The sequence below is a fragment of the Corvus moneduloides genome, chromosome 3 (genome assembly GCF_009650955.1).
Source record: "Corvus moneduloides isolate bCorMon1 chromosome 3, bCorMon1.pri, whole genome shotgun sequence".
Classification (NCBI taxonomy): domain Eukaryota; kingdom Metazoa; phylum Chordata; class Aves; order Passeriformes; family Corvidae; genus Corvus; species Corvus moneduloides.
This window is the reverse complement of record NC_045478.1, coordinates 94829578-94898969: the sequence shown is the minus strand read 5'-3', so window position 1 is coordinate 94898969 and position 69392 is coordinate 94829578. Positions and strand designations below refer to the sequence as shown.

Here is a 69392-nt window from a genome sequence, read left to right as displayed (position 1 = left end):
GTCTGATGAGCAAAAATCTTCCTCGTGGCTATGCTTGTTCATTACACATATTTTATATGATCCAGCTACAGAAGCTAGAACTTGACTAACCCATCTATTCCTTTTGTGGCATTTTCCTGCAAAACAGCCATGGTTTTTAGAAGTACCCATCTGTCAGTTACTGTATTATTATATTACAGTACCATCTAGAGGTCCCAAATGGGATCAGGGCTGTGCATAGACGGTGTAGCATGCAGTTGTCTTCTGGGAGAAAAAGTATACAACCAAAGGAGATCAGAGAAAAAGAAATAATTACTGTCCCTATCCCACAAATTACATATCCGACCCTATTGTGTAAATACTGCATACAGTAAGCTGCACACAGTCAGCCAAGGAATATAGGCCTGCCAGGTCTGTCATTTTGAACAGGACTATATTGTTCTTAAAGACAACACACTGCCCTACCTAGGTTCCACCAAGAATCTACTGGATTTCTGGCTCGCTGGCAGCCATCAGGACCTCCCAGAAAAAAAGGCTGTTGCGCACTTCAGCACCTCTCAGACACATCCAGTTACTTCCTTTGGACTAGCCTAGAGGTATGGAAGCAAGAGGCAGAGCTGGGATGTGAACAGGGTCTGGCGGGTGTTAATCACAAGGCTCTTCTGCCACCTTACTGTTCGTTGGTCACAGACACCTGAAAATGAGAAAAACACTGGCGGGCAAACTTTCATCTTCTTTGTAAGGGGCTCATAATTCCAAAAGACTTTTCATCACGTAGGATTTATGAAGATATTTCTGAGAGGGTGAGTTTCCAGGCCTTTAGTGCCTCACCTATAGTAAGTTTTCATAGACCTCTTGTGAAAATTCCAGTGTGTAATGTCACTGAAGACAGCAGTACTATAAACCCGAAATCAGGGCAAATTTGGACCATGATTTAGAATTAATATATGAAGCAATTTGAAATATCTTTGCTCAGACAGGTTGAGCACTATTCACCCAGAGGGTAGCAAGGCAGTAGTTGATCCTAGTAGGGTTTATCTGCCCTGTGCCTTGGGCTTTCTGAACTTCCTCTCTGCAGCATGTGACTACCCGCAGTGTTGTCATCTGGTTCCTTCTTCTTGGATTTAGATTGCCATTGAGTTACGAAGCTCTACCTATTTCCTAGTCAAACACTTCACTAATCAATGCATGATGCAATACAGGCATCAGCTCTGAGGAGACATCCTCCAGCTATAATGAAGATACAAAACTGTTGGACACATGATAGAAGAAAAAAGTTTGGGTACTGAAAGATAGAAAATATTTACTTCAGTCTGTATCCCTGCTCAGGCTTTGACAGTATGCAAGACAAAACACGTCTTGGAGATACTAATTCCACATGAAAGTATGGTCTGTCTTTTGCTTTTGTGGCAAGAGAAGTCCAAGACTTTGCATCTAGCATTGTGCCTCAGCATCAGTTGAGACTACAACAGTTCTGAATTTTAACATTGACACTTTGTCTTACGTGGTCTTACCTGAATCTAGCAAGAACTGTGAATGTTCAGCCCTTCTGCTACCAGATGCTTGAGTTCTCAACCCTGCTGAACCAAGTCTTGACCAATGGACTGATTTATCTGGGGTTTTTGTAAATGTGGAGGGGATTTGGTGACATGAGATCTGCTAAATTGGTTACATTTAATCTCATTTCTGTGTCATTCATCTATTAAGGGTGATAAGTCAAACTGTGAGCATGAAAAGGAAATCTGCTCCTTCTGTCACTGAACATGAGGGTATTTGGGACCATATGCTAAGAGTGCCTGTATTGGCATATATTTAAGGAACGTTGCATAGATACATAACCACTCTTTCTTCTGGACTGGCGTGAGCTCAGAGCACACAGACTGAGGAGGGCAGGGAATGCCAGCATGAGAGATGAAAAAGGACAGCAGATCCTCCATGCTGGACCCAACTCTGCTCTCATAAGATCTATGCAAAAGTTTTGTGAGCTTTCCTGTTAAAAGGTTGTTTTTCTAAAGAGAAAGCAACCCCTGAGAGTTCCTATGGCCCAACACCAGAGATATTCTGTTTTGATGTATCTATCTTTAATGAAACAAGGGTGGTGCTAGACACTCATGGCCTTTGTGACTGTGGACCCAGGGTCCTGAAACCTCTGGATAGCTGGGCTAGAGGGCACTCAGCTCTGTTTGAATTGCCTGTAAGAGCAAATTCCTGTGGCTGGCTTCGTGCCATTGTACCTGTCCCAATGGAGGCTAAATACTGTGTTGGATGACTGACCTACATATCATTACAGAAGAGAAATGTTCCCTGCTGCAGTTCCTGCCAAGTGCTATAGAGCTCTGACTGGACAGATGAATGATGGCAAATGCACTCCTAATAAAGCCAATGCCATTAAGTTAGAAAATGAGGCTGCTGTCATCTATGAGTGGTGGCAGAAGCATTTCTGGCTTAACAAGGTCTGACAAGACCTCCTCAACATGCTCAAATGAAATCAATGTCAACACCTAATCAGTTAAGCAGGTAATGGATTATTTAAAAAAATTTAAACTGTAGCTGCATTAGCTCATTTAGAAAGAAGGAACACATGACTCCTCCAGATAATGTAACATATTTTAACAGTTGTCACATTTGGCGGGTTCAAGGAGAAGCTGCTTTAACCTGAAGAGCTGAGATGTGCACAGCAGCATGGCGGCAGAATGTAGGGCACGTCATGAATTTATGGACAAAGGAATTTGTGAGCTTTATCAGTCACTGCCTGGGTTTGCATAACAGGTCGGCTCAATGAAATATACATGAACAGCATCTGTTTCTGCTTTTAAGATCACAGTGTGCAATGTGAACCATCACCCACTGGATAGAAACTGGGTGATAGGATGAGAATCCAGCACTTTAATGAGCAACAGGGGAAGTATTTGCTGTCCTGTCTGTGAAGCTAGGGAAAGAGGCTGGAAGGAGTGTGGACAAATGACCTGAACTTGAGTGTCCTTAGACTCTCATGAGTTACCTAAAGAAGTTAGAACCTATCTGAGATTGTTAGCTATGTTCTAACAATCTCAGATAGGAACTGGATAACACTCCTACATATGCTTAGTTACTGAAATGGATTAGAACAAACGCCTTGTCTTGGGGTCTAGTCGCTGCTTAGGGCACAGAAATGAGGCAGGTATTTGCAAGGCACTGTCACAAGAGGGTTCTCACGCCTCTCTCTGCAGCACCTGCGATGAGTCAGTGTCAGGCCAGGCCAGAGGATTAGGTGGCTAAGCCTGATACAGTGTGCCTATTCCTGTGTTCTTAAGAAAAAAGTGCTTTAGAAAGCAGCCCTGAGAACCACCATCTAGCTGGAGCGGAGCTGCTGACCCTTCTCACCAGAATGAACAGGCAATGTTCTGCACTGAACTACAATTGGTTCCTGACCTCTCCTTCACTCTCCATCCCAAGGCTACCCTGGTCCTCCCTGTCCAGTTTCCAGTCCCCATGGCAGCAGTGTCAGCAACAGGTTTTTTCCCTCAGGACTTGCCACTTCCTCTGTTACAACCATCTCATGTCTCACCTCTGGACCAGAAAACCTGTGGCTTTGCTCTCATTCTGGTTTAATTGATGAGCAGCTCTGCTGGAGTAGATTCAGTTGAGAACGTCAGAACTGGAGGAGGCAAAATGAGAGTTGGAGGAGGCGAAATGAGAACTGGAGCCCTCCCATCTTTTTGTTATTGTTTTGCTTCTCAACGCTGCTGCTGAAGCCCACTGAAGACACGCTGGGCGCATGCGATGTGTGAGCCTGAGGCCACCACGGGTGAGCCCTCCCGCAGTTATTAATCTGAGCTGTCTAAGTCATAGAGGGACCAAGTGTCTGGAATGTGACACCTTCACTACGCTTTAATGGATCCTCAAGCGTCATAAAGTATCACTGTATCATAAAATTTGGGGTTTATTAATACACCAGGAGAATGGGAATCGCTACGTTTTTCTTCTTTAAAATACCACTGACAAGCAGCTCCCAGCCGCCTGCCTCTACGACGGGGAAACTCTCATTTGCTGATTAGCGCCTCTAACAACGCTTACAAGCCAAGTAGAAGCACCTCTCTTTCTCCCGCGGCGTCCAAAGCAGGGCGGGGCCGCGCCCGGGGCCGCGCCCGGGGCCGCGCCGGGAGCGTGCGGAGGCTGCGCCGCCGCCGTGTCCGCTCGTGGCCAGCAGGTGGCGCTGCGGCCCCAGGCTGGCCCGCGCCGCCCGCAGGGAGCGCCCGCGGCGAGGAGCGCCGGCACGGCCGGGGCAGAGCGCACCGTGACCCCCGCCGTGTCACCGTGAGCCCCGCCGTGTCACCGTGAGCCCGCCGTGTCACCGTGAGCCCTGCCCTGCCACCGTGAGCCCTGCCCTGTCACCGTGACCCCGCCCTGTCACCGTGAGCCCTGCCCTGTCACCGTGAGCCCGCCGTGTCACCGTGAGCCCGCCGTGTCACCGTGAGCCCTGCCCTGTCACCGTGACCCCCGCCGTGTCACCGTGACCCCGTCCTGTCACCGTGAGCCCTGCCCTGTCACCGTGAGCCCGCCCTGTCACCGTGAGCCCGCCGTGTCACCGTGACCCCCGCCGTGTCACCGTGAGCCCTGCCCTGTCACCGTGAGCCCTCCGTGTCACCGTGACCCCCGCCGTATCACCGTGACCCCCGCCGTGTCACCGTGACCCTGTCCTGTCACCGTGACCCCCGCCGTGTCACCGTGAGCCCTGCCCTGTCACCGTGACCCCCGCCGTGTCACCGTGACGTCTGGGAGCGGGCCGCTCGGGACACGGGCTGACTCCGCGGGGACAGATGGGTGATGGACAAGCAGGTGGCGGACAAAGGTTTGCGTTACGTGTTTTGCATGAATGATCTCCACGCCCGCGCGTGTTATTCCGCGTCAGGTACCATGAATGCAGTTGTTAAAGGAACTGAGGAGGAAGCGGAACCCTGTAGGTCCATTACCTGCTTAAGCTCTTCTGGAGGAGGCAATGCTACGGCTCCGGTCAGCACCAGAATCCTGGGACTGGTTTGCTCTTCCCAAAGCTAGTGCTGGAAACAGTGGCGTAGCTCCAGGCACAAGGGACTCCAGCCTACGGCAGGCTGAGCATGAGGCACCTGGGGCAGACACGAACCCTGCTGTAAGGAAATGGTCTGGGAAACAGCTCCAAAGCTGCAGGTTCCAAGGCTAAAATAGACTTGGAGAGTGATGGCCCTTGTTAGCGTGCTTGGGAAGTGGAGAAGGGGGCCAAAATCTAGCAATGGGTGGCACAGGTCCCCTGACAGTGTGGAGTGGAGGTCAGACCAGCTGCACAAGAGGCAAACAGAAGAGGCATATAAGAGGACCCATTGACCAGTCTGACCTGTAACTCTGGCTAATGGACTGCTATATTTCATGGCAGTGAAAGAAATTAAATGTTTTTTCTGGAAAATGATGTGAAAAATAAAGTGAACATGCTAGAGGAGAATAGATTAGGTTTTGGTGCTAGTGAAGACCATTTTTTTTGTAAAATGCAGTTCAGAATTGATGTCTCCACTGACACGCTGGCCAAACCAAATTATGGATTTGGTTTACTTTGCGTCTGATACCGAGATTTCATAGTCCCAGAGGTCCATTCAAATCTTCTGTAGATACCCTGCTTATCATCAACACTTCTCCCTTCTTTCTAACCTGCAGTTTCTGGTTATTCCAGAAGGCTTCTCCAAGCCTACTCTAAATGGGAGGTTTAGAGCCACATCATTTTGAAGTCAGTACATTAAGAGATAAACCTCTCATGTTGGGAGGAACAGGATAAGATATTCACCAAAAAAAAAAAAAATTAATGCAGATCTCATCAAGAATTTGTTCCCCTTCTTTCCCCAGGAAGTTGGCCCTTCTTGATTAGATGATTCTATATTTTCAGATAGAAAACTGTTTTTATTGTGGATTCCTCTTAGTTTTGACCACAACAAGAGTTTTCCACTTTGAGGTTGTGTTGCTGACTGTGTGCAACCTGCCGTGGATGTGCTTCCAAGCCAAACCTCGTCCTGGAAGCTCCAAGGGTCTTTTCCTTAATATGACATTAGACATGTGAGGGGAAAATGCTGAAATCCTCTAGGAAGAACAGTGACCAGGAGTGGCCCATGGCAAGACAATCCATTCAGTCAACAAGGCTGCTCCTTGCTTGAGCTCAAACTGTTCCAGGAAGAAAAAAAAAGGAGAAAAAAATCAGTTGTTTGGGAGTGCACTAAATTAATTATTCCACATGACAACATTCCCTCACTGCTTTCATCCTTCCTGGATCCTCCTCACACCTGGGGCTTAAAGTTAGTCCTTATTTTATATCATACGTGCAATAAATTCCTGACTTCAGAGAAACATTGGACCTCTTTTACATGTGCAAACTGATTGCATCAGGGTTGTCAAGAAAGAATCATGACATGGAAAATTAATCATTCATTTTCCTATCTAATCACAAAATTGGATGTTGAAAGAGATACAATAACTATATGTGCATTTTATTAGATAGTTTCATAGTAAAATCTTACCTGGAAATTAATTTTAAATTCCTTAGGGGATGCATGAAGTTGGAAAGGTGCCTGAGTGACTCTAAAAAAAAAAAAGCATCAGGGTTAATGGTAGTGTATCAAATAAAGAAAGGAGTATTTAGTGAGAGCAGTATTTGACATAATCTTTGACATCTTCATTAACAATCAGAGGGAATACAATGCATATCACTGACACTTTGCAATGGCACCAGGTTAGGAAATGTTGCTGAATTGAGAATGAAGCAAAGAAATCCAGAAAGGTAAAAATGTGGGTAGAAATTAACTATATGAAATTTGTCTGAGAAAAAAAATACAGCATAAAAATATCTATGAAAAATAATTAATAGGTAGTAAAAATCAGGCAAGCTAGTGAATGTCAGGGTGGATATGCCCCTTCATTTCATTGCTGCACCAGTCCAAGCTGTGGTAACTGATTTATATGGTTTTTTTAATCTCATAAAAGAGAGTTGCAACAGCTCTCATGTAATCCCACTCCACTCCCATGTTATGTTAAATTCAGGACAGTATTATTTGAACAGTAGGGACAAACTGGCAAAACTTTGGGGAAAATCAACAGAAGCAGTCTGAGATGTAGCAGGAAAGAGATGAGTATGAATATGTAAAACACTACATAAAATGTAAGAGGTATTTAAGGGGATTTATTCTTTAGCAGGGTCAAATCAGGATGTGTGTCTTTTCCCTAGTAAAGACAGAGAACTGTAAAATATCATCCCATATGCATAGAACAGATACCTAGACAGTTTTCAAGGCTGTGCCAGCAAGACTCACAATCCAAACACTGTACACTATTTCTTCTAGAGCTCATTTTACCTTACACTTACGGGTGCCTCCTGTTTAATTTTGGAGGTGGACAGTTCCGTTGCTGACGACACTGAAAGGTGAAGTATAAGCTTACAGCAGGGGACTTCAATCTGTGAATTCCATGAAATAAAATGAGAGTGGCAAACCAGAATTTCTCCTGAAGCACATATTTACTTCCAGAAGGAATAATTCTATCAATAGATAAAAAGAAATCAGCATGGTCTGTTAGAGACCATGTACATCAACTGTAAGATTTTTCATCACAAAAAACAATGACTTACTGACAGCATTTTGCCAGTGAAACTCTGCCTGAATCACCATTTCTTTGGTGATGTGATTGGGAATTCTGGGAGAACAGGCCCTGATGAAATGCTGACTGTACACTGTGTTATGTCCTATCAGATCACAAAACCTGCACTATTACTGTACTCTGATAGAGAATGCTGATGGCAGTGAAAGGTAAAATACAGGGGTTTGGTTTTGCAGTATGAGAGTACAAAGCTGTGTAATTAATAGCAGCATTCTTCAGAGGTCACAGCAATGCCAGCCCCAGTGGACAAAGCTACTCTTGATGGGCAAACGGGGCTAGACTTGGTGCAGCACATGAGGAAATGTGTCAGTGACACTTCCACCTGTCTTTCTCAGATGGTCAGGAAATCTATAAAGCTCTTTTGGTTGAGAGTTTTCATCTACAAATGTGTCTTAAAAGGTGTTTGAGATAACATTGGGCTATCAGTAGTTTGGAATTCCAGGCTTGTTAGCCAGTTCCCTGTCCCAGATTGCTCAGCTGTAAAATGCTTATGCTGCTTTTGCTTACAGGTGCTTGTAGCCGTACCAGTATCCTGAAGCACACAGGTCACGCTGGGTGTTCTTCTTGCTGACCTTCACTCTGTAATGGACAGTCAGATTAGCACTCTTGTCTGTTTTGAGGAGTTGAGTGTGGGTTCTCATAAATATTTTGTCCTTTTCTTTTTTTTTAAAGCATTGCCAATTAGATCTCCACATCTAGTTTAAAAAACCAACCCACTGCATTTGCAAATCCACCGTTTCAACACAACCACAGATGAAATGCAGCACTGCCTTCCACCACCTGTTTCAATTGGATAAAACTTACCTGTTTGTAAATGATAGAAGAAAATTTATGAAATATCAATGTCACCAACCTGCTTGTGTGCAGTGATTTTGTTTCTGGCTGAATGCAGCCAGAGACTAGATACAGTTGCCACAAAATTAAAAGGTGAGATTAATTGCTATTATGCCATAAATAAATGCCGAGTTCTCTAAGCTCTGTCTCGCTTCTGTCCTCACTGCTTGCCCTCCAGCCTTCCCAGCCAGTACTGCTGCACCAGCTGGAGATTCCAGTGGTTTACACCTGAGTGGGAAGCACTGGGATCAGCAACCACAGGTTTCCAAGCCACTATTTGGGAAATACACACAAATGTACAAACTCTTCCAACCTACCCAGCTTTATTCACTCCTTGGACAGCAGGAATTTGCAAGAAATGAGGAAACATTAATTATGACAATGCCTCTTCTGGACATGCATAAACACAAGCAGATCTTGCGCAGAAGAACTGTCAGTGAGTGCTGGTGGCAGTGGGTCCATGCGCCAGCATTGGTGGATGAAACCCAAGCACCCATTTGCTCCTCCCTGTTGCCCCCTGTCCTCATCTCCCTGGGCTCTGCTCGCACACTCAGGCTGCTCTGGTTGCTGGGTCACTGACAGTGCTGCAGCGCTGACTCGCTGACACCACTTAATTTCTGCATGACACAACAAAACAGGCCTCGGAGATTCCTTTTTAATGCCACAGATAGACATAAACAGATGCTCCAAACAGATGTAATCAAACACAGATGTGATCTGAAGATTCCCAGGCAGGCTCTGGGGTCCAGCCAAACTATACAGAGCACAGACTGACGGCAAGCTGGAAATGCAGCAAGGAGCTCACCTTTCCCCCCTCTGCTGGTGCTGGCTGAGCAGAGAGAGATAGGTATGGCAGATACGAACATGCACCAGCTGCTGGGGGACACCTGGGGGCGGCCAGGCTGCAGGAGGGGCCCATCATCCCCCAGTAGTGCCTGCCCCTGCCCGGTGCTGGATGCATTGTTGTCCTTGGAGAATCTGTTAGTAGATGACTTCGTCAAAGTCAGCTGTTTTCCTTACCAGGATCTACCCAAACAGACTGGTCTTCCAAAGAGACTGCATCCAAAGAGACCCCGGCTCTTTCTGTTTAGTCAGCGGTGAGTGGCGAGGGGTGGATGAGTTTTCTGTAACTAGCAGAGGGCATTAAAGCCTTTCCTACTCACATAAAACCACTTATCCTGGGACACATTCATTGAAGGGAGGTTGAGAAGATTGCAGAGTGAAGAAAGCGGGGGAGTTAATGCCAGAAATGAAGAATGGGGAGAGTGGGTCTTTCTTTTTATGTCATCCCTGTGTCTGGTGCTGCTGTTGGGGCTCCAGTGACTCCCTGCGTCTCCTTGTCCATTTGCTGGAGGATTACGGGGAAGACAGGTCAGAAGGCAAATAGTGACAAAAACAATGGGTGTGTGTAAGAGTGGTGCCACCTAGGGCAAGTCCAAAACTGGAGGTGAGTACTTGGTGGGGGCAGAGAGGGCTGGACCCATTTCAAGGAAATTTTTACCAGATAATTTCTTCATTTAGGATCCTAGAATATGGGGGTGAAAAAATCCTCGAGATGCAGTTATCTAAGCAAAGGCAATGTGCATTTCTATGAGAGAGAATTAATCACTTCTTAAATTGACTCATGCTATGGGCTTGATCCAAAGTCCATGGAAAAACTCTGACTGACTTCACAGCTCCTTGGGGTGTAGGTGGGAACTTTGCCACTGTCTTCAAAAAGAACAGGGCCAGGCTTTAGCCCTTGGCTGAAAAACAAATCAAGGAGAAAACACAAATCCATTTCAAATACTTTAGAAAGAATTTATTATTTGAACTTCTGTAGCTATACTGTTACTAATAACATTACACACCCATGAATCTGTGCTTTAAAGCATATTGTACCTAAATAGAAATTGTACACATATCCACTTACATGTTTGTTGGATATGAGTCGCTTAATAGAAAAAGTAGTCATAAAGATTGTATAGATTGAAAGTAACATGTTAAATAGCACCTTGAGTCCTTCAGAATTAGCATCAACTGTTTTCTGGTTAGTGCAAATGACCACTTTTTAGAATAGCTGTTTTACTTAACTTTTCTTACAGAAATGAGCTGCGTGACAGTAGCTATGATTTCAGCAAACCAGGCAGGTGGAGGTTTTTTCAAAAGCTTGTACTAATAAATTTAAGACAATATGAAAAGTATTTATAGGAAATATAAAATATCCATTTGTCAAAGTCCGTATCACCTGCAGAAAAAGAAATTAGAATTTTAACAAGCTTGCTATGTAAAAACCTCATAAGACATTGAAATGGTTGAAAAGCTTTGGAGAGGTCTTTTGAAATGGAGTAGCTGTTTTAAATTTAGATTAATATACAGTGCATACATAGAGTAATATTTTTAGAGAGAGGCTGAGATTGTGTTCACGATTATACGAACAAGAAAAAATAGATTGAGATTTGCAACACTTTCTAAGATTTTTTTTCAGTGTCCTGTTTCTTTAACTTCTTTTAGATTTTCTGTGTCTAAAAATAGGTGACACCAAACTAAACTGGTTTTGACCCGAGCTGCCCTTGTCACCAAAATTGTCCTCGGAAAGCACTGACTTTCACCGGCTCCACATTCATCTAGGGATGATTTGAACATGTGGTTTGCGTTCAAGAATGCCCTGTAAATATAAACAACTATTACTACTGGAGTACATTTAATGACAAAAATGTGCTAATGCCGTGCTGACGACATTCGCCCTTGAATTACATTCCTTATAAGGGCGATGCTGCTCGACCCGGCCGGGCGGGCTGCGGGACGGCCCCTGCCGCACTACCGTGGCTCCCCTCACATCTTTGTCCGCAGTAAAATAACCTAAAGCAAAGGTGTGTGCCCCCACCCTCCCAGGGTACCCCTTCCCAGCCCCCTGCAGGGACGCTCACCGACGGTGCCTCACGGGGTCACCGGGAAACGTGACAGCAAACCCACCTCTCACCCTAAAACCCTTGCTCATCCGAGCTGCGAAGAAACAATAAAATGTTTTTGGAAAATAATAAAAATAATAATAAAAAAGAGACCCTCGGCCCCTCGCCGCCGCAGGACCGAGAAGGGCAGCACGGGCAGCTCCCACAGGTGTGCGGGCAGCGGCCACGCGTGTGCTGACGACTCGGTCCTGTCCTTCTTTCTCCCAGCTCGCAGGGCAGAACGAGGCGCGGGATGGTGTCCCCGGGGGCTTTTGGGGTTAGAGGCCGTGGTCCCGCTTGGTAGCCCGGCCCCTCGAGGCCCGAGCGCCGACACCGAAGGGCTGCTGAGGGCTGCCCAGCTCCCGGGGCCGCTGCAAGGGAAGCACCTGCCTACCGAGGCACTGCTTTTAATTAGATGCGGTAATGACCTTCTCCTCGGCCAGGGGAGGCGAGTCAAGTGCTTTTGCACTCCCGGCCGTGATCCTACTTTCAATGACGGCTTTGCCCGGACTGCTCTTAAAGTTGCGGCAACAGAATGGTTAAAAAAGCCCCCGGAGCCCCGGTCGCCGGAGGGGCCCTCGCCGCGTCAGTGACCCCCGGGTCCCGCCGGCAGCGGGCGGCGGCAGCGCGGGGCGACGGGCGGGCCCCTGTGCCCCACGTCTTTCCCTGGCACCCTGATACTGCTTCAGATGCAGACCCCTCTCCTGTCTCTCACACGACCCGAAATGACAGAGAGGGGCAATGGGTTTGTTCTCCTGTTTTCACGTTTCGAGGAAAAAATCCACTTTTCCCGGCGTTCCCGCTTCAACGTCTTCTCTGAAGGAAAAGAAAAATCCCGGCGAGGCCCCTGGGCCGGCCCAAGGCAGACGAGTGGGTTACTGCAAGGCCGCCACCGCGGCCCGGGGCTGACGGTCCCAAGGAGGAGCCCCGCGGCGTCCCAGCCGATGTCCCCCGCCTCAGACCCGGGCACGTCGGCGTTCGCCCGGCCACCGAGCGCCGGAGCTAGAGCTTGTCCCTGCTGCTTGCGCTGCAGACAAGCTGTCTCGGAAGGTACTCAGGGCTTGAGGAGCGAGTGGGGAACCCGCACCCAGGCGGGTTAAGCGGGGGCACGGCAGCTGCCGGGACCTGCCCCGCCAACATCAAACCGGCACGCGGGGCTTTGTCGGCTCGATTGGCCCCTCTGAGGGGGCATCTTTCGAGAACTGCAAAGAAAATACTGTCTTGCAGTCACCGTAATCCACGGTTTTCATTTACTATTATTCAATCAGGATTTATCTCTGTTTTTTTAGGAGGCTACTTTTCCAGGGCTGTTACTCGATACTGATCCATTAAATCATTCCAGCTGAGAGATTAAATGTATGATTTGCAACCAGCTGGATTTCTTAAATGGTGTCTTCGCCTCCCTTCAGAGTATGAGCAGACCCGACGAGAAAACACTGCTTTGGCATGGAAACTCTCTCATTTGCCCGAAAATTACCACACGGAGTTCATTCAATGCCAACAGTATTCTCTTCCTTTCTCTTCACTGGATTAGATTTCCCCCAGCCATAAAATGACTCCAAAAGCGAGATACCATCGAAATGGCAACGCATGCCAAGCGAGCGGGTAGGCAGCAGGCTTAAGCCTTCCCTCGTTCTAACACCGCAGCCGCTCTCTGCGTCTCTCAGGGCTGCCCCGGCTCCAGCGAGCCCGTACAAGCAGCGCCGGGCCCGGGGAGGGGGAGTCGGGTCTCCGCTGGGTACTTACGGGGGGCTGGGGTCCCCCCGCAACGCAACCCTCGGCGCCGATGGCAGGGGCATTCTGTGTCCTCTAAGGGTGGCGGGGGTCAAGGGCAGGCTGGGGAGCCTACGCGCCCCGGACAGAGCTCCCCGTTGTGCCCCAGCGGGGCGATGTGGAGGCAGGAGCGACCCCTTCCTACCGACACTGTCGAGATAATAAATACACTCGATTTAGGGTAATTACAGGACAGCGGCTGGCCTCCCTTCACCTACGCAGATCCCCCATGGGGACGGTATCTCGGAGACCGGCCATCAGATCTCAAACACCCGATAGGTGGGAAACATCGTCCCTTTGGCTGTGCCAGTCTCACCCGAAAAAAACAAAAGAACAAAAAACCTCTCTAAGCTAAAAGGGATCTGGGACTTTTCTCCGACAGAAACCACACCGTAGAGACACCACACCTGCGGGGATTTGCCGCAGCTATGAGGGAGAAAGCATTTTCTGGGCACGTTCGGGGAGACGGAGCCGCATCCGCACACACCCGCAGCAGCAGAGCCCCGTGTCAGTCAGCGACTCCTCTTCCCTCTGACCGCTTCGGTTTCTGCTAAAAGCGCCAGTGACGTGGGATCATCCACTAATTCGGGGAAGCAGCGAGGTGACCTACTCAGGGACAAAGCCCTATCCCACGCCACTCTCTCCACGGCTACCCGTGGGGCCCCCGCCGCCCAGTTCCGCGCCCTACTCAGCCCTGCCGACACCTCTCTTCCCCACGTCTGGTTTCGTTTGGTTCCGGGAGGTTTGCTAACTGTCCTGCCTTTCCAGTTGTTGATATTTTTGTTGGGTGTGCTCTCGACACGGTCTTAAGAACGATGTCCCAAACTCTTCATAATTTTTCAATGTCCCCTCATTTCCCCCGCTCCAGCCGCGGCCTCGCTCGCTGCGCGGTGCACTGCCCCGAGCAGCTATTGGGCTCCTGGGTAACCGAATGTCTCAGAGCACGAAGAGAAACCCAGCCGTCCCTGGCCCGGCAGCAGCCTGGGAGCCCCGTTCACCGGCTCCGGGAGCCCCTGTGCCCAGGGGAGGCCGTGCCCTTGCCCCGCTCCCCCGGCTTTGGTGGTGGGCGGCGAAGCGGCGCGGGCCGGGAGGAACGGGCTGCAGGGCGCAGATCCCGCTCCTGACCCGGGCGTGCCCCGACAGTCGGGAACAGCCGGGGCGCTCCGCGGCACGGACAGCCCCCGACGGCCGCTTGGTTCCACGGCGTCGGGGGAAATGGAAGAGGGGTCCCGGAGGGGCCCTGCTCGGTTGTCAGGTCGGGCCTTACTCGAGGAAGTCACTACCTCGGTCTCTGGTAATGACCCGTCACGCAGCTCCCCGGTGACAAAAAGAGGACGGTATTTAGTCACTTTCAATCAAACGCATGCCATTGAACCAGAGGTGTTCAGTCACCTGCCCCCCTCGCGGCAGCACTCCAGCTGTGCAGGGAGAGATGTCTCACCCGCGGGTGACTGACTGGCCGTGCACCTTCGCCGCTCCTGAAGGACCGTGTGTCCCCACGCCGAGGGGGCCACTTCCCCCGGGGCACCTGCCGCCGGCGTTTCCAAAGCACCGGGCAAAAGCCGGACCCCGCGGCGGAGACAACAGATGGTCACCTTCCGGAGGAGGTGGGAAGGAACGGGAAGGAAAGTGGGGAGCGGGATCAGATGTCCCGTCGGAGCCTGCCCGCGCTGTGTTCGGCTCCGTGGACAGGGTGGTCGGGGTTCGGGAGGAGGAACGATGAAACCTTTACTGCTAAAGTTCTCTCTGATCGAATTCCCTGCTCTCTCCCCCGATCTTCAGCACGACTACATCGCTTTGGAACGGCGCGGTTGGGAGTACCTCTGCCCAGACCCAAACTCCTGCACGACTAGAAATCGCTCTTCCAATATGATTTATTGGACCTTGTCCAACTTTGCAAAAAACTGTAGTCTTGATAAAGTCCCTCTTTATAACTCTTCACACACCCCGGTTTTTTTCTTCCTCCCTGTTGCCAGCCAGTCTTGCCTGGGTTGACGCCCAGACGAGCTCCTGACAGTCACTTTTCAGACTCAGATATTCGTCTTACACGCGTCAGATCCAAATGCTGCCTCGGTTTTCATGCAGCATATTTTTGGAGAGCAGGGCAGCGCAAATTAATATTCCTGATGAAGGTGGCTTTCAACGGATTCTTTACAAAATCTATTCCCCCTTCCTTCCTCCCACCCCCTGGGTACACACGCACCATACCGAGGTTTGCATTTTTCATGGCGGGACAAGTAAGTCTATAAAAGGCATGTTTGTTTTTCCTGGCTGTTTCAAATATGTATTTCCTGGAGGACTTCGCATCTGATGGGGTCATCAGAAGCACATGTGCGATTTTCATCTTTCCAAGTGATTTCTCCTCTCCTACCATCCTTTCCTTACCAGCACTGTATGCTGATTTGACATTTTACCTGTCCGTCCACCTTAGCTAAACCAACCTCTCCGTCCCAAACTCTTGATGAGGTCCCAATTTGTTTACGTGTGTCTGATTGGGTGGTGTTTTTTTGCTTTTGTTTGTTTTTTGTTTTTGTTGTTGTTTAGTTGTTTGGTTGTTTGGTTGTTTGTTTTGGGGGGGTGTTAAAAGTGGTTATTTTCTTTCCTTCTCTCTCTTTTCTTTTTTTTGTTTTTCTTTTTCCTACACTACTTGGGCTAGAGGTAGTCTGCCGGCCAGCTGCACACCGGGACTCCGGATAAAGGCGGATCTGCTATTTAGAGCTGAGATGGAGCGTTCTTACCCAAGCCCGGCAAAAAAAAATCGCTAATAAATAACACCCGCCTCCCGTTTATTTTAATGGTAATGGATGGACCTTCTTCCCGAGCAAGGAGGCGCCTCTTCGATGCACGGAGGGAAAGCTTTGAGCACCACTCCCCGCAGCAAAATAGGAAGAATGTTATCCCGCAGCCCAGCTCCGAGGTTTATGTATTTTTTCCAAATCCCAGAGCTACTCTCCTTCAGACAAAACCCTCACCTTTTCCTTGTGTACTGAAGCACTGAAAGTTCCCTTCAGTATATTTTTCTTGGCTGCCTGAGCCTCAGCGTTTTGATTCACTAAGCAGAAGACGTTAAAGAGCTCTGCAGTAAGGGCCAGTGCCCACTGTTTTCATCGCCACCCCCCTACATTATTTGTCATGCTCAAGTGAGGGTTTGTTCAAGGCAAAAGCCTGCTCATACTGGGCTGCATTTGTTTCTCCTAAAGAAGGCAAGAGATTTTGTTTCCGGGTCTGGTAACAGGAGCCCCAGTGCCTTACACAAACATCGCTGGATAAGGCAGGGGCACTCCCAAGGCTTTTCGTTCCGGGGCTGCAGCAGCCCCCCTCAAACACACATTGAGACCTTGGTTAGGCCCAAGCTGCTGCACCAGGTCTGGGGAGAAGAGGCGAAGTATCTTTCTCCAGGGTAGCCCACAAATACATGCCGAGCGGGCGACTTCTCTCCTGTGGATCATGTCGAGTGTCTCCAAACCGGCTTATACTATCCAAAGGAGAATGCAGCCACCCAGCCTTGTAGATGAGAGTCCTGGTTACCCCCAAGAGCCTGCAAGGGCTCGTAGATGGAAGGTGTTCAGCCAGCAAGCTCTGGCATACGCTTTCCTACACATAGGAAGGCTCTTGCTCCTATAAACTTGCTACCTGTCCCCAGAAGTGTCGGAAAATGTGCCACGTCTCCAGTAGCCTGTCGGGATGCTCTCTCATCGCATCCATCAGTATTTCCCCGTCAGGGTGACGAGTTGCACTTTGTCAGGATGGACAGAACCGTTTTCTGTCTCAAATGAGCTATTTTTCTCACGGCTCTCTTTGGCGCAGCACCAGGTCCGTGAACGCTCATACAGTAAAATACAGCAGAAAAAAATTCTGCCCTGGTACACGTGAATATTCAGCTCCCTGCTACCTAAAGGAATGGCTCCATTCACAGTTTGGGGGGCCGCAAATGCTGAATACATTGTGTAATTTGGTAAGATTTTAGTTCGAGGGCAATTACTGCTTACACATATATTATATGTAAACATACATACATATATAGGCGTGTGTATGTATATAAAGGGGTGTGTGTGTGCATATATGAGACAGACAGAGAGTGCGGTTCTTCCCCAAATCGTCCAAGCTATAGGGGATCGGCCGTGCAGTTTGCCCGCCACATCCTGGCCTCAGTCCGAGGATAGCCAGGGGGAGTTTCACGGACATAACCTGCCGGAACCGAACCGTCTTTTGATTTATGCCCCGAAACCCATGCGGGCACCCCAGCAACAACTAACCCTGAGATGAGATATGTCCCATGTAACCTAATGCTAGTGAATCATAACTAATCTGTTTAAAACCAAGGATTAGTCACGTCAGTTTCGGCATATTCCTCTATCAGGAACTTTTTTTGTGCGTGGAAAATTGGAGGGATTTGGACTAATTTACCAAACATCAGTACTAAGGCAAGTATGGTCTGATAAAATGAGTCTTAACATGTTCGGGTTTTCAGGTTGCATTACACACGTCCCATCATTGGGGCTTTGAGCTGTGTGCGCCCTTAATGCCAGATTGACCTGCAGATTTTTTTCCTTACTGCATGATTTCTGTTTCTAGCCATCTTTAACTGGCCTCAGCGACTAGCCCTCTCTTAATTTCTCCATATATAAATGATCCTCACTGAAATGTACATGAGTTTTCACAGATCCCAGTCTCTCAAAGGGCCTTTCTCACCGTGTCAGCTCTCAATTTACTTTCCCCGATCGAATTCTGCCTCCTCTGTGCAATATGACCTTTTATTAATCACGTAAACCCCATCCTGTTTTCATACTGCCTCTTTAAATATTCCCCATCTTGGCTTTACTCTTTCTCATTTTTTCTTTCTCCAGCAGGCAAAGCCTTAAGGCTTTATTTCGGTTTCGAGGCCATGTTTTATTAACCCAGACATTCTGTTTTTCTTCCGAAACTCATTTTTATCTACAAAAATACAAAATAATTAACTAGCCAATTAATTAATTCTTTGCAATATTGCACCACTGCGTGTGTTATTTTACAGGGAGCAGAGATCTTCTCTAGCTCTAGGAAGCAGTGGTTCCTCTACTTGCAAAATGTTTATTTTCAAAGAATTAAAATCCATAGCTAAAATATTAGATGCCTCTCATTGGCAATAACAGGATCTTCTATTTAGACCCTAATGCACGTAAGGCCACACTGGTATGCTCCCACAGCACAGGCATCATCCACATCATCTCTGCTACTGTAAAAATCACCCCAAAGAGCAGAAGTGGGGGAAACACAAACTCAAATATACCACATTGCATCCGATAAAATACTGTGCCCCGCTGCACCCCAGCATAACGAGGAAACTGGATTTATAACGGCGACTAAGGGAGAGCTTTTTTCCGGAGGCCGAGTCTCCCCATTACCGACATCCATACATTCCCTCCTACAGGCTTTTAACGGGACCTCAGAGAAATGTGCCTTTCGCGGACACCCGCAAATGCACAGAGGCGCTAATCCAGACCCAGATTACACCAAGTTAGGACACTGCCCGCGCAATACTCCCACTGATTGAAATTTCAGCCAGCATCTGAAACCTGGAAAAGATCTTCGCTGATTTACACATACTTCTATCCCGCTTGAAGCCATATCGTTTTCTCGGTTTATTTTTCACAAGAAATTTATTTTAAAGATTTAAAGAAAAAACCAAAAGGAAGATATAAAACCCTTTGCAAGCTCTGAGAACATTTTAAGCACGTAACACACTCGGCTTCTAGCGAAGACGAATAGCAAGGGTGCAAGCTGCAAGGGTCCTGAGCTCTCTCAAAGGGGCAAACTGGCAAGCAACCTGCCTGTCTCTTGCCACGCGGTGCTTACAGGAAAGGAAATTAAAAAGAAAGAAAGAAAAAGGAGAGGAATAGAGAAATCCCTTTCCCAGCATCACTCCCGCAGGCGCCGGAAAGGCGTTTGCAGCCCAGCCGTGCTGGACCCCGGAGCATGGTCTGGCCACGCTCGGTTTGCCCACCCGCCCTCAGGGCGAGGTGGGGAGAGAGGGGGCGGCTTTTTGCCGGGGCAGGCGGACACTGGGGCAGAAAAGCCTGCCGCCTGTACGGCCGTGCCCTCGGGAAGCAGGTGGGCGACCTCTCCTCTTCCCTCTGGGCCCTCACCGCCTGTCTCTCCCCGTGCCCTTGGCTCTCCGCTCCCGCAGGGCGACTTCAGCTCTCCCCGGCGCTCGCAGCTTCCCCGGACCGGGCCGGCAAGGGCCCCGACGTGCCCGGGCCAAACGGGGCAGGGTGGCGGGACTCTGACCACCCGACACCGCCCTCCCGGCGTCCCCACCAGGACGCCCGCTCTGCTCCGCTCAGGACTGAGCCCGAAAACACCCCGCGGGCGAGAGAAGCAACCATACGCCGAGTTAAATTTCTAAATTTTATTATAAAATAAAAGCAGAAATATTTTCCAAATAATGTATTCACATAATATAAACAATAAACAAAACTAAGGTGAGTGACTTGCGGTTGATACTGTCGTTTAGGTCTACACTTGAGCAGCAATTCCTCTTTTCTTTTTAAAGCCCCCTTCAGCCCGCGTTGCACACCGAGGGGAAAATCTACTTCTTCCTTCCTTCGGGCCGGAGCCGGGCCATCACTTCCTTTCCCACCCAGCAAATGGCGAAAGCACCACATGGACAAGGCCAAAGAAGCTGTCTCTCTGCATAGCATCAGCTACAAGAAGATTACGGAGTCTGCCTAGAGCGCGTGTTGCTGCTATATCTTGACTACAACTTTTGAATTCTTAGTTGAAATTGTACATCGTACACCTGCCACGGATACATAACTATAATAGAATAACGGGAGCGATGTGTAACTTTCAAACAGGCATGACAACAGCAGCCTTGCGCTCCCCTTTCTTCCCCACCCCCCGAAAAAAAAAAAAAATTACGATGTGCCTCTTCCCACACAGACCGGCCCGATCGAGTGACACCACTGAGAGATTCGTGAAGTTAAGGCTGGAATGAGCTGCTACACCGATCAGCCTTACAGCCAGCCGTGAAAATCACGGCTCCTGTCCAACAGTCCTTACACACCTGAAAACGCCTGTAAGCAACCCTTAAGGCTTTTCACAACATCAGCGGAGTCCACTACCTTGCAAACCTGCAGCCAGCCTGCTGCCAAAGGGCACAACATATACATTAAAGTGTTTGTCATTGCTTTCAAAGTCCCTGGTAAGATTAAGGGGGGAAAAAAAGGAAAAAAATGAGTAAAGGAGGGCTGGCGCGAGGGAGGGAGCGTGTACATGGTTTTAAGAGCCCAGATCGACCAAGTTAGATGACATGGGGTTGAGAATGGAGTCCTGCAAGCTGTGGTGGTGCATGGGGTCGGCGCTGGGCACGGGGATGGCGCTGGGGCCCTGGGGGTGGCCCAGGCCGTGCAGGGGCTGCAGCCCGGGGTTGGAGCTGAGCAGCAGAGCGGGGCTGGAGGAGGTGTGATCCGGGGTCCCTGACGGCGTCTTCTCGTCCTCTGAGCTCCCCAAAACTGTCTTATTCCCGTTCATTGACGCCGAGAGCGGGTTGTGGCTGTTGGAGTTGGAATTCTCGTTGTTTTCCCTATAGGAAACACAAAAGAGGGAGGGAAATCACCATGTGGCCGTCGCTCCGGGGTGCGCACCGCGGGAGCGGGGGCGGCGGGGAGCTGGCTCCGGGGAGCAGCGAGCGGAAGGGAGTGCAAAAACAGTAGGTTTAAAAACTCTGCAAGCCTCCAAGGCCTCTTCATCTGGCACTTAGGTCTAAGGTCCGCTGAGCTTGTAAACAGAGTCTCTCACTAGCCCAGTGGAAAGTGTCACTTTGCCAAACCGTAATTTTCTGCTTCCAAAGGGTTTGCACAGCATGAGGAGGGGGGCGGAAGGGAAGGGAGGAACACATTACAAGGGGAAAAAAAAAAAAAAAAAAAGACTTTTTAACTTTAAAACTGCTCTAGGAGGTGAAGAGATGTTGTTCGGCCATGATTTCTCCTGGGAAGGCCAAAGCCCGACGAGCTGCAGGCAGGATGGCTCCGTGCAGCAGAAAAACCTCCCGGGCTCACATCAGGAGGGAAAGTCTTTTGCTTAAGTAACTGGACATGTTTTTTTCTTTCCCCCCTCGCCCTGAGCTTAAAGCTCCAAACATACCCCAATATGGACGATAAGGAAAGCGAACAGAGTTAACCCGCTGATTTCCCCGACCCTCGCGGGAAACACTTGGCACGCCCGCCGCTGCTCCTCCGTCCTCTCCTCGGGCGGCGTGGGCGCAGCCAGGATGGCCCTCGCACGGCTCCGCGGCGGGGCAGCCGGCACCACCGGTGCGCCTGCCAACAAAGGCTCGGAAAGGCAGGACATAGTTTCGAAATTCATCACCCGGTAAATACCAAGAAATCGCTGGAGGCTGGCCAAGCCCTTGCAGATATATCTATATATTTATATATCTATATATGGGGTTTTTTTTCGGAAATGTGAGTGGCAAGAGCTGGTCGGGGCTGCTGTCCAGGCAAGGCCTCCAGACACAACCCTCGTAGAAATAGTTTAGACACCGTTCTGCCTGAAATACTGAAGGCAATGCAAGTCTATTTAAACTTCTGCGGAAGTTTTGAAACACACTATCTGGCAGAGGGGCCCTATCCTGCAGGATTTGGTCGAGAGAAGTTAAGCCATTGCACTGACGGGTTTTCCTCACTAAGGGCTGCAGGATGTGGCTGGAGACACTTAGTGCCAAAAAAATAAAAACAGACAAGAAAGCTCTGTTTGAACAAGTTTCCTTGAATGGATGGCAATCCCATGAACGGTCTGTTTTCCAGCGTCTGGAGTGTAATATTAGGTTGAGTGTATTTTTCAATGTCAAAAATCTTATTTGTCTCTGGAGACCTTTAAAATTTGATTCCCCGGGAAAAAAAAAAGGAATGGAATAAGTGTAACCTTCATTTCCTTTGGATATTTGAAGGTGAGTCCCTGCTATCAGCAATAAAAAAGATCTCTAACATCTCGTAAAACCAACACTTGCGAGGATTTGAAGGAAAATTAAAGCGCTAGCGCCATTTCGGGAAATGAATAGAGCAAATCTGTGCCTGAATCTGCCGGGCTGCACAACAGCACGGCCTCGGCGCTGCCCGTTTCCAAAGCACGGTCGGCAGAAACCAAAGATAGAATTCTCCTCGGAGGCGCGGATCTACAGGAGATTTCTGAGCTGCTAATTAACCGCGCAGATCATACCATCATACGACTGTACAGACTGGGCAAGCCAGTGAACTAGTGAAAGCAGTAAGAGGACCCTTTTTGCTTCTTCGAACCGTCTTCCTAAGGCACAGGGACTGTTGATGGAAAAGTCAACCCGAATAGCCAGGGATGTAGGCATTAACCTCTTCCCGGCGATTAATGGTCCCTTCACTCCACTTAACGTGAAAAACACAGATGCAGAGTCATACTCGGCCTAAGAACATACACCTACTGACATGCGTTCGTGAGCACCTTGCTCGGTAGCAAACAAGAACTGCAATGTCATGAGCGAGGAAAGAAGTTGCTCCACTCAGTCCCTGTCCAGGTCTCCGGCCGCACGCCAAGAGACCACGACAGAGGACGTTTGCTACCAGCGTTCAGACCCACGCGTTGCCGGCTGCCCCCCGGCTGTCCCTTTCTGCACCGGGGTAACCCTCAAGGACACGCTCTGAGCTGTGCGGGGTGCGGAGCCCTTGTCCTTGGGCCCCGCAGCCGCCGGCCTCTCCCGACGGGCCGCGGACCCGCACGGGCACCTCCGGCCACGGCGCCTGGCTGGGCTTCACGGCGGGTTGCGGCGGGGAGGAGGCGGCAACGCTGCTTAACCAGGAGTCGCCGCCGGCCCTAGTGAAGCGCCCCGGGCAGCACGGGCTGCCCCGGGGCCGCCGCGCCGGCTGTGCGGGGTGTGGGGTGTCCGTGGGGAAGGGGTCTCGGCCGCCTTTCCCGGGGCTACTTTTGGCGGACAGACGCCTTCGCCGAGCGCCCAGCTCGCTCGCCTCTGGTTCTCTGGGCGCCCCCGAGGCGGAGAGCCCGTCCCCTCCTGGCGGGCCTTTCGCAGCAGGGGCCGGGACAGAGAGGAAGGCTCGGGACCACCACCGGGGTCGGGGAGCCGCGGGCGTCGGGGGAGCCGTGGGGAGCCGTACCTTTCCTTGGCCTCGGCGGCGCGGTCCCGCTGCCGGCGGTTCTTGAACCAGTTGCTGACCTGGGTGGTGGTGAGGCCGGTGGCCTCGGCCAGCTCCCGCTTCTCGCGGGGGGACGGGTAGGGGTTGTGGGCGTACCACTCTCGGAGGACGCTGCGGCTCTTCTCCTTGAAGCAGTAGCTGGTCTCCTCGCCGTCCCAGATGGAGCGGGGCAGCGGGAACTTGCGGCGCACCCGGTACTTGCCCACCGCCCCTAGGGGTCGCCCCCGCAGCTTCTCCGCCTCGATGTAGTGCGCCTTCAGCCAGAGCTGCTGCAGCTTGGGGTGGTTGTGCGCCGAGAACTGGTGGCTCTCCAGGATCTTGTAGAGCTCGCGGAAGTTGCCCCGGTGGAAGGCCACCACCGCCTTGGCCTTCAGGACGCTCTCGTTCTTGTGGAGGTGCTCGCAGGCAGGGAGGGACCAGAGGAACCGCCCCAGCCGCTCGATGTTGCCGCCTTGCTGGAGCACCTCGCAGACGCAGGCCACTTGCTCTTGGGTGAAGCCAAAAGTCGGGAGCATCGACATGGTGAGCCCTGCCCCGCCGCGCGCCCTACGGCCGCATAGAGGGGAGCGGCGCGGGGCGGCGGGCAGCGCCCGGCATGCGGGGCCGGCCCCGGGGCGGCGGCGCCCGGCGGGGCCCGCTTGGGCGTCACGGCCGGGCGCGGGGGGCCGCGGCCATCGGCGGCACCCGGCCCCGGGGCGGTCGCGGGAGCCGGGGAAAAAATGCGAAGAGCGACGAAAAAAGTCTCGAGAGCCCGAGCGCGGGCGACTTTTCCCCCCGGCCGCCGCCTCGTTTTTGTAAGTCCAAGTTGCGAGAGTAACTTCGTGCCTCTTTTGTCTCCTATCTGCAGCGCTCGCAGCGGCCGCGGCTCTCACACCCCCACCCCCCTCGGCCGCCGGTTTGGGATCTCCCTGCTTCCCCCCCCACCCCCCAACGCCAGATCCCACATAATATAGTGCTAAAGCCCTGCTCACTCGCTCCTCTCCCTCTCGGAGTTCCCCCCCCTTTCTTTCTCTCTCTCCTTTTTTTTTTTTTTTTTTTTAATAATATTATTCTAAGCTGGCATGAAAAGTGATTATCCGCGCTGTGATTGGTCCGGTTATCTGACCCGGGGACTGCCAGGAGAAGACAATAGTTTTAGTCAAATTATTTGCCATGGTGACGCTGTCAATCAGGGGTAACCCGATCTGTTTTGAGGTGGCTCCCCGGCTGGGCTGACAGATTGCTCAGATCCACTCAGAGGCGGCCCTGCGAGCTGAGATATTAGCTAGCCAGGGAGAAATTTCCGTCGTGATTGACGCTGCAGGCGCCCATCGGGGGAGAGGGGGAGCGCCAAAGCGCGGAGCCCGGGCCCCTGCTCCTCGCCGCAGGGCACTGCGGCGCGGCGGGACGGAGCCGTCGTCCCGGCCGGGCCCCTCCGCCCCGTCTGGATCCCGCAGCCCCATCCCGGCCCTGCCGCTCTGGACAGCGGGCTTTGCCGTCCCTGGCACCCGCGGCTGCGGTTGGGGGGAAAAGCCCGTCTCCGGCCCTTGCAGAAAACTTTATTTCTAAATACGTTCCCTTATAGCCCCCCTCCCCAGCGCCCAGTAACCACTGTTAAGAGAGTTTTATAAGGAAGGGGCCTCTCATGTACAATGGAGACCCTGTTCATGACCTGGGATCCCATTACGCTTCTCGTACCTGCCCGGGAGCGAGAAGAAGGCACGATGATACGGGGCCGGAGAGGGATTGCCTCTCCATGAATAGCCGGCCGTGCCCCACCACGCTCCGGCGTGAAGGGCGCCGGCATCTGTGATCACGGGATGCTGCACATTTATTTATGCTCGATTTCCAAGAGCGTGTCGGGGTGTTTCATCCAGGAGAGGAACACGCGTAAAAGTGCAAAAGTTAGAGACACTTCTCTTGATTAAACGGACCCTTATCACCCACGCGTGCCCTTCGCACACGGCGTTTTAAGTTTACCGACTCTGTGGGGCAGGGACTCGCATTTTTTCCCGTCCCTTATCGGTCTACACAAAGTGAAAGGCGAGGGAGAGAGGTTGTGCAAGCTGCAAGGTCGAGGGAGAGGGTGCGATGAGCGGGTTAAGGGAGCCGCGGTGCCTTCTCGGGAGCGGCGCACGGGGTGGCGGCCAAACGGGACCGCCGGGGCGGAGGCTGGCGCCGGGGATCGCCCAGGTGAGGGCACTCGGGAGGAGCCTCCCGGCCACAAACTCAGGGTGCCTTCCATGGCCTGTTATGTTCCCCTTTTGCTGAGAAACAATGATTAATCCCACAAGCTCTTTCTACGCTGTTTGCAGTCCTGACAGGAGAGGTCTCTGCAATTGTGGGTTCCTGCCACGGTACCTTTTCAGCCGCCCCGGCGCGTCAGGGATTTAACGAAGCCACAAGAGACCGGACTGCGGCTTCCCGCCTCTCAGCCTGAGCCTCCGCGGCAGCCGGACCGAGCCTCCGTGTCGGCCCGGGCGGGAGCAGCGGCCGTCCCCGGGGGAAGGCGAGGCTGGGGCGGCGGCGCGCAGCCCGGCGGCTCCCGACGGCGGCGGCTCCCGGCGAGGAGCCGCGCCAGGGCTGCGGCCAGGGGAAATGCGGCGGGGGAGGGAGGCAGGAGGAGGAGGAGGAAGAGGGCGGGGTAGGGGGCAGCGGATCAACCGTGTCCAGCTCCCAGCATGTCCGAACACTTGTGCATATCCGCGGCGTATGCTCGTACTTTCTCGGGTGCACTCCGCTATGGAAGCTGCGTGTCCTCCTACCTGTCCGGCCGGTATTTTCACGAGTGCTGCCGTAAGGAAACAGTGGCAAGCGGGCGGTTCCCGCCCTGGTTCCTCCGGGGATGGAAAATAGAGGCTTCTTTTTCAGGTCGAGAAAAGAACAACTCAAATTCGTTTAAAACAAAATTGGGCATGTTGGTGATGGGTCGGTAAAGCCCCCTCGCATGATGGTCCCTCCGTTCCTTTACAAAATGAGCTCTCGACTGTTTAGTGCCTCGATTCCGGCCGATCTCCGCAGGATTCAAACTGTGCTTGTTTGTAAACGAAAGCATCCCAACCCCAGCGCTTCCTAGCCGACCTAAGCTGCCGGATAGTTCACGGCCGCAGCTGTAGCGAGCAGTGACGGGATGGGACAACCGCTCCCCTTCAAACACTGCTCTGAGCAGAAACAGCAACAGAAACACAAATCCCCTCTCCTGTCCCCGACCTCTGCGCGCACACACCGTGTGCCTTCCGCTCCCTCCCGGAATGGGGACCGTGGAAATAATGAAAAGTGCTAGCGAGGTCTGAGCTGTGTCTCCCGCCTCCCCGCTACCATGCTCGGTCGCCCCACGTTTATTAGGGATATATATACCTGATTCCTCTTCCTCTCCTTCCGTCTCACAACTACAGTGGTTGAATCTGAACGGGAGCAGCTGTTAGCCCTAGCTGGAAAGGAGATGCCAAAACCTGTTGCATAGATTTAGACCTGAAAAAGAGTCTTCTTAGTACCCTAAAATGTGAGTACAGGGTTTACACTCCAGCTCCTCCGCAGGCGCTTTCACTTTAGGCTGCTTCAGCCGGGCTGCAGCTTGCATGTAAACGTAAGTTCACTTCCCAGAGAGCTGGGCAGAGGCAGGGCTACCCCCTTCCCGGGCACCCTGTATCAGCTTGCGTCCTAGAGCAATTGTAAATTAGTGACATCTGGATCCAAATTCTGCATAACTGCTTTTATCTTTAGGGAAAGAGAAAAACTTTCCTACGTGCTGGAAGTCAGAGAAGATACTGGCTGTGAAGCCGCGGCACGGGGCGAATCGCAGTGTAGAGCCTTGCGAGGGAAACAGGCGACAGGGAGAGGAGTTTTTTTTGGCATTTGTGAAGGCTCTCGTTCCCTGCCATTATATTTCAGAGCAGGAGGAGCGAATCGCCTGCTCACGTTTGCCCCCGGACCGACGAGATCGTTTCTCCTGGCTGCTGCCAGTTCTCTCCCCTTTAGCTGTCGTGGAAAGTTTTTGCTGAGCCGACCCAAATACTTGCTCAGCCCCGCTGCCGCCGGGCGGAGAAGGCCGGGGTTTCATCCCGGTCCGGGCACGGCTGTCACTTTGCCGAGGCCCCGCTCGGGAAGCGCCTCACCCCTCCGCGCAGCAGAGTGCGAGACCGTCAGTGTCAACACGATCTTTGGGAAACACGAGTGAAATAAAAAGGTGGTTTTTATCGCGACGCTCCTTTCATTAGCTGTGAAGCAGACTGAATGAGGAACGGGGTGTGGGTGGCCCGTTTTCTTGCGAGGAGCCTTTCCTTGCCCGGAACTGCTCCGTGCTCACGAGTGAGTGCCTAAGTAGAGCTACAATTATCTGGAAATCGCCTTTTCGGCTCTGCCTTCACCGTCCCCTTGTAGACAACAGCCCGTGGTGGGAGGCTACAGGCCCGCATCGTTGCTGTTAAAGACGGGAGCCGATTCACCCAAGCTCCTGCCGGACACCTTTCCGCCAGCCTCCTCGACCACTGCCTTTGGGGAGCCCCTCATCCTTTTCACCGAGCTGAGCTCGGGACAAACCTGTCACCCGCTCTCACAGGGCTGTGGACATGTTCGCTCCTGCCAGCCAGCCTCGGCTCCACCGTGGGCAGGGCAGGGAGACAGGGCCCCTCCAAGGGCGCTTTTATCGGCAAGGGTAGCGAAAAAATGGTAAACCCCACAACTTTCACATGCCAGAAAAAAACACATCTTCCTCGCAGATGTCCACTACCGTGGCGAGAACTGTAGCGAGAGCAAAAAAAATGACAGACAACTCCAAGTTTTCGTTTCTTTCCTTTATTTCTTTCCTTTTTTCTTTCTTTATTTCTTTCTTTTTTTTTTTTTTTTTTTAATTTACAAGAATTTTTTCTTTCCTTTTGATGGCACGGCAATATGCTTTCCCCTTAAAACCGGTGGGGTTTACTGAGACCGAAAGCCTGCGGCAATTAAGCTGTGCTACTCTGGCTAGGTTTTTCTGTTTTTTTTTTTTTTTTTTTTTTTTAATGAATCATAGCGACCTTTGCCGTGATACTGGGCCTACCTGCCCCACACTCGCCAACTCGGGGGCTCAGCTCAGTTTCCCCGGGCTCACGTGTTTTTCCGTGGCGAGACTAGGGCTCCTTTAGGGGGCCAAAGCTCACCCGTGATTCCCAGAGGCAGTTTTGCAACCCGGATCCGCGGGTTGTTCCCCCCCGCCCTCACGCTATTTATTCACGCTTTTATGTATTTTTGCGTTTTGTTTAAAACCCGAATCTATCCCATCAGAGATAGCACTATGATCCTGTCTCGACTGAAAAAAAGAACACAGCAGACGATCATTGCACATAACTAAATTAAGACAAACAACAATTGCTTGTTGTTCTCTGATTTGGGGAGAAAGGAATAATTCAAAGCTTTCGCTGCACGCAATGCACCGTTCCTCAAGGGGACGGGTCAAGGATTTCAGATATGTAGCGAGTAACTCGATTATGCTAACAAACTCCGCTTGAAAGAGAACGCTGGTGGGTGCGGAGCGGGGTGCTGGGGACTGGGGGGACTCTGCTGGGAGCCGACGGGAGCGGCGCTTCTGTCCCCCGGACCCGCCCCGCTCCCCGCGCCCGCAGCTCCGCCGCTCCTCTCCAGCACGGAGCCTTTCCCCCACCGGCTGGACCAGAGACGCTCGAATAACATCTTCGCAAGAGATGTATTAATTAGGAGATGGGCCTGATGGGGGCCTGATGGGACTGATCTGGCCTCGGTGAACCTTCCCGCCCCCGCCTCCCGGCCGCCCCCCGGTGAAATGGGACTCCGGGGGCGGCACTGTGTTCCCAGCTCAAGGCGCTGTAACCTCCCGAGCGCCCCACGAAACACGATAGCCCCCCCAGCCGATTAATGCGGCCGGTGCCGATTATTTTTATATTATCCTTTCTCCGTCTAGGGCGAGGGGCTGAGAGTTTTCACCCACTTCTGCCATCAGCACCCTCACGCCCGTTACCCCCAGCATCGATATTTATTTGGGGTGTTCCCCCTCCGCGGCTCCTCCACAGATCCCGCGGAGTACATAGACGGCTGGGGGGAGGACCGGGGGGAGCAGGAGGGGGGCCTGAGCTGGTGCCCACCCAGCCCCCGCCCCACTCCCGGCTGCGGGGACCGCCTCAGATGCTCCGCGGCACAAGGGGACTCTCTCAGCATACAGTGCACTGCTAACAGACAAGACAACAACAACAAAAGGCACATATGGTTAAAATAAAGACAGAGAGAGAGAGCGCTTTCTGCCTTAGGGGATTGGCAATAACTAGCCAGAAATGCAGGCTATTGAATCCAAACTTCTGGTGGGCTTCTGCGGGATTGACAACTTAAATCACACTACAAGCATCAATTTGACAATATTTGTAAACTTCTTGTTTCCAGGGATCTTCTTGATCAGAGATAGACCAGGTTGGTATGAGCTCCAGCCACGAAGGTCTCTTTTTTTCCCTCCTCCTTTCCCCTCTTCCGAGTTGATGAATAGCGATCATGTTTCTTTTAATGGCTGCCCCCTATTCTCACAGCCTCCCACAACTAACCCAAGAGCCTGTTTCCTCGACCTCAGTTAATTCCGCTGATTATTCCAAGATGATGAGGAAAGCACGAAGATTGTTCACTGTTCCTACCGATTCAAGGCATTTTCGTTACCATCTCCATCCCTGCCTCACGGGGATTTGACCGGGGAGTATTTTTAGGAAGAGGCTGCCCTCCCTTCCCTCTTGCCTTCCCTCCCCAGGCAGCAGACAGCTCCGGGGGCTCCGCCACGCTCCTGTCGCTGTGGGTGCGCGATCCCCGCCGCAGGGGCCGAGAGCAGGCACCCTCCGTGCCCGGGGGGTCCCGGGCCGGGGCACCGCCGGCATCTCTGGGCCGCTCAGGTGGCGGCGGCGCAGGTGATCGGCGCTCCCGCGGGACCTTTTCCTGAGGGGAGCAAACCGCCCGCCATCTCCCGCAGCACCAAAGGGAATTTCGGTTCTCCCCGAGGAAGGAAAGTGACTCCTTCGGCCCCACGGGCTGGAGGCGGGGATCCACTCCGAGAAACCTCACTAGAGGGCTCTAATACTCAGCTCTGTTCACTGCTGAGAGGAAACAAGGCTCGTCCTTAACATCCTTTAGTCTTCCAGATAGATTAAGCCTCGTAAAGTCTTCCCCAGTCTGTCAAAGGTGGTTCACAGACGTCGACACAACGGCAAGAAATCCCTTATCTTAGTAGCAACCACCAACCATCCTGCCTACCTGCAAGTGAGTGGAACTCATGCCCCCTTCCTGGTGCATGATACAAGAGGATTTTGGGGGTCCTTTCCTCTTCTGTGTCCACGGCAAGAGAAGGAAGTGCAGCCTCTAAAACAACCAAGGGCCCCAGACAGGTATCCTTGCCAAGATTTAGGGACCAAGCACCATACACAGATATGTAGACTTTTTTCCCCTTCACTATAGAAAGACCTCGTGTAAGTTCTTCCATGGTCTGTGCTATGTGGTATGCTCATAAACATATCCATCTTTTAAATTCTGCATGGTCGAGGCAAGCTGAAATGTAATGTAGTGTTGGCAAGTAATACACAGAGATATTAATGTCAAATACTTACGGATTTAGCTATGGTTTGTTCAGTTTTGAGATAGTTTTTTTTCTTTTTAAATAATTGCTATGATTTGCCATTGGGAAAAAAATAAAAACAAACAAGACAGTATAAATTAAAACTAAAGCAATTTTTTGTTGTAAGGGAAACTCCATAGCATTTCAGAATGCATTCAGCTTGTTTCAACTCCAAATAGCTTTTGTAATAAATAAGTAAATTGCCTTATTTGCAGAAATTAGGAAGTACAATTTAGTTGCTTGTCATGTCTTGCAACTTTTCTGAGAAATTTTGTGTACAGATCAAAACTACAGGAACAGCTTTGTGGAAAACTAGATAGTTTAAATAACTTAACATCAGTTTAAAACTGGTCAACTTTCCCGTGGAAAATTTGCTACTTCTGAACTTGTGACAATGTTCTGTATTTTCCTCTGTGGATTGTTTCAACCTCCTTTTTGCTGAGTTAATTCTGTCTCTGTACTTTGATATCTTCTCTGCTTTACTTCATAGGTTCTTGAATCAGTTCAAATACGCTGGGGACCTTTTACTTCCCAGAGAAAAACCTGGTATCCCTTTTCATTCCTTTCTTTTTTCATCAGTTTTATTCTCCTTATGAACAAGGACTTTATTACTAGACTAAAATTGACTTTGTTGCTTATTTAAGATATAGAAAAGGCCAACCCAGTGAAACCAACGGAATTGGTTTCAGTCAGTTAAGTTCAGCAGGCAGGACTGAGGTTGTATACCATACTGGTTAAGAAACTGCTGCTGGGGTCCCATACCCACATCATATTTCCTCCAACCAAGTCATGTGTGCATGGTGAGGTGCTTAAGGGCACAAAATCTCCCCTGGAAGCAGATGCTGATGGCAGCAAACACTGATGCTACATAGTGCGAGGAGAGGGCATGAGCTAAGCACACCATTTCGCTGCTACCATGCACCAGGCACAACTTTGGTTGCACTGGATGGCACCTGGTTTGACTCCCTCTGTCCCGCACTATTCTAGTCCTCCAACACACTTCCAGAAGCTTTTGCTGTCCCAGGAACCCTTCCATGCTCTCAGTCCACTCCCTCCTTTAGCATCCTCCTATGAAAATATCCCTTGAACAATTTACAATGCATTCCCTTATATTATCTCTGATACCCAGAACTAGAACCCCACAAGGAATAGGTGGGGTTTTTTTTTAACTACAGAGGCACCAAAAGACCCAAAGACCTAGTGACAAATTCCACTTAGCCTCAGGAACAGAGAGGGGTTCTCAGCCCATTTTATTTAGCCATAGAGACATAGTTCAAACACCTTTTCAAAATGGGACTTCACTTTGCACCGTCTTGAGACTCAGTAGTTCTTGATCTAGTAGTTCTTGATCTCAGTAGTTCTTGATTCTTCTAACAGAGTTTAGTCACTGCTGCAGTAATTTTCAGTTGTTTCATTCTCACCATAGCTTGCTGAAGAAGCTGATACTAGACGTAGGGCTGAAGATTTCACTGAGTGGCAGTGAGCTGCAAAACGTGGGATTCTTTTGCAACTACAATTTCTCTATATCTGCTGCCTGCTATGGGCAGAAAACAATAAGGAAATTACTCTTTAAAGTGTGTAAATACACACACCCCCATATGCATGAATTTATGTGTATTTATGTAGTCTGGCTGTTTTAATAAAAATTTGTTTAATTTTAATTTGTGGAAAAACAGATTGTAATTTATTTAAATCCAAAACTTTTCTTAAACAGTAGGATAACAACATCAGAGTGACGTAACCTGGCAAACATTACCTTAATTTTGAACTCTTTTTCACTTCAATCATATAAGTGGTGGAAGAAATGAACAGAACATGAGATAAGCGGAACAAAGTCTAGGAAGAATTTTAAAGAAGAATTTTAAAGAACAATAGAATTTTTCTCCTTTTTTTTTTTTTTTGATCAACACCCTATAACAGATGCAGTTGTGAGTGAAGGTGATGTGTTCCTGTTTATTTTTAAGTGGAAGGAGATTAGCAGCAGCATTTGGCATGCACTGAAGTCTGAGAACTGAGCCTTACAGTCATCATGAAGGGAGCTTCAGCTTTTAAGAAGAGAAGTAGTAAAGAAGTGTAATTGTGTGAGTTATGTGAATTATGATGTGGAAGCTGTAATGTAATGAGCATGTTTAATGTACATAAGGGAAGGAAATGTTCTCAGTGCCAAACTGGATGCCAGATTTGTGGCTGGCAGAGGTGAATGAGTGGTATGAGTACCCCAAGGAGAGGGATGTGCCTGAAGATGGTTTTCTTAACCCGCCAAACTGTTCTTTGAGACATTTGAATACAGAGGACAAAGGTGGGGCCTTTAGTCTGAAGGATCAAGGCAAAAAGAATGAACAAAGAATGCAAACTGAAAGGTTCAAGCATGGTCCCAGCAACATCCCAGAGGAGGGTGTGTAGATGTCACAAATGATCCAGGGATTGCTGGAGGCTAGCCCAGGGTAACTGCAGAGATCACTGGTCTTAAATCAGATGAAGTTTTCAGCTAGGTGAGAGACCATTGGCGGGTTAGGACAGTATAAATTTTGTTGATAAGACATCTCTTTTCTCCACAGCTGCATAATGAATGAGGATGTTACATCAGAGGGCAAGGTTTCAGCTAGAGGGAGTTCAAGGAGACAGAGTGCCTGTGGTCCCCTCAAAATCCTCTGTGGCCTGGGGCCATAGACAGTGGAGTAGGAGCCAGGAGCTCTTTTTATTTTTATACACTCGTTTTCAAAGGCAATAGCTTTATTCTTTTTGTCCAGCTCCAGAAGGTTCCGAAAATCCCTGTTGAATAAATAAGCTGTGGCCAACTCCAAGGTAGAAGTGTGCAATATAAATCTAAAGCACATTGACTGCTTTCAGGTAATTGGAGGGCTTACAGTTTGCTTGACATTAGTGGCGCAGGACAAAAAGCTCTGTGCTGATGAGTGATGCATCTCTGACAGAGTTTTGAGAACATCTTTGGACCTCGCTCCTCATTCCCATATCCCATCAGATACTTTGTATTTACTGTCATTAATAATGCAAACTATTTAACCTTGTAACATGTGTCCAGAGACTAGGAAAGACTTCTGCTAGTCCCCTACCTTAGCTGTGCAGTGGGGAAAATACCCTAACCACAGGAAGTTGATGGAGTGAGTCTCAATAGGTCTGTGAGCTCTGGATCAGGATTCTGAAGCAGTAGAAAGAGTACGGGGGAAAGAGGATTTGCCATGAGATAAAAAGTAGAAGGAGGTTTATGAAAGTAAAAGTTTGAACTTGTGTTGATGAACCTCTCTCAGGCATCTACCAATCAGGCATCTGGCACACAGAATGGCAGACAGTCTAGGATGGCAGAGATCTTGGCAGTATTATGGGACTAGCATTGTCACAAGGAGGAACTGCTTCTGAACAATGCATAAACCTTTTTTCTTCAGTGTCAGGCAAGAATTTTAGGAAGAGAAGTCACATCATTATTAATTATTATAAAATTATGATTTTTAAATTGATTCTTTTCCTTGGGGACAAGAAGATGAACTTATATATCTCTGGTTATGTCTCTTAGAGTACACTAAAAGCAGCTAAGAAGTGCAAGATCTTGTTCCTGGAATGTATTTCCTTTGTGCCAGTCTTTCACGACTCTGAAGGTGTTGAGATATTGTTGATATTATGTAACCTTCATCAATTAAGCACAACGTAAGTGTTTATTTTTCTCCTGAGAAATCTTATTTGATCTCTGGAGACCCATGGTGTGAATCTTGCTCGACCATTTTGAGCATAAAGGGCACTTTTCTAAGTACAATAGAAGCTGCAAAGTTTAAATGATCATGATATTTAGAATTTGATGAAGCAAGCGTGTTCCTGCCACGTTAAATGAACAACTAGTTACTGTGTACAGTGTGGTGATACAGGTTGATAATCTGATGCTCAATAATATGATGTCATGTGAAGACTTAAACTATTTCCTTATATAGTGCCCAAGAAATAATGTTTTCTTTGCCCACATCTGAAAATTCACAGGCAAACATGCAACTAATCAAATCTTGCACAAATGTTAACACCCAGATGTGAGTGTTTCTGCATGGAATTAATGTACAGCTAGCAGAACTGTTGGATAGAGAAATCCTGTAAAAATACAGATTAAGCACACATAAGTTAAATATGTCTAAATAGTCTGCCAAGAATGTAGAGTTTTATGAAATCTGTTTTAGGTACAGAACTCTCAATATTTCCTTCTAAAAACTTTCCATTAGTATACAAAAAGGAGAGAGTAGATTTCTGTAATAATCAGCAGAACCTTCCCATTTAATATAAACAAACCAAAAGAATCATATGACCTTACTTCCAAGGGTCAACCCTTGCCCTCCAAACTCCCATTAGAAGTCAGAACTTGAGTAATCCTATCTTTTAATGATAAACTCTACAATAAACCCACCCTATTTAGCAATAATTATTAATAGTAATTTGCATGTTGGGTAGAACATTTTGAGAAAGGCTTTCCAGTATTTGCTATGCTAAAATCCAACAGTACTTGATTTGACCATTTAGAGTGACAATTTAAATTCATAATAAAAGGGGGAAAGAGTGCAAATAGAGAGAAAATACCCATATCTGAGAAGACCTGTGTCTTGTTCAGCTTGATACACCTTATATCCTCAGTAAATTAGAAGGGGTATTTTAAATTCAGAGAGCCACAGGGGGTCAGAATCAGATAATCCTCAGAACAGAAACCCAGGGTAAATTCTTGCTGAAGTGCAAGCCTTCATGCCTTACAAGCTTCCATTTTAGACAATAACTAATTAGCCAGGAAAATAAAGGAAAGATTTCTCTCTGTGTGCCTGTATGTGTTGCACATGTACATATATAATGTATGCACACATGCACACACACATGTGTACCCAGATATAATATTTTTATAAACGTGGCCTGAACCTTGCCTGCATCTTCTCATTAAATCAGTGGGAAGTTTGCTGAAACAAAGAGTTCTGAATATTGCCACATCAGATCTATTTCTTTCACAAATGATGAAACATGCAGGAGAGTTGGCAAGCACACACTGTTGTGGTGGAGCTACTGACCATTTGAAGCCAGCAAACAGAATATGCTCTTTATTGATGTGTAAGTTAAATTCTTTCATTGCCACCTGGTTTGTTGAAAAAATTGGCGAAAAAGTGGGTCAGTACTGAATAGATTTTTCTGTAATATCTTCACTGACAGACCAGCTTGAGTTAGAAGGCCAGTGAAGAAGAAGAAAAATCAGCAGGAAACAATACATGTTGCAATATACATTTGAAACATGGATATGTAACGTAAGAGTTTTTTGCACTTCTCTTAGTGCTCTCTACTGCCATGCATCACATTAATCTAGAGTCAGTTTAGGAAAGATAATGAGTTAAAATTTATGGCATTTACAGGGCTATTTATCTCTTCCTAAATGCAAAGTACTAAGCATTCATGCTTACCTCCAACAGAAAGATGAGTTCCTTTTCTGCCTGTAGAACTAATATGCCCCAACAAATGGGAGAACCACCAGCAAACCCCATGACAGCCAGTGGGAACTGGTTTTCTCCATTCCTTCGTGTCTGTGTTTTGAGTTCCTTGTAGAAATGGACTCAGATATTAATTTCATATTAAGAAGATTCACCCTTTTGGACATGTAAAAATATAGTTTAGTCTGAATTGATATATTAGGGTCAAAACAAAGCAAAGCTGCAGGATTTTAAATCCAGTCTAAACTCTGCAGTTCAAGGCAGGTTTACTTCATTCTAATGATGTGACTATTCAGCATGCTGTTAGTGCTCTTCTCATCCGTCTCTGATCCAGTGACCTTGATTACCTGAAGTGGTGTCTTTTTTGAGAAAGGCTGAATGATCTTGCCCATGAAAGTTCCCATTTCTGGCCTCACTCTGGCTCTGTGCACTTTTCACGGGCAGATGGTCACTAATCTCAGTACTTTCTGGGTATCTTCTGATGGCTGTTCAAGCCCAGAAACAAAAAGGGAAAGTTGCCAAGTCCATTTGCTGTATGTGACTCCCCACTTCAGTCACACAAGAAAAGGCCTTGCCTCTTTAACCTGGGCAGTTGATGACTGGGTTTTCTCTTCATGTGTATCCTCTAAAACTGAACTGTGGATTTGAGAGGAAACAAGCTTAATATGCCATGTGCTTCCTATTTGTTGGAGGCATCAATGCTGAAGCTCTGTTGGCATGCTAAAATGTGAATATTTTTACAATGTAGCAGGTTATGGAAGCTGCTCTTGATAAATTCCAGTAACGGCATTTTGCACTCCATGTGTTCCTTTCTGTGAATGACAGATTGCACTATTATGTCTCCTAAGAAGCTCTTGACAAGGGTGATTCAGGCACAAAGAAAGTGGAACACGTGTCTAATTCAGTGTTTCTACATTCCCTAGCGCATTTACACAGGACTGTGATCTTGTTCTCTCTGATGCACTAGAGCAAGAAAAAGCACTGTTCAGTGTGAGTTAAACACTCCCTAATAACATCAGAGCCTCTGTTGATGTGAACCTAAGAAGAAACCTATGAATGTGCTTACCTCTCCTTCACTCTTGACTGAATCTAGTGTCAGATGTAGAAATCCACCAGGCTTTTTTCCTCTTAGCTGGGCAGTAGAAGAAGGGACTGTGGCAGATGGACAAGAGGTAGATGATGCGGCTTGTTGGATAGCTGGGGTTAGAGATTATCCAGCCTACCTGAGTAACTACTAGCAGTCTTCATGTTGAAAATAGAGTAACCAGGTATAAATAATTGTCACACATTCTGTATTCTGAAAGTGCTTCTTGCAAGAAGGTAGTTCATAACCTTACCCAGTAGGACTCTTCCAGGCATAGAAATCACTGCTGGTTTTATCCATTTGGTAGAACCAATGGGAATAAATTTCAAAGATATTTTATTGTTTGTGATTGACTAAATACTTAAAACACATATCATTAACCACTAGGTGCTCTCTAAAAACAGCACAGAGATCCAGCTGTAAATACTAGAAATACTATGCCTGATTTGGAAACATTCAAAATAACCCCAGCATTCCTCAAATGCACAGTTCTAACTTTGCTCAGGTCTGTTTTGTGGTTTCTTCTTCAGCCTTCTAGGTGGATGCATGAGTTTCCATTTCAAGTTTTAGCTTAATGACTTCGCTTCAGAAACAGGAGAAAAGGAAAGCTCTATGAATTAAACATTACATAGGATTTGGCAAAGCACTTACAGGAATTCCGTAAGGAAGAGTAAAAAAACCCAATCCCTACACAGTTGCACAAAGTTAGCAGTAACAATGAATAGTGCTGTTACCCTCTAAAAGTACACACTTTACAGTCAGCCTTGGCTGGTGAAATGCAGAAGCTTCATGTGGATTACACTTTTTAAAAATCTTTCAGCATCAAAAAATAGAAGAGCTGTAGTGTGTTGGTTTCAGAGTACTTTGCATGCAATCTCAAGATAAATTTGAGACACTGATTGTGTTTGTACCTGTGCCAGATGTTGTCGTTAGATATTTCTGGTTTGTTTCGTCAGCCAGATGAACTTACCCAGGGACATTGATCAAATACCTACATTTAAAAGAACACACTGTCAAATTAGTGGATAGAAAGAGCACATTATGAGAGAGAAATTATCTGGTGAAAGATTTAAAGACTGACTCACTTGTGTTTTGTTTCATTAAATGTGGGGTAGTCCCTTTTCATTTTCCATTTAGCAGGAGCATTCTTGTACTCCATTAGAGTATCAGCCTTATAAGAAACTAACTGGCTTGGGATACACATGAGCCTCCTTGGAAAAAATACGACTTCCCTTATTACAGATTCTAGATTACCTTAAAATATCTATAGCTGATCCCGCAGGCCTTCCTGGAGATACTCCCTTGTACTCCAGTAGGTCTCATGGCTGCAAAGTTTCATGGTGCGCTGCAGTAGCCTTCCCAGAAGGCCAGGGTGGTGGCTGCTTCTCGAAAGGGAAGGGCTTGGGACAGCAAGGGGGGGCATCCACCCCTCTCAGGGACACAGAATATATTCCCAAGAGGAAAATACGAAAATCCGTAGGAAAACTATTCAGACATTTTCTTTCCCCTCCTCCCTCTTAGATGCTCTTGGAAGAAAATCTTGATTCTTGCACTTGGGGTCAAGGGAGCAGCTCGTGGTGGTAATGGAGGGGTGAGGATGGGGCTGGAGAGTGAGCACACATGAGTTAGGGGAGATCCAGATGAGCAGAAAAAAGAATTAAATGGATTGGAAAAAGCTTCAGAAGTTACAGCTGAGAGTATTTTATCTTTGTTTTGGTAACACTGGGTAATGTTTTCATTCAGGTTGGCTACAAACGCTTGCTCTTCAAAAGAGTTGTCAAAGATTTATTTTATAAAAATATAAACAAAAGACACACCAAACACTTTGTGTTTCATGTTTTTTTAAGTCTTTGTCTCAGTAGTAATTTCTTGCTGTCTTATTTATCATACACTAAGTATTTCTAGATAGAAAATACTTCTGTTTTCTGATTGATACCTATATGCTACCCATCTATTTCTCTCTGTATATGTGATCTGTATGTATGTACAGAACCCAGTGGACCCTGGAGCCCACTCCCATCCTGAACAGCCAGAGCAGGCCATTGCTGGCCCAGGCAAGAACTCAGACACCTCTATTCATTTTCATCTCAGTGGCAGATGCTCAAAGGCATTTGCCTGATGTTGCAAGGAACCCACCCCTAAGGTGGGGTGCCTTGGGAGAACCATCTGTCTGTAGCTGAGGCCATTCCCCATGTGTGCTTGCCTGCTTTCTGCCCTCCAAATGTCATAACATTCCTACTTTGGTGCAATATTGTGGTCCAAGAGTACAATGTGTCATTAAGTGCTTCGGTTGCTTGCCAAGGCCATGCTCACCTTCAAGCCCCACACCTCAGGTATCTGGAAGCTAAGTAAGCAGGCTTGAAAAGGTTCACAGAAGGCTTTCACATGGTAGAAACCCAGTGTTACTAGTCTTATACTTGGCCTATTAGCCCTCACAGCCAGTTGGATATTGGAGCACTAATGTGAGCTCCTTTCTGTGAGGGATCCTGGCAAATGGGCCGCTCCCCTTGCTGAGGAGGAGTTTCCTAATCTGGGCAGTACCCAGACAGTTGCCATTCCAAAGCCAGACTTCATGGCTCAAACTCACACTTCATAGAGAAAGTGCCCTGTATAAATCGTCAGCTTTGAAGCCAAACCCTTCCCCACTTAGCTTGCACAGTAAATCAAGCTTTGGTGCTACTTTCCATCCAGCTCCATTACACAAGTTGTCTGATTTAGTTTTATGGTAGAAATGTGTTTCAGCTAAAATGGTATTTTTCACAGAGTGGGGGATAAACATGACTGTTTTATTTGTAAAGTGAAAGGCTATGAGATGGTAACAGGCAAGCACAGTGAGTGCAGGTGCAGTTTCAAATCCCTGCCTGGCTGTCTCAGTACCTGGGCTTGGTGCCTGAATTCTCTCATACTCAGATCTACAGCAGCACCACAACAAATCAGAACCTTCCATGAAAGCTTGTGAAAGTTCATATTCAAAAAGACATTCCCATTAGTGCCTGTGAAATTTTGCCCTACATCTTTTGGAAGTGAAAAGAGCCAGCCCCCAGAACTACTGTACCATCCCTGTTCCCCAGAAAAGTTAATTCATCATTAAAATTATTAAACAGTAAATGGATGAGATGTGTTATTACAATCTTGAAGTATTTCCTTTGATTGTTTAAAAACCTCTGTTTTAATTTGAGTAATCTATTTTTTTGCCTTTTACAGTTTTGAGTGCTCTATCTTACCATATGTGAAACATTTCTTAAAGGTGTCAAAGTGACTTGTCATGGGTTTGGAATGAGAACTAAATTAAATGTCCATACTGTAGCATACTTATATAAATAATGAGATATTCCAGTATAAACCATTCATTTGGCAGTCATTTCTACATCAGCAAGTACTAAGTGCTATAGAATTCCTGCCTAACTTTGACACATGCAGAGAAAATCAGGAAGGAAAATGTGTGTGTGTATGTGTTTAGAATTTTATAGAAAAAGACAGCCCCTTGTAGTCCATTGCCATGAAACTGTTTCTTACATTTTTGGAAATAGTGCAAGGAGTTTAACAAAATACTCTGGATTCACAGCAAAATGCTGGAGCATTCATCTGTCTCCCACGAACTCCAAAACTTGTTTCCATAATTCAGAAACAGAAATGGATAAAAAAGACATTAATGAGCACAAGAATGATTTATTATGGGTGACATAGTGTCACTGCTTTTAAGAAAAAATACATTAAATAAGAATTCTTCATAAAATAAAAAGTGTTTCCTATTGAACATTGTTCGGAATTTGCTTATTAGTGTATTATATCACCACATTGCCAGGTCTGGCACTTCTCATCCAAATAATGTTTCAAAGTGCCAGCAAGACTTGTGGGCTGCAGAGCAAACCATGTTAGGAATAATGCATGTACAGAAACAAAATTAGTTTTCCTGGGATTCTGGAAATAGTTAGCACTGGAAGGCTCTTTTGTCTTGTATCAGCTTCACCAGGCTAACAACAATCAAAAATGGATAATATGCACTTAGTTCTAAACTGTCTTTCAAACTGCCCAGCTGCTTTAAGCCAGTTTTTAGGCTAAAATTCTTTCACACTCAAAGGCCCATGCATTTATAGCATGCATGGTAAACAAACCGTGTACTCCATATGAATTTTATCTTCAGACAAAAGGCATCCTCTCTCTGTTCTAATGGCATCCTGGTTTGATGGCACCAGATCCTGCACCTACTGAAGAGCATGTCCCAGAGCCCCAGTCTGACAGAGACTGACAGTCTGGCCCAAAGCAACCACAGAACTTCCTTAAATTAAATTAAAGGCACACTTCAGGTTTAAGTCTGAGTTGGGCTGGTTGGGACCAAGAGGGATTTTTCGCTGGCACCAGGCATGGCATAGCTGTCTATCTGTCTTTGTATCTGCCCATGATTCATCTCCAAAAACTGTAACTAATATCTTGGATGATCTCTGAAACCTCTCTGGATTAAGAAGTAAATAAATCACCCATTCCACTATCTGTCTATGCCTCAGTGACTTAAAAGATTGAAATAGTTTGTCACTTGGAATCAAAGTTCATAAATAGAGCTATTAACTTGGAGCTTTTCAGACTTCTTTGTGTGAATGCAGAAGTGTTTCTAAGTAGTTTACAGGTGCATTTCAGTTATCTTCAAAACATGGCTAGTTACATGAATTCACAAGCTTCCAGCAAATAATTTGATCTAGTGTCAATCTTCATTGAATCATGTAAAATAAGATTATTTTTTGTCTTTATTGCAACCGATAGCTGAAGTTTATGGCCAGGAAGCACAAGCCTTCCACTGAAATCTTCACAATTGTGTCCCCAGCCTATCATGAAGAGAAAAAAATCTATCTGTGGTGGAATTTGGGGAGCACCAGTGTCCTAGCAAGGGTAGTGGTGTGCCTAAGACATCTACCCATGGTCTGGGTTGCACCTCCAACATAGAGGAGAGCATGATGGCACCAGGCACCTGAGATGACTCCAGAGCAAATGAACAGGACTTTCACTAGTTGTTAAGTTAGACTCATGAGGTGTATTGGAATAGGAACTATTAGCTTCTTTCATGCTCTTGGTGTCCTCAACACACTCTTGCAGGACTTTTTTTCCCCATCTCTCTAGTAGGGGTAATTTAATGACAGTTAATTGCTCACTTGTCCACGGGTTGTACAGATTTCATTAATTAAACACCTATTTTTGTAAAGATTTTAGACCTGTATAAAGCAACAAAGTCTCTATGAGCTTTTTGCTTAAAATCCTCTCTGACAGGAATCTCACTAAATATTTGCTGATCTCAACTATGTTCCTATGGCTTAAAAACCTGTATCAATAACTCAAGGGTACAAATGTGTCAAGTGGTTGCAATTATCTTCTAAACAAATATTGGAAAAGAAAAAAGGCACAAGCTAAGCCATAGAAAAACATGGTTAATGCACTCCAATTTACCTTGTCCAATAGTGACTCCATTGCATAATGATGTATTTATGATGAGTGTATAGCAGAGTCTGAAACCTTATTTTTTAAAAACTGCTCAGCTTGCTTTTTTTTTTTTCTTTTTTTTTCTTTTCCCCCTCCTTAATGGTGTAATGACTCAGGGTGGAATTAAAGACAACTAGAGCCATATTGCACAATCAGGTTTTAAGCACATTTGCTACAGAATGTGATGCATCCCACATGGAAAAAATCCTTTCAGCTCCTGCTGCCCACTCTGCACTAAACTGCATGAACACACCAAGTGGGACAGCTGTGGAAAGTGATTTTTTGTGGGTACCAAAGCACTTAGGACCTCTGCTCCATCATCACGTCCTCTGAACATGGGCTGGAAGGTTTCTTGTTTCAGGGACTGTTGGGTTAAAGAGATGAATGGGAAAGCTGATTATGTATTGGCTACTGGTTCCAACTCTGTAGAGAGGTAAAAGTCAAATAAAATTCATTATTTTGTAACATTGTCATGGTCTTTTAAATATATTACACTCTGAAGACTTCTGGAAGTCCCAGAGCAGTATTTTGATATGTTAATTTGAAAAAAATGCATTTTAAGAGAGTTCATGGAGACCTAATATTTTCTTATGCTAGCATTTCTATTTTTACATTGCCTTGCTTTCCCCTCAAATTTTATTTCTCCATTAATTTTAATTAGGTTCTCACTGGATTTCAAATACAGTAAAAGTACAGAAATGGGAAAGGTTTCTTGTCAAGACTGACCAAGATGTCACATAGTCCCACATCCTCCCACTCTTCATGTCTAAGGGTTTATATTTTCAGTCCAACACATATCCCTCTCCTGCTCCTCTGCCCCAGATCCAAACACTGATGGAATCTGTAGTGTGTTGACAAGTTCTTGTATTAATAAGATAGCTATTTATCAAACTGCAACACAGACACTCAAATTTCCTCTTGTCTCTTAATACATTGCGTTGTGCCATTTAAGAAATATTGGTGGTGTCAGATTCTCAGTGCTGGGAGAACGACACAAAGGGGCACTAAATCAATGTCACTGGCACCTTGAAACAGCTGGTGGAGGAAGCAGTGCCCTCCAAACCAAGGAGTGCAGCCCCCTAAGCCTAAGTAGGTTTCTGGAACCATGGGCAAACCTGTGGGTCTGGGAATCTCTGAGGTGGCTCTGGTAGCATTGTATCCAGGTTTGCTGCCAGTTGGTCACAGTGCTCGGGAAGAGTGAAGGCGATAGCGTAGTATCTGTGCTCCATGGATTTGGCTTTGGACTAAGTAGGGTCATGCTCATCAACACGTGTGTGTGTGCTCTCACCATAGCCAGACAAACCACTGGCCATGTCCAAAGATAAAATGCAGGAGACATTCATGAAAGATAGTTTCTATCAGTGATGTGGGATTAGAGTGGAGCCTAAAAATGATACATTCGTTCTGATTACTAACAATGTGTTCTTCTGCATGAGATGTTGTAAGGAGATACTGTTTCCTGCACCTTAAATCACGGCCACATTAGACTTCAATTTTAAAGGGACAAGGCAAACCTTTTCTGCCTGAAGCTGTGGTGAGCTGGAACAATGTCACCTTCACAAGGCTGAACTGAACAGAACAGTCTCTGGGTTGTCCAGAGGAGCACTTTAAATTTCTTTTCAGTGCAACCATGAGGGATATGTGTGTGGAGTGGGTTATGGAGAGGGGACTCCTCCTGGCTGTGTACCTGTCCCCTACCTGGCTCTTGTGGGGCAGCCCCCTCCCCATCCCCTCAGCTACCCAATACCATGTTTTCTGCAATGGAAATCCCACTCAGAGCACTTCCCTCCTCTGCTGACCAGGGCTGAGCTCCAGGGCATTTCCCCCTCACCTCTCTTTCTGTAACACCTGGCCAAGAGAGGAAAAGAAAGAGAGGAGATGAAAAGACCTAGAGCCCTGGCTGCTATCTTATCTTTTCCCACCACCTGGATCAGGGAGAAGGGAAAGCAACTGGAGCTCTGCTCCTTGGCAGCATCCCTTCCCCAGCCAAGTCTGGGGCAGAGGCTCAGAGGTACAAAAGTGTGGTTGGGACTGCACACCTGACATGGGCAGTAGGAAAAACCTTTTCCTGGTACAGTCTGCTATATGGGAATGACATCTCCTTTGGGTGAAGTTGTTTTTAATGCTATAGAAGTACTGTATGCCCTTGTGTCAGATGCTGAGAACTTTCTTGTCTCTTAGGTGGACCCTAGAGAAGAAGAAATATAGAAATGCAAACTAACAGAATTCCCCACTACTGGAAAGTCCTTGAACAGGATCCAAGTGATGTGGGCTCATGAGAAAGGAAGATTGAGCCATGGTTACAAGTTAGGGTCTGCTTCAAGATCACTTCTACTCAGACAAATATTTACTTCCCCCAGACACAGAGATACACATTCTGTAAGACGCTGCATTACCTTCCAGTATTTGAAATCACCTGATCTGTGTTTGGTTGATCTGATAGCTCTCTGAGTATAGGTCTCAATGAGTTATCACACTTCTCTGGCAGCACTGAGTGGAAGGAAAAAGCTGTAAGAGAATGATCTATAGTCCTCAATTGCATGAACTTGGAATGGCAGATAAGAAGCAGATCCATTATTTCCATCTGCAGAATGCAGGCATCTTCTATCTCCAGGATCTTTACTGTAGATAAAGGTGAAATAAACCTCTTGCCTTACAGAAAGCTCTCTGTCCTTTTGGTTTAGAGCATAAACCCTGGCAGTGTAACAGGCATAACAGTGAAAAAGCAGACTTTTATTAATACCTCCCAAAGAGAATATGCTTCATTTTAAGCTTGTGCTTGAACTTCTATCACTTTTTAATTTTGGATGGTAATAAAAATGCTTTGTGAGATCAAGTGAGTAATTCATAAGTATATTTATAGCTATTATTTCCCAATTCACTCAATTTCCAACCAGTTCTTTTTGGCAAAGAGAGGTGTGGGGTTTTCTGTCACTGCTAGGTTTCCACAACAACGAAGGTCTCCTTTCAGTCTCTTTCCAACAAGATTGGATTGATTAACTATGCTACTGTTTATTTTGCTGTACCTGCCAAGTATATGGCAATGCAGAAATAGGAAAAATTAGCCTAATGTGAATATGTGGACAACAGAGAATGCCAGAACAAATATCATCCCTGAACATGCAACAATTCCCATTTGATTTCATTTCAGGACACCCATGTTTAAGATGCACCTCCCAGACAAAGAAAACATCAGTTTCTAATTCAAGTTGGTCATTTTGTAACAAAATGAGTTGAGAACACTTAACAGTTTTATTGAAAAGTAAATTACGCAATTTTCCTCTTTCTTTCTTTCTTTCTTTCTTTCTTTCTCTTTCCTTCCTTCCTTCCTTCCTTCCTTCCTTCCTTCCTTCCTTCCTTCCTTCCTTCCTTCCTTCCTTCCTTCCTTCCTTCCTTCCTTCCTTCCTTCCTTCCTTCCTTCCTTCCTTCCTTCCTTCCTTCCTTCCTTCCTTCCTTCCTTCCTTCCTTCCTTCCTTCCTTCCTTCCTTCCTTCCTTCCTTCCTTCCTTCCTTCCTTCCTTCCTTCCTTCCTTCCTTCCTTCCTTCCTTCCTTCCTTCCTTCCTTCCTTCCTTCCTTCCTTCCTTCCTTCCTTCCTTCCTTCCTTCCTTCCTTCCTTCCTTCCTTCCTTCCTTCCTTCCTTCTCTTTTTCTTTTCCTTTTCCTTTTCCTTTTTCTTTTTCCTTTTTCCTTTTTCTTTTTTCTTTTTCTTTTTCTTTTTCTTTTTCTTTTTCTTTTTCTTTTTCTTTTTCTTTTTCTTTTTCTTTTTCTTTTTCTTTTTCTTTTTCTTTTTCTTTTTCTTTTTCTTTTTCTTTTTTCTTTTTCTTTTTCCTTTTCTTTTTTCTTTTTTCTTTTTCTTTTTTCTTTTTCTTTTTCTTTTTCTTTTTCTTTTTCTTTTTCTTTTTTCTTTTTCTTCTTCTTCTTCTTCTTCTTTTTCTTCTTCTTCTTCTTCTTCTTCTTCTTCTTCTTCTTCTTCTTCTTCTTCTTCTTCTTCTTTTCTCTTGTCTTGTCTTGTTTTCCCCCTCAACAGGGCCAGGTTTGCCCAACAAGAACCCTTATGGGAAACAGAGAAGTATATGTTCAGAAAGGTAAGGTCAGGTAAGTAAGGAGAGCTGGAGACACAGTATGCTTTCAGAGCCTTAGGATCCTGTTTTAGGATTAGGATCCCAAAACAATGTTCATCTTATGAGAAGTAAGTAACAGAGTTAGAGGAGACAGGAAACTGCAAGACAAAGAAACATTTCTGCTCCTTCTTGTCAACTTGATGTTTCATGAGGCGAAATACTGAAGAGTGCCAAAGACGGAGAGGAAGAAGGTGGTCTTCCAAGCTGGAAAGCCAACCCTCTTCTCACTTTTCCCTTTCTCCTGTGCCTCACCATACTAACCCATCAGCAATACTCTGGATATGTGGCTGGACACTTCAGCATGAACCTGTCATCATCTATTGATGCCCTCCAATTTCAATGAAACTTTTCTATGGAAACACTCAAAGAATTGAGGCAAGAAAAGGCAGGAAACAGAAATTTCTGCAGCCATTTCCTTTCAGATGGAACAGTGATCATTTAGATAACAATTACAACTGTTTTTCTTCTGATTGCAATATCAGTAGCATTCTCAGAAAATGGGTCTGAGGTCAGAGCTGAGATTCAGGATATGTACTGCATAGAGTACATAAATACTTACTGCTATATGTCCCAACCTCACACACAAAAAATCTGAACTTATTTACTGCTGACAAAATTTTACTAAGAGTTCACATCAAATTTTAGGAGCAACCACTGGATTTTGAATGGTTTGGATCAGAGATGGGAGCAGTATTTCATACTCAGTTCTTACAGCCACAGTGGATCAAATCAAAAGCCTGTTTCACATTTTCTTTGAATTATGAGTGTTCAAATTCCAGATCATAGCTCTGCTGTTCAGTGGATATATATTCATTGGCATTAGTGTTTCTGAATGGATTAACTCAGCCATTGTGGAACACAGATCCGACAGTTTGCTTCAAGATAAGCATGAACAGTGTTAGAGCAAACATTTTGGATGCCTTCCAAGAGAAAAGGCTCGCTCATGGAAACTAAGTGTTCTGTAGAGAAGTTGTGAATATGATGAGTCTGTTGAAAGCAGTCCAGCAGGCGTCTGACAAAAACCTGATTATTTTTCAGTCGGTTCACCTATGCTCCTTTTCCCTCCCAGGCTCCACCAAACTCCATGGACTCACAGAGCCCCACAGAAGAACTGGGAAAAATCAAGGGCAGCCTTGGGCTTCTGGGGAGCATATTTTGCACTACAGGTCCAGAAAGCTTTACAGTGACAATGCTTGACTGTCCCTCAGGTAGAGTACTCTAGGATTTTTGGATACACTTTCAACAAGAAACATGAAAATTTCCTCTAAAAATGTTTCTGTTCTCCCATGAGAGGAAATTAATTCTTGACATGTAATTTTGTGTCACAGTGCCAATCCACCAGAGTTCTGCATCAGCAATCACTGAGGGATGTAGAAGCTGTTTCCAGGTTGCTGATGTCTGGACTTTGCCACCAGGATCAGACTCACTGGAGAAAACTAGGCCAGCATGTGCTCCAGCTTTCCACAACACACTGGTGGGAATTGAGCTGTTCAGGTTCTTGGGCTGGGACTAACTCCTCTCCTGATTTATCCTAAACCCAAAGAGGCCTCAAATGCAGCATCATGGGTCTTTCGTGTACCAGAGAAAACAGCTCAGCAGAGGGTACCAACTATGTCCAAAGAGCCAGTAGATGGAAATAAACATTGGTAGTTACTGAGACATACTAGATATGACCTCATTACCTATAAATGGAAGGCTTTCTATGTAAGCCATTTACTCAAGTAAAATTATGCCACAAGAAGGAATATGCTTACTTTTCACCATCTCTATTTATTAAAAACATTGCTAACATGTTCCTTGATAACTTGATTTATGAAGTTTGTGACAAATTGCTTTCTTAATTGAAATATGTCAGGTTTCTAAATACTGAAGTTAATTATACCTCCTTTTCTAGTTGAAGGCTGACCTTTAATTATACAATATTAATCCACATATTGTATGAATTATGTGAAATATCCATTTTGTATGTAGAGGGAGACATGTATGTGTTATTGTAGTGGCGTACAGTTACATAATTATTTTTAATTTAGGATACCAGTTTAATTAAATACTTGCAGAAACCAAGCTTTTTCAGGAAATTTGCAATTACAATCAATTTGAATGTACAGCTACATTAATATGCTGACAAGCCCAATAATAAAAACGAACTAAGTAATTATGGGCAGGTGCTGAACAGATGTGTAAATAGAAGGTCTCTGCATGGAACATTGTTATATATCATTTTGAAAAGCACAAGAAACCTGTTATCCATAGCCATTCATATATGCAGTTATAAACCGTCACAAAAAAAGTTAGTTCTTTCAATTTAGATAAATCACTTAAAAATGTGTATGGCACTTAGGCTTTCATTTTCTGTTTCTGGAAAGAAAGTCTAGTTGATTGAAGACTGCTGCTCTACTGTACTCAAAGAGTCTGCCGCACCATTGAAATATATTCTTCTTTCAACACGTTTATGATGAGTGGGTTTTCAGTTTGGAATGGTTTAACAGTCAAAACAATTCACATTCCATATTACAAGTTGAGCTTTATTTAAAGAAGGGGGGAGGTTAAGACTAGTTTAGAGTTGTTTGCTCAAGTTATCAGATTGCCAAAAACCCAATTTAACCTCCAAATAGTTGGAAAACAATGACATTGCATTACTACTGTGAATTGCTTTTAGACAGATTTACAGTGAGGGATTTTTGTGCGTTTTAGGTTTTTTTTCCAAGCCAGTATATTAAAATAGACTTTTTCAAGTCTTCTATTTTTGTGCGGTGTGTGAGAAATAATTATATCTCTGATGTAAGCAACTAAGCTAAACTGAAATATTTTATATAGCAATCATACAGAGAACCCAAGGACAGACTGGAATCTAAGGAAACATGAACATGAGCCATCGCTTTGTATGGAACAGGATGCCCTAAGCTGTCTATGGAAGATCACAATATCTAAAGTAGCCATGTCTAAGCAAGGGGCATGTCTGAACTAGGCTCTTTCATGAACCTAGATGCTTTTTTCCAAACTGCAGAGATCTGTCTTCCTCTCCCCAAGGTTTATGGCTCTGAAATGGATCCCAGTAGCCAAGCCGGACCCTTCTCAAGCAATACTGGAACAGCAGTAAGGTACTTTTCCTCATTCTCAGAAATAGTCATTCCAGCTGTTGGCACTATGGAAAGCTGTGAGAGGCAGCTGGAGTTGTGCACCATTGTCTTTCTTATCCCACCATGTGCAGGGCCATCATCTTATCTGGAAATGGAACAACTGACATGTCTGGAGAGAGATTAATAAGGGAGCAGTGCTGCTGCAATAAAAACTGTCTGGAGAGATTCCACTCATCTATTTCATTTGTAAAAGGGCAAACTTCTAAAGCATAAATTTGTATTCCAAATGTGCTATGAAATACTTCAGGTGGGGAGGGTGAAGTGGGGACCTCACAGCATTGTATCCTGCAGTCCTCTGCAGCTGAACAGGCCCCATGGATGACATAAACAGCAGGGACTTTTACACTGTGTGCTGGTGCAGTACTCTTCCACACTATCACATGGCCATACTCAGCCTGCAGACTGTATTAGAGCAGAAATATGATAATATAAGTGTAACAACTTTCTCTCAATTCCAAACTCCAAGATACGCCAAACATTGTGTGTAAAACGTGAAAAATGAGCAATAATTATTTCCTAGGAAGAATGAACAAATCCAAAGCAGTGGAGAGGATAAAACAGTCTCAGCTTTGAAGAGGAAATCCTAAGGATGCTTATTGACACCATGTGCCCTCCTTGCTACAGGAGCATGGCTGAAGGGATGGGCAGGCTCTTAATGCTCATCATGCCTCAGCTACTGGACAGGGGAGGTCTATTTTAATGAAAGATTTTGTGTTTCCAGTCAGAAAAGTTGGAACACAGATTTTGTCTTTGTCAGAGGAGCATCTAATAGTTAGGCTTCGGAAAGGAGTTGTGAGGAAGAGATGAGTGCAGTGTTTGGCGGCATATGATGTCTGGATTTTCTTTCTTTATTCATGGAGTCCAGTAAGGCAGGATATAAAACAAACTTCATACATTCTGGCATGGAACGATTCTGCTCTTCATTTCAAAACCAAAGTGGTTTGAATTTCCTGCACTGCCACAGTTAGCCACACATACCTCCTCCTAACTCTGCTTGCATTCCCTTTCCGACTGCTCCCATAATCTCCCGATTCACCCATGTTTGGTGTCTGAGGAGGCAAAAAGGGAGATTTCAGAGCAATTTGTGGCAGATCCATGCTACAGGTGCAGAGAAACACAAGCCAGCTCACACCCAAGGGCAGTGCAAGTCCTTGTGACCCACATGAATCAGCACCAGCACCAGAAGCAAGATTCTTGTTTCATCACCATGCTGAGCCAACCTGGCCATATCCTTCTCCAACTGCACCAGCAACCGTGTGTGACTCCACAGCACACTCTAGTAGTGTTAGGGCAGGAATCTTTGCAGAGTACTTGGGGCACTTGTGGCCTCAGTCCCATCGTCAGAGAACCCAGTGCCTTCAGCTGCATTTTAGTTGTGTGGGAATTGTTTGAGCTCACTCCTGTTGCCACAGCTGCTTTAGGAAAACATTTAGTTAGAGATGAGGGTGAGGACACATTATAGATGTAAGCATATGGCTGTCAAACTTCTGCCCAACAGCTTCTATAGATATGTGGCACGTTATGTTATCCAAAGCACTTGAAATTTTTCAGATAACAAAAGCTAATGAAGGCAGCTCTTACAGCTTTATGTGGCACTTGCTTCCTCATAGAGTTGCCAATCCAGCTCTTTGAATTCTGTGCCAACAGCTTTGACACAAGTGAAAGAGCAAGCTGTGCTTTTAACAGATGCGAATGCTTTGGTTGCAGTGATCGCTGCTTTTTCAAAATCATTATCACATATGGGGGATTGCAGCTGCACACTTTTTCCAAAGTGACGACACCCAGACAGTAACTTTTGGAGTAACTTTTGTTGGAATAATTGGAATAACTTGCACTGGCAAGCCGTTAAGAAGCAAAAGCAAGTGGCATCATCTAGCAATTATTTTACTGTCCTGCAAGGGCTTGTATTGAGCAGACGCACAACACGTGGCTGGCATGGCTGGCAATGTCCTGCATTGCAGCCAAAGTGTTACACCAGCAGCAAGCCATGCTGCTGAATTCCAGGGAATCTGCTGTCCTTTCATGACTGCAGAATGAAGACAAACACAACAGCATTATACATGAAATTACTGGTTAAAAAGTCTCAATTTGAGGACAGTTCACCAGTTTTTAAGACATCTAGTTTTAGCCTGTCCCAGTCTATTTTTTTAGCCTAGGGAATGGCTACTGAGATAGGGTAACATTTCTTGCTCTGCTTGAACAAGGTTGTCATAATATCCTAAGAACTGGATTCTATCTATTTAGTTCGTTTAATGGCAATTTTAGCAAGGAAATGGCAATTTTTATGTCTATGAAGGTGAAGAACATAACCTAGAGATACTGGAATGCAGAAGACTCTCTTCCACGAGAAAACCTCATCAGCCAGGAGTGCCTGATGTTTCTTCAAAAGGCTGGGGCCGACAAACAGTTCTTTTGAAAAAGGTGTGCTCTGGCTGAGGAGCTGTGCCCCAGGTGAAGGAGCTACAGGAAGATGTGAACAGGCTATTGTAGTATTTGAGTGAATGGGCAAGAGATAGACCAATTGTTTTCAGAGATGCTACAGTCTCAAGGCTCTCTGGGGACTCGAACTTCCATTGTAGTAGAGAAGCAGACGGATTATCATGGAACACTGCAAGGTACTTAGTCAAGGGACTGTTAGTCAAGGATCTGTTAATGATGAAGGCTGGATATTAGGAAAAGGCTCTTCACCCAGAGGGTGTTTGGGAACTGGAACAGGCTCCCAGGGAAGTGCTCACAGCACCAAGCCTGACAGAGTTCGAGAAGTGTTTGGACAATGCTCTCAGGCACATGGTGTGATTCTTAGGGTGTTTTGTGTAGGGACACGAGTTGGACTTGATGATCCTTATGGACTCAATGGTCCCTTCCAACTCAGCGTATTCTGTGATTCTGTGAAGTACATCATCAATTCTAAACCTTTGCTTCACATGGACAGGATGTGGCATATCTTGGCACTCCGTGCTATTTGTCAAAGAAAGAAATAGTCCAGACATCATAAAGCCTTTACTCTTGAAGTGTTTGTGTTGGGCTTTAGATGGCACATGGTGTGCAGTTCAATGCAAGTGAAGGTTTGGCTGAGGAGCCAGTGAGATTCTGCTTTGAGTCATCTGCTGAACAGAAGCAGGTCCTACAACAATTCCTTACTTCAACAGATTCATCACTAAAGCAAAGCATGATCTGATTGAGGAAAGCCACGCTAAAAATTCCGGTTTTTTGGTTGGCTGGGAAAAACAATTTTCCTGTCATCTTTTTTAGGCTTTGTTACAAATGAGAAAAACCCATATTTTGCTAAATGAAACCTTTTTTTAAGGTAAAAGCCCCCAAGTTTTCTTGACTTTTTATTTTTCCTACAATCTTTGCCATCTTTTAGTCAGTAAAAACAATGTAATGAAGTTAGCACAGATTCTCCAGAACATACTGTTTAGGAGGAAAATGAAAAGGGATTCAGAAAAATTTTACTCTACTGACATGAAAAGCCATGTCATAGAGTTAAAAGACTGAATCTTCAGGTAGAGACATTCAGCCTGTGCCCTTTGCAGAATAACTGACCAAGGAATTGTGCTCTCATCAGCTCCTGCTCCCCTAATATTTTTCTTTCTTCTTTCCATTAATGGATTTCTTCACATTCAAGCTGTTATTTCTGAATGTGTGACTTTCAGATTAATGCATAAATAAATAAAAATGTTACTCATGATCAAATTGTCTCTGATCAGAACACTTCCTTAGTGACTGTTCCGGTCCAAGTCACAAGCAAAGTACAGAAATAGTTCCCGCTCCTTGTTTGTTTAAAAAAAAAATTGCAGAAGTTGGTCTGCACATACAAGATGCAAAGTAACTCTGACAGAACAGGAGGGTTTATCCCAAGAATAAAAGACATCCTTTCTGAGCATAGGTTCTCTTTGAGCTTTTATGTTGTCCATTTAATAGAAGCAGAACCTTTACAAGGTTCTCTTATCCAATCAAATCACCAGGTAATTTAACGACTTTTCTGTCATTTTCTTACTTCCATCATTTCGCTTACTGCAAAGACCAATGACTACTCTGCTTTAATTGTCTATAGCAGCACCATACGGGCAGCTGCTATAATGCACTGACTCTATGGACCAGAGTGTCATTCCTCCCTAGCTGCACCTTACGTCACTCTAGTATCAGGTAGGACATGCCAGAGGATATGGCAGGAAGTTGAATGTAGGTGGCAGGCAGGAGGTTGGCTCAGGAGCCCCTGAGCTCATCTTTTGTCAGCAGAGCTTGTTTGTAAGTTCACACTGGCCAGGACAGCTGCACACTTCAAGCCATGCAGAACCTAGAATGACCTTGTAATCAGGGCACTCACATTTAACTTACAAGTGTCCTATCACACTTCAGTTGATGAAAAAGACTTTCTCCTACAGTTCCTCATTTCAGTGGACATGGTATCCTCCCTGAAAAATGCAAGGAGATGCAGGAAGACTCTGATTACAGATTTGCAGTGGGTTTCCACATAGACATCCATCTGCCCTGATTGCACAGGTGCTTCTCACTTGTTTATGTCCATAAATGACACTGCCTACTCAAACAGGCTACTTCAGACTTTAACATGAGGTAAGATTCAGAGTGCCTAAGACACCTGGATACATAAGGTACTCAGAATATCCTTCCTAAGATATCCCCTGTTAGGGCTCTCCATGCCAGGGCTCTAGAAGACCTTGCTCCCAAACCTTCTCCTAGGGTATTTAGCTATAAGCCAAGACAACTCACTAAACCAATGTGTAAACCTCTAAAATGTTCAATATGTATCACAACATAGATATATCTAGCATTAGGCAAGGCTTTTGAGCTCCAGAGTACACACAAAGTCCAGTATTAGATTGGTTCTTCATTAGCCCAACATCTGGCTCTCAGCTTCTCTCACGGTAGTATGTGGTTGGGATGCTACCTCAACTTGAATTTTCATAAGCCACACTGTTTAGTGATTTATATCAGTCTGCTTTTAATCACATCATGCCCAAATTAACCAACTGTAATTGTCACCCAGGGTAGGCTGCCTTCTGGAAAGGCCATAAATGAGATTAACTATGAGGGCAGGATGCAGCTGCATGGCTATGAAGTGGAGGAGCAATCTGTACACTAGCTCGGCCTCTACCCCATTATGTACATGAAAGAACATGGCCCCAGTGAGGAGAAAGGAAGACCGAAGTATCTGTGACTTCATGCTTTCCCCACCTTCTCCCCCCAGTTTTCATTATGTATCTTTTTCAGCTGAAGAGAAATGAAAACATCTCTATTTTAGTTTCATTTCTCAACCACTGTTTACAAGATCAATTAAAATATTTAACTCCAAATCTCAAAGTACTTCCCCCTCTTCCTCCCATAATTTCAGTTTGTCAGCAAAAATGCACCCATAAACTCATCATGTTCACAGATGTGTGTACAGCATCCAAACCACACTGCGCTCTGCAGCGCAGTGAGAGTTTTGCATAGCTGGAAGGAGCAGAGGAAAGGGATCTGAAAGGTGGGAAACCTTTGGAGCATAACTTTTTCCTTTTTGTGCTTCAGACCCAGCACTGACTGAAGTCAGAAAGTGATCTTCTAGCAGCTTCAGCAGGCTTTGGAACAGGCTCTAACAATGGAGTTAGCAGAAGATAATGGTTAAGACATCAGCTTCATAGCAGTTGCCAATATTTTTTTAACTAGGAAATATTAGCAAATGCGATAACACAGTAAAATGTGGTGACAATAGGAATGCTGTTCATATCTTGTTCATTCAAGTTATGACACAAAGTAGAAAATACAATTAAAACCATATGGTGATCTTAAAATATCTGGCTTTGTTTAAAATGACTCTTTTTTTGCAAGATCAAATGTAAAACATAGTCTTTACAGATAATTTTGTTAATCAGACAATGGTGGCACAAAGATCACTGTAAGCACAAAAGGGAGAGTGAGCCTGGCTTTTGTCCTGCACTGCAGAAGTGGAGGGAAAAGGGATTGGAACAGAGAAAATGGGAGAAGAAGAGCCTTCCTCTCCCTCTTCAATGATCTCTCTGCATAAACCAGCCATAAGAGTGGACTCTTGGAGGTCTTTCCTGGAGGGAAAGAAAGAGGTTATCATACAGTTAGCTGGCTTTAGAGCTAAAAAGAAAACTGCCACATGAGCCCAGCCTTGAAATACAACCAATGTAGCCAGTAATCAGTAACAGCTTTCCCCTTCAGTGGAAGATGCAAGAAACCCACAGCACGTTCTCAGCAATAGTTTTGATGCATGCCTTGCTATAAAGCTGTTCAAAGAGAAACTTAGAGCCCAAAACTGTTACAGCTATACTCTATACCCTACAGAGCTAGATCCTATAATCCCATTGATGTATCTTCCTTTTTTCTTATGGTCAAAGGTCTGCCAGATAAAGACTGATTTATTGTTTATGCTTCTATAATTACCTCATGGAATAGAAGCCCTTAGATCTAGCAAACACCTCCTCTTGTAACATCACACCTATTCTTTCCTCTTTCTCTTTTCCTGTCTTCTCACATCTTTGTTTCTTGTATCTCGATCCTTTGATGTTCAAACTACTGTCATAATTAACATGTGCCAACTGGTCCCTATCCCCATCCTGCTCCCCTGTGAGTGGGAAGGCAGGGAAGCATTGCCCACTCACTGCGCTTATCCCTCTTGGGCCTTTTCTCCTTGATGTGCAGAAGAGGAGCAAGTGGAAACCAGCTGGTGTTTCTGCTTGTACATGTCCATGGATGAATGTGAATAGTCAGTAAAGGTCAGATGGAATAAAGAGCCCCAGACAAACCCAATGCATCCTGACAGAGTGTCTAACTACAGGCAAAAGCCACCAGCAGAAAAGTTGTCTACAATCTTCCCAAGCCATTGATGGCTCTTTAGTAGAGAACAACAGCAAAAGAGACTGCTGAAATCGATGCTATTAATATGCCTGCTATCCTGGATGTATCCTTTATGGCCATTATCCAAGGCAGCTCCAGATTTTATTTATGAAGACCAACAAATGAGACTTTGAAAGAGCTTCCTCTTTTAGATGGAAGGATGGACTCAATGCAGTGACACTTGGCAGATAAATGTGTAAACTGAAGTTCTGCCAAAGCAGAATTGAAAACTAATCTCCAGAACAAAGAGTAAATTTCATTTAGGCCTAAATCAGCTATGAGGAAATTGCAGATAGTATGACTTTACCTAGACAAAAATGTGATTACTAATTTTGTACGTACGACATTGGACCCAGTTTAGAAAGTCATTCCATAAGCAAAGACTTCATATCTGTACACAGGAAAAGGCCCCATGACTGAAGCTCTCAGCAGTTATACACTACTGCTAAAGGCGCACTGCAGGTGAATTTTCAAGGACACTCAGCAACAGAGTACCTCTTGTTCCTTGGTACAATTCCTGCTGACTTCTGCTGGAGTAGAAATAGGACAATGCAAATCAATTTTTAGAAGACTTCACACACACTAGTGTTGTTGCTCTGGCTTTACCCAGTGAGAACTGCCAAAGGGACAAGTACTGCGAAGGGGGAGCCAAGCACAGCAATTCCAGGCAAGAATGGGCTGTCATATATAAATTAAAAGGTGGACTTTTAAGCCTGAAGCAATTGAGGTGTCCTTATTACTAGACAGCTTACGTGGTGTTTGGCTCAGGAAATTCCCAACCCCAGGGCTCAGACTTGTGGCTGAGTTTTTTCAGACTAACAAGTTGCTGAAACATAGTATATGTCTCTATTTCAAGCCACAGAAAAACTTTAGCTTGATTTATTCAGTAAAAATGGCACACACAGAGACTGTCACTGAAAATTTCTGCAGTGTTTTGTCTTATTCTAGTCCATAGTGAAAGCCAGTTGCACACAAAATTTCTGAAGCTTTTCTGGCCCAGAAAGCAGTGTATATTTGGCACACATTTGACAAGCATCTTGTATGATCCCATCAAATTACCTTTTGAAATAGATCTTAATTCCAAGAGCATGGGTTTATGGCACATGAGAAGCACACTTTATGACCTGGTGTTCAGGACTTTGCTCAGCCAGTAGTGCATTTTGACAACATTTCATGCATATATCACAGAATCACAGGAAGGTTAAGGATGGAAGGGACCATGGGAAGTCATCTAGCCAAACCTCCCTGCTTGGGTCCCTTAGAGCAACAACTCAGGATTGTGTCCAGAATGCTTTTGAGTATCTCCAGCGATGGAGACTCTACATGCTCTCTGGACAATCTGTTCCAGTGCTTGGCTACCTGCACAGGAAAGAGGAAGTTCTTCCTCATGTTCAGGTGGAACTTCTTGTGCATCAGTTTCTGCCTGTTGCCTCTGGTTCTTTTACTTGGCACTACCACGGACAGCCTGACTCCTCTTGATGCCCTCCCTTCAGATACTTACAGTCACTGATGAGGTCCCCTCTCAGTCATCTCTTCTCAAGGCTAAGCAGGCCCAGCTTCCTCAACCCTTCCTCATAAGTAAGAGGAAATATATGCAGGGGAAAGCATGTCACAATTTAGTCCATTTCTTCCTATTAGGACTGTCTTTCACAGGTAACCAATTTATATTAGGAAGTCCTTATTTCCTGACATTTTGCTAATATTTTTCAGGTAGAGTGTTTAAAATATTTATGTTAAGTCCTAATCTTTATTACTATAGACTCAGCTACCAGCTGAGAAGCCTCCTTTCGCATAGGAAATCTCTACTAATTATGACACACTGGACATCTACCATGACACTTATCAGAGAGGCTCAAGAATTGGTACAAGTTGGTACAGAGCACCTGGAAGTAAATCAACTACAAGTACTCCAAGTTCTGGCACAACTCTTGAGTTAGACTAATTTTCTCAGCTGAGAATTGCTCCCAGGTCAAAAATCCAGGCTTTGGAGCAAGCACAGCAAAAATATTACTAGCAGAAAGATAATATCTGAATCAATGATGAGTCTCCAGGATACATGATCACCTTATAGTTCAAATACGAAAGAAGGGCTTTTATTAGTTCAACAGTTGTGAGTAATATTTTCAAGTAGTGCCAAACGTGTTACAGATGTTGATAGGAACAACTGCTGACTACAGAGTGCTCCAATACAGAGCTAAACTACTTTGGAGAAATCCAGATCAGAACTTTGCAGCCAGCCTCCCTGCAAATCATACACAGCAAAATACTGTAAATAATACCAAGCCAGTCCAGAATCCTACATCCAATTCAAGCTTTGGGGGAATTCGTTAACTTTGCTGACAGCTGCTAGTGAAGGGCTGAAGCAATGTTCTCCATCTTAAAACAACACAACTTGATGGAAGTCCTGTCTTGGAGCTGCGTACAGAACAGGGAATCTTGTTAAAGTGCTGTCAGGGTGATCAATGTGACGTAATAGATGTTATGTACTGCATTAAACTATTTTGCACACCAAATATTGACTCTACGGAAAAGAAGACACACCATATTCCAGTGCATGATGAAGATGATGCCTTAAAGGCGAGGGAGCAAAGAGTGAACACCTGTATAAAATTCACCATGTCTTGAGCTAACCTGAGAGACCAAATGGTACTGCTTCAGGAAAGACCAGTTTGCCAACCAGGCACAGTAAATGTGACCATTATAACGGGAGGCAGAGTGTCCCTCATTCTCTGTAAAGAAGATATGAATGGTATATATTTTCAAGTGCTTTGAGCTGTTTTACTCTGACCTTCCTGTCCAGGATATATGTCACCAATTCCACTTGGGACAAGGCTCCAGAGACCAATAGAGCTTGTTCCAAGGAAATAGTTTTAAAATCCAAGTTCAAATTTTTCATCTTTCCATCTTCAAAACTGACCTCTTAAAGTTCATTGTAACATTATGTCACATGCATAAATTTTTAAGCAGTCTGCTGAGATAATACATTTCTGATTATTGAAGTAACTCATGAACTGCGTAAAAGTAACACGACAAAACTAAAAACGAACCCGTCTTCCACGTGTCAGTCTTTTAATGCTACTTAGATGTCTGCTTTTACACCTCTGTAGTTCCATTCTGATTTTCAGCTTATATAAAGGCCTGGAAATATATTGCTTCAGAATGGAAGAATTGTAATGCACAGTGGAAATTCTTGCTTAAAATGGCACATGCACACCTCTGATCCAGATTTTGGGATGTGGAAGATTTCTTCATAATCACTTATTTTAAACTCTCAGCAACATATCTTACAGTCTGATTTCTAGGCATCTTGACTTTGCCACTAATAACATTTATTACAGTTTTCATGTGAGCCAGCTCTAATATCAGACGCATTCATGTTTTCCATTACACAAGGGAAATATCTGGTGATAATTGGAATAGCCTAGATAAATGTCTTGCTAGTAAGTCAAATTGTGACAATTACCAATTTTCCAGGCGAATTCAGGAATGATCAAGAGCATAGCAGGACTCAAAAAGGATTAGAAATGTATAAGGATAATGACACAATTACAGCAGATCAGAAAAAAAATTAGATAGAAGAGCAGTCATGTATAAACCCATGAACTGCTTTGGCCTGCAGGCCTTCTTAGGCTCAGTGGCTTATCGTGCTCCAGCATCACTGGGTCATTCAGGCCATGCAGGACACACTACAGAGCTAAGACTTTGGTCTGGCAAGAAACTCCTGTCTGGAATGTTTTTTCTATAAAGATCTATTATGTATGTTTCTTGGGCTTTTTATGGGAACTTTGAGTTATTCAGTGAAATCCTGCTGCTGAATAAAAGTGGTTTAAAAGTCTGAAACATGAAGTCCTAAACTGAAACAGTTCAGAATTTACTTTTTATGTTAAATTTTCTCTGAACTCCTATTTATGACAGTGAAAAAGAGCTCTGTAAAAGTATTTTGTATCCCATACTCACACAATTAATATTTATGTAAACTAAACAAAATAAGGAAAACTAATGACACGGGAGAGAATATGGAATTATGTAACAATTTGGAACTCTCTAACACTTCGTCTTACCATGCTCTAAAGAATATGTGGGGTTTGTTGATCCTTCTGAAGATGACAGGCTTTATTTATCATGTGAAAAGTACAGTACATCCTGGTAGCATCTACTGAGTCATCTTGTCCACTTTGTGCTATTCTGTTAACGTGGCCTCATCGTGGTTAGGGAGACATAGAAGACAGAAAGAGGCATTTAAGATTCTGTGCTCTTACATTCATTTGTGAGGGTTTCTAGCTGTGATAGAAGCACCTGTCTTCCAAATACAGGAACAAGAATAGCTCTTCATGTGCATACACTGGACTGCACACCCACACATTTAATATATCAACAGCACATCCTACTGCCAGGTCTTCATCTAAATGTTAGAGAAAATTCACATCATTCTGCTGAATAATGGAACCACTGTGTTGCCAGTGATCTAATCTATCTGTGTGTGTGTGTGTATACATGTGTGTGTGTCGATATGTATGTATCAGAGAGAAAAGAACCCTGAAAGTAGGGTTCTACCACACAAGATGAGCTGTAAGGGTGTTGCTCTGTGAACTCTCTAAATAGCAGGATGTTTGTCAGACATATAAACAACTTGGATTTTCATGAAAAGAGAGCAAGGGAGAGTAAGAATGGTTTCCAGAGTATGGAAATCCACTCTTTGGGTTGGTTTTGGCTCCTCTTGGTGAACCTGTCATGTCTGTTAATTACAATGATATTTTGGTTGCTGCTGATACTGAAAGGATAATGACATGGATATGTTCTGGTAGAAAAAGTGGCAGAGATGCACATATAAAATTTGCTTTCCTTCAGGAAATATTTATTTCTAAGCAAGATGCAAAAAGACTCACTGGGATTATCATGCAGCCATTTCCAATATTATTATGTACCACCCCTGCACCGCCTTTCCAAACAAACAATAAGATGTGATATTGCCATTTTAACATTATCCTTGGTATTTTAGTTCATAGTCAAAATATTACAGTCAAAATTTTAAATGTGTGGGGTTTTCCCACGGTTCAATCTCACTGTAGCTTATCACAGCTACAAGTCTCTCAACATCATTTAATAAGTACATGAAAGAAATAAACCTGAGAGCCTCAGGAAGATTCACTTAGTATAAAGTCTTGAATTACTGTATTCTCACAGGCATCATCAGCAGAAGGCAGTCCATATGAAGTTTTCTGGTATTGAGCTCAGAATGCATAGTCTTCTCCCTCTCCCCCTCGGGCTCCTTGGTATTATCTACCTGTGCTGCTCTTTCCCTGCACTTTTGTTCAGTGCTCTGTCCCCACCCACGTTTATCCATCTCTAATCTCCTTCAGGCCAGCAGCCAGATAATGGAGCATGATGGACACTGCTACTGTGGTCATTGCCATAGTGCATGAGTTACTGCTCCTAATTTCATCTGCAGCCTTGTGGTTTATTTACTCATTCTTTTGCAGGAGCTTTTGGCCTCTTTTGCCTCAGACCCTACACAGTAATAACTGCAGCTTTAATTTAACAGTCCTGTGCTGGTCAGGAAATTTTACAAACTGATAACTAACTGCAGCTACTCTGTAAATACCTCTGCCTCTGATGTGAAAGGCAATAACCCTCAAGAGGACCAGAGGAGAGCCTGCTGCATGCAACAAGTCCTTGCAGCAGGCAAAGAAAGTATGGCAGAGCTTTAGGTAAGTGGGATATAATTAGCCATGTTGGAATTTGACCAGGATATCAGGGTTAACACCGCTGCTCCTGTGGGAAGTGCCTTGGGAGTTCCTCAGCAGCAGGCAGCCAGGACCTCTTGTTTTCATCACATTCCAGGCACTACATGACAGCTACCCAAATACACTTCGCCTTAATGAAACAGAAATGCACATATGATACCTACAATTTGGAACCAAGGTATGGACTTTATCCCAGAATGGTTTGATTCAGATTTGTGAATTATTCAGAGTGAAAAATGACTTCTGTATTTTGGTTCTGGACCTTATCTATTGTGAAATAGTAATGACAAAATCAGTCACTGGTGAAACTGTGGAGCCCATGGGTTTATTGAACGGCTCGATCTGCTTATGGCTGACTGGTGAGTCTAGAGGTGGGCATTTCTTGCATTGAGCTTTTATGCATTGCCTGCATAACCTGTTTGGAAAGAGCTTTGGTCACAGGCATCACACAGAGCTCCGGGCTGTGTATGGAGATTGATGTGCAGGCAGAAGTGCCAGTACTTACAGCATCCCAGAAGACTCACCCAGCTGCTTCCTCTGCCTGTGCCTTTCAACTGCTTATGTTACTATCTTGCATGAGCTGCTCTAGCTCTTGCACTATGAGCTTGTTGCCTTCCTGAGGTCTTTTCTAGTCACAGGTTTTTATTACTTTCCTATGAGTCATGCATACCACGGATCGATGCAGCTCTGCCCTGCCCAGGAAGACTGCAGGGCCAAACAGCTGCTGGTGGTGGGAGGAAAGAAGCTTCTTTAATTCCTACAGTAAATCTCTGCTTGCTACCAGCAACAGCCAGAGGGTTATGGAAAAGTGGCCAAGAATTCCGCACTGATTAATGTACAGACAGAGAGATTTGCTGTATACCAATATTTTCCATAACCCAAAATTATTAAACTGGGTAAACGGTATTCACCTAGGTTCAAATTAGTACATTTGTCACCAGAAATTACCAAACAATTCCATTATTCCTCCACAGAGAAGAGATTGTGAACACTGGCAAAGTTTAAACTTTCCCATTTTATACATGTTTCCATATGTTGGGCATGGAAGAGAAACATATCATTTCTCTCCCAAATGTATTCCCTCCTGTGTAACGTGAATGTATTATGTGTAATCATATTCCAAGGCAACAAGATCAGACAAATTACTGTACTCTAAAAAGTGACATTAAAAATTGCCTCTGCATCTTTATTAGCTTACTTTTTCTCAGCCAAATATGTTTGGCTTACAAGAAAAACAATGTTTTTCATTCTGACCTCAGGCTTCCCAAATTCAAACAGAGCTATGGGTCAATAGCTGAATGAGAAAAGGTTTGTCAGAATGATTCAGATCCTTTTTGACACCTCAGCATCTTCAAATTACTGCTTATGTCAGGCATTGGTTATGCCTGACAGTGAAAGGCTGGGAACAAGCACATGGTTCAGATGATGATCTGTGTGCAGGAATTCAGATAATCTCATGGTAGCTCTGCTCCACTCCACGTGAAATGAAAAAAGAACATAACTTTTTTTGATCACTGTAGTTAAAGCAGAAGAGTAAGACAAAAGTCAGCCAATGTAATGAGCTAGAAATATTTTATATTAGCTTGACATAGCCGAGTGAATGTGAATCTTTTCTCCATGTTTTGTGCCAAAAAGTGTTTTGGAGACTCTCTGTAGGCAATACATGCCAGGGAAAGTGATTTTGTTACATGGTTATTAAAAAACTACTGTCACAATTGCTTGGATAGACAGGGCTATACAGAAGCTGTCTTCTTTCTGATGGCTTTGGACAGCAGCAGAAGTCAGGGACTCCACATGGGCTTTCTGTGTCATTGCAAACCCGACAGGCCTCCCTCCAACTGGCAGGAGCCCAGGAGCAGCTTCCCACGTCTGTCCAGGCCCTGCAGAAGGTTGGGTGTTTGGTAGAAAAATGGAACGATCTCCTTTTCAGTTTCATGGTAATTTTAATAAAGTGTTTCTAGAGCTGAGAATGTAGGTTTTGGCCTAGAAATCACCACTGGCCACAAGATGAAGAACAAAAATAAGATATCCATAAAGTGGCGCATCCAAGGCGATTCACAACAACCCACAGCTGGAGCTCCATTTAGAGACAGCCATCTCCTGATGTGCCTGGGCTAACCCCCCATTTCTGGGCACAGAGGGTATGTATGGTTGCTGCAGCCTTGCTGCAGGATTGGGGACCCTTCATGAAAGCAGGCAGGGGACCTCCTCTTCCATCCTCTAACTGTGGGGCACTGGGAGCTGAAACAGTGACTAAAGAGAGAGATGTTTGCTCTGGAGTCAGGAAAAAAGGGCAGTTAAGGAGAAGAAATATCGAATCAAAGGAAACAAACAAGTAGCCAAAATACAGCAGCTCCTGGTGAGGTGGAGGAGATGGTGGCCAGTTCCACACCACTGGCTCAGCATAGCTTTACACTGTGGATGGGCTGTTTGTGGTTCTTCAGGCTCAGTGCCTTTGAACAAGGGGCACAATTGCAGGGATGGTTGCTGGCAGGCCTTGGTTGCGGCTGAAGGCAGATGTCCAGGCTGTGTGAAGACACCTGGTGGGTCAGAGCAGTGGAGCAGTGACATGTGGGTGGGACAGGCTGGCCACCTTCACTGCTGCTGGTAGGTGGGGGTGCCACAGCTGCGCCTCCTCGCACTGGCAAATTCAGCTGTCTCACAGGCAACCAGGGGATGGCAAAACTCTCCAGCCGGGCTGGAAATGGCTGGGTGGCAACCCTTGAAGAAGACCATAGAAATGCTGCAATGTAGAGGCCATGTGGTCTATTCTGTTTCATTGCAACCAGCACATGGCTGGAACTCAATAAGCATTAGCTAACATGAGCTGTTTTGTGCCTTCCGTCAGGACTCTCTCTGTATGCTTTAGTTCTTGCATTTTCCATCTTCTGGGCATTGACAGAAAGCTGTAAATAGGAGAACCTGGGCTGAGCACCAGGCAGGAAAACAGGAGTTCCCCAATGGTCATCCATGTTCTCTGTTGTGCCCCAAGGCGACTCACTCAGTATGACATCATATCAACTTCCACTTGTGAAAGTGGGAATAATACTCACTTTCTCCTTCCCATAACCAGTCTGTTTGCACAGGGCTGGGAAATCCTAAAATTGCTTCTTGAGCATATGTCATTTCTTTCCTGGAAATCCCCAGGATGACAGTACATCAGTAAAAAGTATTGACATGGTCTGGGTGCCCCCAGATGTGCTGTGACAGGAGGCTTCACTGTTAATGATACTGTCACAGCCCAGGTAACTGGCACAGCAAGGGCAAATGGAAAAAGTACACAGGGTGGGGTATTTTTTGGTTATTGAGTAAACTGGAGAAACTCAGTCCACAGAGCTGCTTTTCTTTCCAGCAGGAGTATTGTGATGTGGGATTTTGTTCCCTGATTTTTTCATGTAAAACATTTGCTGAAAATTAAAACAACTAATTTGAACAGGTCACAGGCAGCCTGGGCAAGTAAGTGAACTGTGTTTTAACAAAGTGTAATTACATCAGCTTGCAGCTGGCATTCTGAATTTTGGAAAGCTCGTTCCGCTTTAAGGTTTAGCACTTGGGATTAAAGACAGTACTGTATAACTTAAAAGATTTAAGAATTATACTCTAGGAAGTCATGCTGTAATAAGCTTTAGATCAACAGTTCATATAGCATCATGGGATTCTCAGACCCCCAAGAGAAAGAGTCCTAATATACTGTAACCTACAACTTTCCCCTTGAAATGTCTTAGTTCTGCAAAGCAATAAACCAGTCTGGACTAAGTTACTGAAGGTCTTTGAAGTACTGGAAGACCCATAAATAAGGTGAGTACTTTGGAAGGGGGGGGCTCATTTTGTGGTGTACATATACAACTATTTCATAGTCAAGTTGATTTGTAGCTGCCTGTATGTCAGTTTCCTGGGAGCAATAAATCTTCATTCAAGCAAAACTAAAATGTCACCAGTATTTATTTCATGCATTTTTTACCCCGTCAGGAGAAGAAAAAGTCAGCATTCATGTAAACTTCTATGCCCAACTTGCAGCCCTGTGCTAAAACTATGCTTCATAGTATGAAATTTTTATAAATCTGAAATGTAAACATTGGGTAACAGATGTACCATTGCACGGCCAAAAAAGAGTGGTAACTGTCACTGGAGAAATAAAACTGAGTTATTGTTTCCAGTTTCAAAAGAACAGCAACAAGTCTAAAAAACTATATGTGATCTTTGTCCTTTTTTCCCCCTCAGACACCTGCACTCATCTAATGTTTCACTGAGCCCTGAAAAATAAATGCATAGCTTCAGTCTCCTAATCCATGTGGCTCCAGAGACCACTGTTACATGAGAACTTAAACTGATGATGCTGAGCGTCCTAGGGGCAGCTTAATCTTTTTTAATTCAAATCAACTGAGTCCCATGTGGCGCTAGGATGATACTCTATATGCTGCAATCAGACTGACCTAGACTTCTTGTGCTCTAAATGATTAATGAAACTGCCTCCTAGTTTGTTTCTATGGTGATCCGAAACTTGACACGATGTAGGAATCTGCCATTCACGCTGAATGAAACGAGGAGGAGATAGCCCAGGAACAAAACTCCATCAGTTGTACAGAGAGGGCTCAATTTTAAGTCATTAGTCTCCTTGTACTTGGGCTGTTGACTCTTGAAAATAAGAGTGAGATAAAATATCCTAGTTAATATAGCTTTAATTGGGTAGTTTACTAGTAAATTGTTTCAGTATTAGAAAAATGAGGTACGCTGAAAAGGGCTTTCTAAGTTTTCTTTAGATGGGCAAATGTGGGACAATGCTAGAGCAATAGCTACAGAGTTTGCAACTTCCTATAAAGAAGCTGATTCAACTGTGAAAGCCCTGCAATGCCTTTAAAAACTGTAAATAATGCCCTAAGAAAAAAAGAAAAACAAAAGAAAAAAAAAAAATCTATGTTCAGGTTTATTGAGTCCATGAAGCAGACTTCTTGTATCCTGCATTTTGGTACTGACATTTCAAATAAGGAGTGGTTTACTTCACTACAGTGCTTTGAGGCTCTCAGGGCAAATAAATGACTTTCAATTTCATTTCCAGAGGGAGCACATTACCAAACTTTTAAATATTTTAGATAGTCCTGGAACCACTGATGAGCATCTTCAGTCACACTTAGGTCTATCTATAGGGCTAAGGTGAAAAACACTTGAAAAATCATCAGTAAATTAGTGTAGCTGCCTCACCAGCCACATCACCACGAAGCCCAGATCAAACCATCTGCTTGAAATTTTACTCAGAGACCCAGAGTAGCAGCCCACTCTGGATTCCAAGAGGCTATTGCTAAACTGTAGGCAGTGCTGGCTTTAGTTAGTTACTGAAGGTGACTTGGTTGTGCTACTGCTGTAGCTTGAATGCATTTAGAACTGGCCTCGTATTTGCTCCTTTCTATTCCCAGGCAAACACATTTGAGCCCTTGTTGAGCCAAACCTCAAAGACCATCTAAAGATGTGCAAAATCAAAGGTTTTCTGAATAAAGAGAGAGCAGTGGAGCCCTCCAAGCTCTGAGATAATTTGGGGTGCTCTTTCTGCCTCTGTCACTCAACACTGTTACAGTGCGGATACTGCAACACGTGTATCAGACAATGAGGCCCGTGGAAAAGTAGTATTTATGGACTGATTCTTGATAGCTGTTTCAGAGATGTTTATTTCTCCAGCCGCATGGCCGGGGTTCTGCTGAGGAACTGAGGCAATCACGGGACCCGAGGGTCCTTGCCCGCGCAGGGGAACACAAAACAACCAATGGGGAACGAGGCTGAGCAGGAGCAGGGAAACCCCGTGTCTGTCCCGTCAGGGCCCCTCTCCCAGGACCCCACAGGGAGGGGGAGAGACCCCGACATTTCACCCGTTTAACAAAAAGAGATTTAAAACTTAACATTGAAAACAACTGGATAAACATGAGATAACAAGGACAGTTTCAAAACAAAACAAGCCACCCTCCTGAGTCTTTAAATGTCCAAACAGATTCTCTGGAACATCTTAAGGCTGACAGAAGGGAGACAGGACTCTCTGGGCATGCTTTGTGGGGAAACTGAGGCAGGAGAGGGTTTCTTCCATTTGTACCTGTTGGAACTCTAAACAACAATAGTTAATTTCTTCCCTCCCCCTCTTCATCCCCCACTTGGCATTGGAAAGGGATTTTTGGGGAAACAATTGGCAAAGGTGTGGTTTTGTGAGGGAATCCATGGGTGAAAAAATGAATTAGGGACAAATCGGGGATGGGGTAAACTTAGGAAAGGGCTCATATTGGGTATAGGGTAAAAGGGGAAGGTAGGCTGTGGGTAGGGCAGCTGCTGGGATGGATATCGTTTATAACTTTTTGCATAACGGCTGCCTTTGACTGGAATGCCCCCAGGCCCAGTAACATTTGCTGCTTGTAAACCCTTTTTTCCTTGTTTTATATCAAACTGTACAACTTCCCCATCTCCTACACTTCGCAGGTAATTTTTAGGGTTATTCCTTTTAATGGCAGTTCTATGAACGAATATGTCTTGCTGGTTGTCACATCGTGTTATAAAATCATAATTTTGTTTAACATTATACCATTTTACTATTCCTAAAACCTTAGCTACGATGATTTTTTCCTTTTTCTGAGTGGTTGCTGTT

At 45.5% G+C, this 69392-nt stretch overlaps 1 protein-coding gene and 1 long non-coding RNA gene across 4 annotated transcripts; one reads left to right on the top strand and one right to left on the bottom strand.

Moving 5' to 3' along the window:
- Window positions 1-19536: 19536 nt before the first annotated feature.
- Window positions 19537-23936, bottom strand: SIX2 (SIX homeobox 2). The gene is made up of 2 exons (XM_032102814.1): window positions 23285-23936; window positions 19537-20727 (listed from the first exon to the last, which is right to left on the bottom strand). The coding sequence occupies exons 1-2, from the start codon at window positions 23842-23844 to the stop codon at window positions 20424-20426; spliced, it is 864 nt and encodes a 287-aa protein (XP_031958705.1). The 5' UTR covers window positions 23845-23936; the 3' UTR covers window positions 19537-20423.
- LOC116441186 lies at window positions 23768-49768 on the top strand. 3 transcript variants are annotated; one of them, XR_004238937.1, is made up of 4 exons: window positions 23769-23845; window positions 46932-46999; window positions 48095-48233; window positions 48354-49768. It is a non-coding gene; the product is annotated as an uncharacterized LOC116441186 (long non-coding RNA). The 3 variants fall into 3 exon arrangements; XR_004238938.1 differs by lacking the exon at window positions 46932-46999 and having other exon boundaries at window positions 23768-23845; XR_004238939.1 differs by lacking the exons at window positions 23769-23845; window positions 46932-46999 and adding an exon at window positions 23999-24117.
- Window positions 49769-69392: the final 19624 nt, after the last annotated feature.

Excerpts from the sequence above, each read along its gene's own strand:
- SIX2 (XM_032102814.1), bottom strand. The coding sequence starts at position 23,844 with ATGTCGATGCTCCCGACTTTTGGCTTCACCCAAGAGCAAGTGGCCTGC. Across the intron at positions 20,728-23,284 it reads GCCGCCGAGGCCAAGGAAAG|GGAAAACAACGAGAATTCCA; the intron begins GTACGGCTCCCC and ends TGTTTCCTATAG.